This window comes from Tiliqua scincoides, chromosome 9, assembly GCF_035046505.1.
Source record: "Tiliqua scincoides isolate rTilSci1 chromosome 9, rTilSci1.hap2, whole genome shotgun sequence".
Lineage (NCBI taxonomy): Eukaryota > Metazoa > Chordata > Lepidosauria > Squamata > Scincidae > Tiliqua > Tiliqua scincoides.
This window is the reverse complement of record NC_089829.1, coordinates 20,891,778-20,963,344: the sequence shown is the minus strand read 5'-3', so window position 1 is coordinate 20,963,344 and position 71,567 is coordinate 20,891,778. Positions and strand designations below refer to the sequence as shown.

Genomic DNA, 71,567 nt, shown 5'->3' with positions numbered 1-71,567 from the left:
CAAACTGGCAGAATGGGCAGCAAAATGGCAGATGCGTTTCAATGTAAGTAAGTGTAAAGTTATGCACACTGGGGCAAAAAATCAAAACTTCACATATAGGCTAATGGGTTCTGAGCTCTCTGTGACAGATCAGGAGAGAGATCTTGGGGTGGTGGTGGACAGGTCGATGAAAGTGTCGACTCAATGTGCGGCGGCAGAAAAGAAGGCAAAGTCTATGCTTGGGATCATTAGAAAAGGTATTGAGAACAAAACTGCTAATATTAGAATGCCGTTGTACAAATCGATGGTAAGGCCACACCTGGAGTATTGTGTCCAGTTCTGGTTGCCACATCTCAAAAAGGACATAGTGGAAATGGAAAAGGTGCAAAAGAGAGCGACTAAGATGATTAGTGGGCTGGGGCACCTTCCTTATAAAGAAAGGCTACGACGTTTGGGCCTCTTCAGCCTAGAAAAGAGACGCGTGAGGGGGGACATGATTGAGACATACAAAATTATGCATGAGAAGGATAAAGTGGATAGAGAGATGCTCTTTACACTCTCACGTAACACCAGAACCAGGGGACATTCACTCAAATTGAGTGTTGGGAGGGTTAGGACAGACAAAAGAAAACATTTCTTTACTCAGTGTGTGGTTGGTCTGTGGAACTCCTTGCCACAGGATGTGGTGATGGCATCTGGCCTGGATGCCTTTAAAAGGGGATTGGACAAGTTTCTGGAGGAAAAAATCCATTACGGGTTACAAGCCATGATGTGTATGTGCAACCTCCTGATATAGCCAGCCCAAATGGGATGAAAACATGGAAGACAAATAGGGAGGATGAAGTGAAGTCAATGCAGTTCACTTCCTAAAACCCTTCCAGATTATGAACACACCCCAAACATCAGCAAAGTCAGCAAAGTGCTTTGCTGATGTCAGAGCTGGCCTAGAAATTTAAAAAGCCAAAGGAAATAAGAGGGGTGGAGTAATACCAGAAAACACCAACTCCCCCCCCCCTGCTATTCCAAGTCTTGTAACCGTTCTCTCTGGATATTTTTACAGATTTTCCTGCCTGGGCAAAGTTCACTAAGGAGGGAGCAGGAGTGCCAAGTCTCTCCATACATCATGCTTCTGTTTGGGTTGATAGGGGAAAGCCCCAGAATTTGGGGAGCTGTCTGCTTACCCGAGAGGCTTTTCCAAAGTTGCCTCTTTCTGGGCTCTCTAGCTTTGGGAGGTGGCAGTGGCTCACCCACCTGTTTGCCCAGTAAAAAGAAAGAAGTGGAAACGGGGCCGCATGCTAGATGCTAACCATTAGGCACTACATCCCATCAACCCTCCAACTTTCCTTACATACCAACATAAAATCTAGTATAAATGAACTCATGGCACAATATAACTCACAACCATATATTATTTTTTACTTCCTTTGTTTAGAAGCAGTCAGCCTAGAAGACTTTCCATAAGGACACCTGGGGTGCAGGTGGATGAAAAGGAGGGTGGGGTGAGAAAGAAATAGAGAACCGTTCCTGGAAGCTACATCTGTTGGAGGGGAGCTCTGAGTCAGGCTCTTGAGCTGCTATTCTGTACACATGTACATTGGAGTAAATCCAATTGAATTCAGTGGTGCTTGCTTCTGAGTAGACATGCCAGGAGTAGATCAGGCTCCTGGTTACTCAAAGCCAGTTCTTTGGCACTTCCAAATTCAACTCTTAAATCAAATAAAATAAAACATGGTTGGATGGTTCTGATGCTGCAGAACCCATCTGGTACATCAGTGCCTTGTTCAAAGGTGTTGCCTGGGACCAATCTTGTACCACAGACTTCCTGTTTTTAGCATGAACTAAAATGTGCTAGGAGCTGAGTGCTTGCTTTTCTTACAGTAAATAGCAGCTGGATTATGGCCTCCTCCCACACACAGGTGGAGGTTGTGTTTTAATCCTGTTCACCCCATGCTCCTAAAACACATGGGCCATTTCCTACTGCTGCTGAAAGACCTTTTTACTCAACAAGGCATTGGGGGCATAGTTAGGCGTGGACCATGGTAGGAGTAGCCCTCTGCAGTCACTTTTGACCACCCCGATTACACTGCTATTTATTGTGAGAAAAGCTTCCTGTATTGTGTTGTTGGACTCTCTGGAGAAGTGGTACTGTGGAAAACATTTTATTTATTTTTCACATTTTTCTACCACCCTTCCTCCAAGAAGCTCAGGGTGCTGTATATGGTTCCTTCCCTTCTTTATCCTCACAACAACCCTGTGAGGTAGGGGAGGCTGAGAGTCAGTGACTGGCCCAAGGTCACCCAGGAAGCTTCATGACTGAGTGGGGATTTGAACTTGGATCTTCCAGGTCTAAGTTCAACTCCCAAACCACTACAGGTTGGTGCAGTAACTACACCATCCCGCTTGCATGTTGCATTTTGTGGGCATTTGTTCTGGTAAAGGAAAGGCTGGTATAAATTTTTTAAGTAGATAAATGCTGGAGGGCTGGAACTCCTCACAAGGCACACTCCCAAAGCCACATCCCATTCAAACAACACAACAAAAACCCAATGTTCAATGCCTTTGCACGTTTTCTTCTCCTGCCACTTAGTTCTACTTTGAAAATTAGTATGCTTACAGCACATGCCTAGGCATGCCTACTCAGAAGTAAACCCCATTGTATTCAGTGGGGCTTACTCTCAGGTAAATGTTATGGGATAGCAGCCTTATTTATAGATGTAGCTTGTTTCATCTCAAACTACTGGAATGGGCTGCAGTAATTTCAAATAAACATATGAAAATTGAAAGGTGGGCTAAAAATATCCCAAATATATATTCATTTTTTCCTTCTCCTTTATTAGTAAATAAATGTGCAGGAACAAAATCCAAAACAGAATCCATTTTAAAAAATGCAAAAAAAAATAGGAATTAAAAAAGGGAAAAATATCCGAAATATTAGCATCCAATCCCATGTATATTTACTTAAAAGCGATGCAGTTGGCATATGTCCGAGGAGAGAAAGGGGCAGGGCAGGCTGAAGAATGGATGAAGGAAGTCAGAGAAATGCTTTGGGAAGCAGTAGCATTCCGGGGGGGGGGGGAGCACAGTGCTGGGTTTTGCAGGTGCCTCAATGTGGTGAGCAAGCAGCCCTCCCCTTGCCTTCAGAGCCATTCCAGGCCAGGGGGAGGGGCCGCTTACATGGCACATTGAAGCACCTACAAAACTTTGTGCTGTGCCCCCCCCCCCAGGAATGCTACTGTTGGGAGATGAAAGATGGCAGCAGAGAAGAAAAGCTAGAGATGCTCTGGGGAGCAAGAGATTTTCAGTGGCAGAGTTGGGAAGAGCAAAGGTCTCAGGATAGGAGAGCAGAGGGGAAAGGTGGGGCAAGGCAGTGGAGTGATCTGATCGAATAGGGGCAATCATTTACTACAGTGGTTCTCAAACTTTAAGTACCAGGACCCACTTTTAGAATGAGAATCTGTCAGGACCCACTAGAAGTGATGTCATGACTAGAAGTGACATCATCAAGCAGGAACATTTTTAACAATCCTGGGCTACCATCCTACCCACACTTCCCCAGAAGTCCAATTTACTATTGTTAAAAGCATATACATAGTGCATATACAAAAGCATATATTCATTGTTAAAAGCACATACATAGTGCCTTGTTAAAAGTACAGATGTGTAACATTTCCCCAAATACAGTCACATCCCATGGTAGCATCAAGTCTAATATATTTAAAAATAAAATATTGAAATGAATGGGGACTCACCTGAAATTGGCTCACGACCCACCTAGTGGGCTGTGACCCAACAGTTTGAGAAACACTGATTTACTATACAGCAGAGACATGAGGTGAGGGGGTGGCAGGTGAGGTACAGTAACCCCACCAGAGTCCTTTGAAAAGCACAATGGCATGAGGCGTACAAGCACTCATAACCCGTGCACTCTTCATGTAGGTTGTGACTGCTTGAGCATCTCACATGGTGGTGGTGCTTTTCGAAGAACTCCAATGGGGCAGCTCTACCTGATCTGCCACCCCACACTGGATGTCCCTGTTTTACAGTATCTGAAAGGGGGAGCATTCCTGGCAGACAATTAGCACCTATGCTGCCTTGCTTAAGTCGAAGCACTTACCTATCAGGGAGTCCTCAGGGAGTTCCAGGCCACATCAGGCTCATCTCCATTTGCCTCTTTCGTGTGAGGAGGCAGTTCTCCCCTCCCAGTACCTACACTGTAGGAGGCTGTGGTTATCTGACAGCAGGAAGAGAAACCGGAAATGCTACACATGCACTTCGGGTCCTGACAGGCAATGTGCTCCTTCTTGTCAGATCCTTCATATTTGCAAGTGGGTATAGCACAATTGTGAGTCTCTTTGGGGTCAGGAAAGCATCTTCTCATTCTTCCACTTCTGAGGTGTGTCTCTGAATGTTTACAGCATTTCTCGAACTGTGGGTTAGGACCCACTTGGTGGGTTATGACCCTATTTCTGGTGGGTCCTGCAGAGCCTCCAATGAAAACATGGGTGATAGAAAGATCAGGTAACTGCCTCAAAACCTGAGGCTATTCAGAAATCAAATAGCTTCGAACTGCCCTTCAAGGAGCTGAGCTCCTGCCACCAGCAAGCAGGTGTTAATATAAGGAAAGAAATGTTTGAGCATCTTTTTTCTGGAGTGTTTTCTAAGTCAATGACAGTTAGTGGGGGCAAGTGAAGGCTGAGTCCACATAACTAAGCCCCTCAAGCCTTGAGGCTATTCATTAGGGCTGCCTCATCACAAGAAATGGATCAAGTTTTTTTGCAAATAGTATTACTTGTCAATAAATAAATAAAAATATTATTTCTTTCTAGATCACTTTTTAAATAAAGTCTTGTAAATCTAGGTGGGTCCTGATAGAGTGTCATTTTAAAATGTGGGTCCTGGTGCTAAAATATTTGGAAACCACTCGTTCAAGATACTCAGACAACCAGAGAGTGTTTGTTTCTGATTTCCTTGGCCTTCTTGCTCCCAAATAGGCCATGTCACAAGGCAAGCTGAAGTCCCTGCTTCAGGCACAAGATGTGGGGTGTGATTTTTTTTCATTTGGCTCTTTGTTTCATTGTATGGTTGTAGCTGCTTTTTCATTTATAGTTGGAAGCTGCTTTGGAGCAAGGCCGGCCCATCCACTAGGCCCACTGAGATGGTCGCCTCAGGTGGCAGATTGATGATCTGTTGGCCTACCTGCCCCCACTCTCTGCCACTCCTAAACCTCCTGCTCTCTAGATTTGAAAAGGAAGTGGGGAGCAGGGTGACTCTTCACTTTCTGTTACATGCTGCCTTCATTTACTCTGAAATAGACTGTCTTGGGCTGATTTAAAAGCCAAGAGGATGATTTTTTTTTTCTTTTTTTGTAATGATATACCCCAAACAGAATTCTCCTACAATGGGTGTATTAACAGTTCAAAGTGTCGCTCAAGCAGCTCAGCATACAGGCTGTACATGACTGGGTGCCTCAGTGTTCATGCGCATCCAATTACATGGCAGTGCGCTGAAGTCAAGATGCTTCCATTCTACACTCAGAGATTCAGCTTTTCTCCGGGGAGAAAACCATATCCTCCAAAAAAGACATTGCAAGCAACCTGCACTAACAAAATGTTGACAAGGCCAAAAAACTGGGGGAGGAAGACAGTTGTTTACTATGGACAGGGACCAGAAAATAGGAACAGTTGGAACATATGCAAATTGAAGGGATTTCTGTAATATTCAAAAGATGCTGAATATTTGCATAGGTGTGCAAAGGACTTCACAGGTATCACATTGTTATCTTTACAACATCCCTGTAAGGGAAGTATTAACTTCCCCTCATATTGCAGATGAGGGTGAACCACTTGCCCATGGCCACGTAGTGAGTGGCTCAAACAAGAGATGCCTTGGTTCACAGCTCTCAGCTCAATCCTAACCTGTGCTGCTGCAGCCAGACCACATGGCCTGCACTATATCCAGCGCAGGTTAGAAGGCAGCTGGAGGGGATATTTTCCCCCTTATCCTGAATACTGCCCCAGCCAGCTCTATGGGACAACTCAGATCTTCACCAGCTATATAACTGGAAGAAGTCTACGAGCCTGGTGTAATGCCAGCTGGTCCAGTGGGAGCTTAGGATCCTGTCCTCCTGGGTCCAATTTGCCTGTTCTGCCCTCCCCTGCCCAGAAACACACCACCCCCAAAACTCCCTCCAACCACCCTCTCCCAGCCCCTGCGGCCTCCAAATCTCCCTTCAACCATCTTCTCCTAGTCCCTGCACCACTTGGTGCCTTACATGTCTACATCAGTGGCTGTCAGGCTGCATACAGCAGTGATGGATGGCACAGTCTGCTTCACCAGCAGTGCTTACTCGCTGGGTGTCACAGAGCACTTAATGGTGCTTTCGCAACACCTTCTGCAGGCACCAGGACTACTGCGCTGGTGGAGGCCCAAGATAGGATTGTGCTCTCAGTCTCTTAACCACGATGCAACACCAGCTGTACAGTATACTTTAATTTTTTTTTAATCCCCAGCATGCCTTGCAAATAAAACAATTTGAACAAATGCAAATGTTTGCAAGCTAAACCACAGTTTCGAAATGCAGCAGTGACAATTGACAGCTTAAAAATGAAAACCTTTTGAGGGCTTGAGAGCATCCAAGGACAATCTGCAGGTGTGGGTGGGTTGATGCAGGAAGAGCCAGCAAATATTGCATGAATTTCTATTTTACTGTATGCATAGATGAGCAGCTCACTCAAAGAAGCTGATCAGCTGCTTCATTTTACAGGCTTTGAGCAATTCAAGTTGAATGGTCAGGCCTGGAGACAGCGGGCAGTTTATAAGAGAGTTGGCAGTGGCGTTGCCTGCGGTCAGCATCTTCATTCCCCATCGCCTCTGTTTACAGGTCTGGAAGCTTGCCAAACTATGAAAACTTGGTTGAGCCAAGTAATTGCCATAGCACTGAAAAAGGATCAGTGGGCAGCAATGATGATTTCTTTCAGTTTTGAAACCCACTTCCTCCAGCCCAAGCCTGCTAGTTGAGAAGCCCAACTGAGGTCTCAGCAATGATGTGAAATATTGCCTGAATCCAGCCTTGGCCATTGTGCGGAGGAATTACTGCATGTCCAATAAACACAGCCTGTAGGCAGGGACATAAAGGAACATCTGGTGGTAGCTGGAGGAATGCTCTCAGCCATCCACCCCCCCCAACTCGCTCACTTGGTCTCACTCTCACTCTGATTCTTTCCCCTTTCAAAGAAGATGGGAAATGACAGGTAGGATGAAGAGGGCTTTCGTTTAAGTCTAACTTTCAATGCGTATCTGCAACTCTGTCCAGATAGCAAGGACTAGGAAGCCCAATTATATCTACCCCTCCCTGCCTCTGCAGCTGCGCCACTGGAGCAAGTACTACATCTGGCAGGAGCAGCAGACCTGAAGGTCTCCTCCAAGTAAGGGAACATTTGTTCCCAAGCCTCTGTTGCCCAAATGGGTCTAATCTAGTGCTTCCCAAACTCCTACAAGGAAGTTGGAAGCATGGTGTGTACGAAGGAGCGGCTATGGAAGCAACATGATCCTCAGGATCGCACTGCTGCTGAGGATGGAAGGGGGGTTTCACTTAATGGCGGCCAGTAACAGAGTCCTGGGGGGTTTGGGCTCCCCACACCTCAAAAAATGTAAAAAAAAAAAAAAAGGCACTTCTAGTTTCACAACAAAACTGGAAGTGCCTAATTTTTTTCTTTTTTTTACATTTTTGGAGGTGTGGGCAGCTCTGCAGAGGGCTCCCTGGACCCCCCCAGATCCTCCAGGACTCCAATGCTGGCTGCCAGTAGGTGAAAAAAACCCTCCCATCCCTGGCAGCAGCTCAATCCTAAGAATTGCATTGCTGCCTTCCCTCCTTCCCTCCCTCCCCATCCCTTAAAGGGGCAGGGGCAAGTGCTTACCTGGCTGGTGGGTCATGACCTGCCAGTGTAGGAACTACAGGTAATCAGAACTGTTACCGTGACTTTGCTTGAGCAAGTCTGAGTGGATCCACGAAGGTGGATCAAGGCAGGGAACAGGGATATTATTGGTGGTGCCACAACTTCTGATACTGCCACCTTCTCGGCCTTGACACAAACAGCTCCCCACCCTGGTCTCTGCACCATTTACTCACCATCCACACCCCATTCTGCCCTCCCCGTGATGTCCCAGAGCTGGGGCTCCTCAACCGCCTCCTGGTACGTGGCTGCTGGCACTTTCTGCTTGCAGGAACGGCCGAGTTGCACTGAATGGCCCGTTGCCTTTTGCAGCTGCTACAAAGCATGCTGTACCACTTGAACACGTTTCCAGCAGCGGAAAGTGGCCATAGGATTGGGCCAAGTGGTTTGGCACCTGGCTCAGATGCTTTGTATCAGGTGAGATACATTGCATGCTGAATAATCTCAGACTTTTTGCTTGTAATATGACATAAAATGAATTGAATGATCATGCAATTTCACTTGAGAAAATTGTTTACTGTTTTTAAACTGTTTGCCTTTGAATTTTTAAAAAAGGATTTTTCACAAATCCAAGAAAGGAAAACCAACCATGGCTTGTATAACCAAAAGCAAATATAACTGAAACCGAATTGACACTTTGGGGGGTTAGGGGGTCTGCAAGTGAGGCTCAAGGCAACTGAGAGATTTTAGGTTTAGGATTAAAAAAATATTTTCAGGGTTTACTGGATACTGTAGTATCTTTATAGTAATTAAAGAATCAAAATGCTGGCATTGTAATACATTGGATATGCCTCTTACACGCATGCTCAGTCTTGTTCAGAAATATGTTTTGGAATATGGGTGGGTGTAGCAGGGACCGCTGAGATGTGGGCCATTCTTTCAGGAAGCAACAGTGTGCATGAGCTAAAATAGCACTGGGGGACTGGGACCATTGAGTGGGAAATGGTAGCCAGTACAGGAGCAGTAGCAAGTGGGGGTTCCTCTTGAGGAAGGAGAACTTGGTTCTATGAAGATATCTTGCAGCGTTGATTCCATGTCAATTTGCTCTTCATCTGTGAAGTTGGATCTTTCTCATGACTTCTACAGTGATGTAGGGGCATGACCCACCCACCTCTACCCTAGATGTTGAAGAACCAGAAAGGCCTGGTGGGGAGGGGGATGAATGGTGCCCCAGCCCCCACTTGGTGTGCAATAGCATTACTCAGGACTGCTAAGAACTGGCATTGAGTCTGGGGCAAGATGCCCTAAATTTTCCTCCAAACCAATCTTCCTGACCACACTACAATTCCCTGCCAAGAGGAAATGGAGGTTTCAATCACCTCAAGGCTGCAGTGTAAACAAACCCAGAGTTTGTATTCAGTATCCCAATGTAAAAAGTCAAATGAGACAAAAAAAAGTAGCTAGAGCAACATATTTATTTTTAATGAAATGTCGACTAACCTAGCAGGTGACCCCTGCTGGATGTCCAGAGGAAGGCGAAAAACCTCCAGGACCTCTGGCCAATTTGCCCTGGAGGAAAATTCCTTCCTGACCCCAAAAATGGCGGTCAGTGCTACCCTGGGCATGTCAGCAAGAGCCATACAAAGTGAACTCCTTCCCACCCATTCCGACACCTAGCATCCTGCAGAGATTAATGCCTTCATCTATGAATTGTGCTGTTGTTTTTGGAACAGATGTATTCTGGCATGAATGGTGCCCCTTCATCCTCCTGCTTCCTGAAAACAAATAGGCTGAGAAATGAAAGGGAAAGATGGGTATGAAAGAAGGTCCATTTTGATGGGGGGGGGGGCTCTCATGCCTATTGATTGCTTGTTTGTCCAGGTGGTTTACTGTCTTTGTGAAGCTTTTTGCCTGCAAGAAAACAACAAAAATAACAGTCAACAGAGCAAGCGAATGTGTATATTACCATCACAGATCTTACTTGCAAAGGCCAGCGGGCCAGGAGAAGGGGCCCAGAGAAGGAGAAGGCCAGGAAAGATCAAAGATATCCTTGCTTTAGCAAAAGGACTTACCTCACGTGGACCTACCTCCACACTGGACCACTGTGATGTGGTCCTTGTCCCTCCATTGGCAATAACAGAACTACCTTGCAAGAACCTACCACGTTGGCAATATTCAAATATACATCTTCTTCCTGAAGCTATATGACAATATACACATTCTTTACCTTAAACATTAATTTTCTCTTATAAGTTTGCTGCCTTCGTATTTGTAACTCGAATTTCCATCCAATCTGCAAAATATGTTGTCAATGCTAGATTAAATAAATGTTCATGCAGTGTCTGGAGTGCAAAGGTCAACAGGCTGGCAAAAGAAACCAACGTCATCTTTCCTTTAGCAAACAGATTGACCTCAAAAGGACCTACCTCCACTCTGGTGATATTCATCCTAAATGTGGTACATGTATATCTTCCTGAAACAGCATGATAATATTCGTGTACATTATATTAAAAGCTGATTTTCTGTTATTAGTTGCTTTCACAGTTGTGATTTGAATTAATTCCCCTTCAATCTGCAAAAAAAGTAGTCAAAATGAACTACTTCTTGCTAAACCTGTGATTGGTTTGAAAAGATCCGTGGGCCTGGAAAGGAGACCAAATGACATTATTGGTTTGGGAATGAAGGATTTACCTCAGAAGGACCTACCACCCTACTGCAAATATGCACAGAACAGAGGAGGCCCATGTTGGGCTGCTCAGGCAGGCAGGGAGCATAGAATAGGGCGGCACAGCCTGCCTGTCTCTGCCCCCCTCCCAGGCCCGATCCTCTTCCCTGGCCAGTGCCACCTTCCCCCTGCCCTTAAAAGCTGCACTGCTGCCCGGCAGTACCACTTATTGCAGGCAGTGCACGGAGTCCTCTTCCCAGCACTGCCCCAGTGCTGGACACTCCGGGTGCCACCAGCGCTATGGAGCTCAGGACTGGCCTCTTACCTCAGAAGGACCTACCTTCATGCTGGGAAGACTTGTCTGTAATGTGGTACATGTCCATCTCCCTGACACAACATGGCAATATTTATGTACCTTATTCCAAAACCTGGTTTTCTTTTATAGGTTTGTTGCTTTCATAGTTGTGCCTCAAATTACCCTTCAACCTGAAACATGTAGTCAAAATGAATGAAGGGAATGAAGGACTCACCTTAGAAGGACCTACCTCCATGCTGGGAATACTCGCCTGTACTTGCACCTGTATGATGCTGGGAATAATGCCCAGGGCTACCATGGCTCTTAAATGGCAACCACTGTGGCATGGGGCTAGCACCAGGAATCTCCTTGGGGTTATGAAGTGTCTGCTCTTACCTCAGAAGGACCTATCTCCATGCTGGAAATATTCATCTGTAAAGTGGTACATGTCCATCTCCCTGAAGAAACATGACAATATTCATGTACCTTATCCCAAAACCTGATTATCTGTTCTAAGTTAGGTTTTGAATTCTCCTTCAATCTGCAAAAAAAAGTAGTCAAAAATGAATTAATTCTTATTAAACCAGTGATTGGTTTGATAAGGCCAGTGCACCTGGAAAGGAGATTGAAGATGTTATTGGTTTGGGAATGAAGGACTTACCCCTGAAGGACCTACCTCCATGCTGTGAATATATGCAGAACAGAGGAGGCCCATGTTGGGCTGCCCAGGCAGGGAGGGAGCATACGAGAATACGTATGAATACGGTAGAATACGGCCGCACAGCCTGCCGCTGTCTCTGCCCCCCTCCCAGGCCTGATCCTCTTCCCTGGTCAGTTCTTCCTTCCCCCTGCCCTGAAGAGTTGTGCCATTGCCTGGCAGTGCCACTTACTGCAGGCAGCGCGTGGAGATCTCTTCTTGGCGCTGGCCCAGCACTAGACATTTCAGGTGTCACCAGCACTGTGGAGCTCAGGGCTCGGCTCTTACCTCAGAAGGACCTACCTTCATGCTGGGAATACTGGTCTGTAAAGTGATACATGTCCATCTCCCTGAAGCAACATGGCAATATTCATGTACCTTATCCCAAAACCTGGTTTTCAGTTATACGTTAGTTGCTTTTATAGTTGTGTTTCGAATTTCCCTTCGATCTGCAAAAAAAGGAGTCAAAAACGAACTACTCTTGTTAAAACAGTGATTGGTTTGAAAAAGCCAGTGGGCCTGAAAAGGAGATTGAGGATGTCCTTGGTTTGGGAATGAAGGGCTTACCTCAGAAGGACCTACCTCCCTGCTGAGAATTTTCATCTGTAATGTGGTACATGTACATCTTCCTGAAGCAACATGCAGATGTTCATGTACCTTATTCCGAAATCCTGATTTTCTGTTATAACTTAGTTGCTTTCATTTTTAGTTTGGAATTTCTCTTCAATCTGAAAAAAAAGTAGTCAAAATGATGAAATACATGTTTTTAAACTGCCATTGGACTGGAATGGACCAGGAAGGTGGAAAGACCCAATGTTTCTTTATACTGGAAAGACAAACCTGCCTCAAACGGATCTACCTCCACACTGGTAATACTCATCTGTGATGCTGCGCATGTCCCTCTACCTGAAATAAGGCAGCAATATAGTCCATAGTCTTTGCCTAAAAACATGAACTTTTAACTTGTTGCTTTGGAATTTCCATTCAATCTGCAATGTAATCAATATTAGATCAAATAAATGTTTAAGCAGTGATTGGACTTGAGAGGCCAGTGGGCCATGAGAAGCAACCAAAGAAATCCTTTCATTGGCACTTACTTAGTAATTAAAATGATTATATTGTATAACCATAGATTGGGGTATAATGGCCAGTGGGCCAGGAAAAGAGACCAAAGATATCTTTCCATTGGCAATACAAGACTTATCTCCACTTTCGTAATATTCATCTGTGATGTTGCATGTATCCCTCTTCCTGAAAGGAGCAACTGGGATGCCCTGGGAGAACCTGGTCAAGGTTGCCCTGCCTCTTCTCTCCCATCCTGCATGCCCACTCATTGTACTGAGCTTTACCTGTTGCCAAGGAAACAATAAGTGTATCATCAAGAATCAGCACATGTGAGATCATAACTGCCACCTCTGGCTAGTGGGAGGGGCCAAACTAACATTCCAAACTGCAAAGGAAGTGGTCAAAATGAATTAATTATTGTTCAACCACTAAATTTTTTAAAAGAGACAGTTGGCTTGAAAAGGAGACTAAATATATTCTAGGTTTAGGAATGAACGACAGGCAGCCCAATTCTATTCTCACCAGCACCATGAGCTACTGGAGGACTGAAATGGCAACTTCTGTGTCCTATAAGCACAGGGGAGTCTCCTTGGGGTTAGGAGCATTTGCTACCTTACCCTGGGTAACGATGGTGTGGCGCAAATGTGTTGCAGAACCACTGAGTGGGTGCAGTACCCAAGTGGTCCATGTCGGGTAGCCCAGGCTGGGAGGGAGCATAGAATACGGCAGCACAGCCTGCCACCATCTTATTCTCCCCTCCTGGGCCCGATTCTCCTCTCTGCCCAGTTCTACCCTCCCCCTGCCTTCCCTCTGCCCTGAAAAGTTGCATCATTGCCCAGCAGTGCCACTCACCACAGGCAGCCACACAGACTCCTCTTCTCAGTGTTGAGGCCCAGTGCCAACTGGTGCTGGCCCAATGCTGGGGCCCTTTAAACTACAGCATAGGTGCTGCAAATGTGCTTTACGTTCTGCCAGCACTATGGAGCTCAAGATTGGGTTCTTACCTCAGAAGGGCCTACCTCAATGCTGGGAATATTTGCCTGTTATGTGGTACATGTCCATCTCCCTGAGGAAAAGATGACAATATTCATGAACCTTATCCCAAAACCTGATTTTTTGTTATAAGTTAGTTGCTTTTATAGTTGTGTTTCAAATTTCCCTTCAACCTGCAAAAAAGTAGTCAAAAATGAACTATTCTTGTTAAAACAGTGATTGATTTGAAAAGGCCAGTGGGCCTGAAAAGGAGAGTGAGGACGTCCTTGGTTTGGGAATGAAGGACTTACCTCAGAAGGACCTACCTCCCTGCTGAGAATTTTCATCTGTAATGTGGTACATGTACATCTTCCTGAAGCAACATGCACATGTCCATGTACCTTATTCCCAAATCCTGATTTTCTGTTATAACTTAGTTGTTTTCATTATTAGTTTGGAATTTCTCTTCAATCTGAAAAAAGTAGTCAAAATGATGAAATACAAGTTTTTAAACTGCCATTAGACTGGAATGGACCAGGAAGGTGGAAAGACCCAATGTTTCTTTACACTGGAAAGACAAACCTGCCTCAAACGGATCTACCTCCACACTGGTAATACTCATCTGTGATGCTGCGCATGTCCCTCTACCTGAAATAAGGCAGCAATATAGTCCATAGTCTTTGCCTAAAAACATGAACTTTTAACTTGTTGCTTTCGAATTTCCATTCAATCTGCAATGTAATCAATATTAGATCAAATAAATGTTTAAGCAGTGATTGGACTTGAGAGGCCAGCAGGCCATGAGAAGCAACCAAAGAAATCCTTTCACTGGCAGTCAAGGCACCTACTTAGTAATTAAAATGATTATATTGTTTAACCAGAGATTGGGGTATAAAGGCCAGTGGGCCAGGAAAAGAGACCAAAGATATCTTTCCATTGGCAATACAAGACTTATCTCCACTTTGGTAATATTCATCTGTGATGTTGCATGTGTCCCTCCTCCTGAAAGGAGCAGCTGGGATGTCCTGGGAGAACCTGGTCAAGGTTGCCCTGCCTCTTCTCTCCCATCCTGCTTTACCTGAGCTTTACCTGTTGCCAAGGAAACAATAAGTGCATCATCAAGAATCAGCACATGTGAGATCATAACTGCCACCTCTGGCTAGTGGGAGGGGCCAAACTAACATTCCAAACTCTGTGTCAAGAACATCGGATAACACAGGCCAATATACATTGTGTCATCTTAAAAGTCAGACCTATTCCATAGTTTTGCCTATCACATCTCATTCTGGAGATACAGCATTGCCTTGTTAATGAATGGCTCAAGCAGCTTCCTCAGGAGGAAGCCTATGCCGTGTTTTCCTCCCTGCTTGAAGGAAGTTGCTTGAACCATTCCATTTGTCACTAGTCAGTCAACCGTCAACAAAACCTTTATTTGGCATAAACATTTGATAGGTGAGAACTCTGTACAGAAATCGTAGAGAGTATAAACCTAAATAGTACACAAATATATGTATCAGTGCACACCTATGTGTACAGACAGATATAACGTACATTACATTTTACAAACAAACATGAATTATTTAAAAGACAGAAACAGTCAGTTACTCTTCGGATCTTGCCAGAATGTAGCCTACTCAGTGATTACTTGGTACAGAAAGCTTGGCTCGATTCAGGATACTCAAATTTAAGAACTGTGCGACTGAGAGGGTTGTATGTTCTACATCACCTGCTAGAAGGAATTGAATTATATCCTTCTCAGAATGCCCTGTTTTGGAATGGAGCAAGGGAGAGAGAAATTGCTGCCTTAGTACTTGATATCTGGGACAGTGCAACATGATGTGTGTGGATGATTCTACTTCGCCTAAATTGCAGCAACATAAACTTCCCTGGAGGCGTTTCTAAATCTGCCATGCAAGTCATTAGAGGGGGTCACATTACAGCTTGCCAAGGTAAAAGCCCTTCTCTCCAGGGAGTGTATTAGGAGGGACAGATAATTTGGTTGTTGACCACTTGTGATTTTAAGTTGAAAATTCAGAGGGGAACGTTTTTTCTGTGGCTTGAACCATTCACTAGCAAGGCTATGCCATATCTCTGAAACTAGATGTGACAGGGCAACACTAATGCCATTTTTGGAACCAGCACCCCAAATTCATAGAAAGCCACCATAAGTTTTTGGAAAACTTTTTCCGACCCTCCGTCTCACAGGCCTGTGTCATCAGTTCCATTATCATTTCCAATGCTGGTACCATGATATCCAACTGAAAGTTTGCCTCCTGTGGCTTAAGCACATTGGATCTACCTTCTGAGGAAGGAGAAAACAAATCTCTGGCCTCTTCCATGTGACACCCCTTCCAGTATTTGAAGGGTGTTATCATGCCCTCCATCAGCTCAGCCTTCTCTTCTCCATGCTAAAGATACCGACAGTCCAATCTTTCCCTTGCTGCCTGATGGCAGGGAAGTGCCTGTGACAGTGCTGACTGCCATAAAGCAGTCAGCATCTGTTGTAAAAGATGCTCCGACAGCATGTGAGTTACCATGTGAGTTACCATGCATGTGAGTTACTGTCGCCTGCAGCGATAGTGGGAAGACCTTCCCGTCTGTGCCATCGCCAAGGTTCCTGCTCTTCAGAGCAGGTAAAACATTGGGAGAGGTGGCAAGGGATGGTGGGAGGGGGCAAAACCAGGCAGGGAGGGGTCATAATGAGCAATGGAGAGGCCATGGGAGGGGGAGGATCTGATCCCCTCCAGCAGAAGCCTCCCTCCCCCCTTTCTTTCCTTGGACTTGTGCTGGCAAACTTGCTTGAAGATCTTAGCTGGCACCCACTCACTACTTGAACACAGGACTCAGGCCTGGAGTTTCTTCCATGACCAGATGTCACCTGCTCTGCCACAGCATTCCTCCTAAAGCCTTCCCTGTTTCTTCTCTCCTTGCAACAAACTCTGTAACCAGAGCTACCTGGCCTGGGTTCAATCATCATAAATCTACTGGACCAATGTTATCTCCTTTACAGCTCATACATAAAGAAATATTTGTCCTTGCCATGTTTGATTTAGTCTCCCTTAGAGCTGGAATGCAAGCCTAGCTAACAAGCTGACCCCCTCCTTTCCATCCCCACCCCAGTACATGAATTTGACAGCCAGTTTGACCAAAAGAGCAAAAATAGTTCATTTCGCCTCTTATTTATCCAGGCTGTGCACACATCAATGCTTTTTAAGCAATATCTTTAGTCATGAACTTGTATCTACTCTGCTCCACACCCAACTTTTATGTCATCATAGTTGGAAATGGGTTCTGCAACATCACAATTATGTGCTGAAAATCAGTTCCTTTCCAACACACAGTTTCCTCTTTCTTATACAAATGCTAAACAAGAGTTCTGGTCAGCAATGTGGCAGGGACTGGTTAGAGGCCAACAGAAGTGACAATGGAGATGGGGGACTGCAGGTTGACCCAGGGCAGAAGCACCTTGTGGTTAGCACACCCTGCTCCCCTCTCTTCCCTGTTTTCGTAAGCAACTGAATGGAGAAAAGCCTTAGTAGAATGTGTCTGCTGCCACCAGTCCAGGTGATCAGGACAGGTGCTGGGCGGTGAGGCAAAACCTCCCTCCCAGGAAATTACTGAATCTCAGGGGATCCTATCAAAATCACTCTCACGAGAGTGCTTGCAGAGAGAGGAGATGGGACAATCCACTATACTTCTTGTACCAGGAACCAGGCAGATCAAGGGTTAAAATATAAACAGTTTCGTTTAAAGGATTAAATATAAAGAATTAAACAAAATAGAAAAATACAAGGGAAGCTGAGAAAATATGGGATGCAAGGGGTTAACAGATAAGCTACTATAGGGTGAAATTTCCACTAATGGCCAACAGATGGAGTTCCAGCTACCAATTTGCTGCCATTTTGGAAGTTTTTATAACTGGGTGGAAGGATTTGCATTTCCCTGTCTTGTTTGTCTCATTTACCTGCAAAGAAGCATCTTCATCTCTTTTCACTCATGGTTTGTGAATGGGTTCTTCTCTGTTGCCTGTTCACTTGCCAGCTCCATTGCATTTCTTAGTCACAGCCACTAGGGGGCAGACCACTCTGTGGTCTTTTTCTTTGAACCCCCTTGGCATTTTCCCTTTGCACAATGCCTTGGCACTTCCAGTCACAGCCACTAAAGGGCAGCTGTGCCTGTTGCCTGTTCTGTTGGCTCTCCATGGCAGTACCAGTCACAGTAAAGAACTGACTTCTCTGTCATATTTTCTTTAACCAACACTTTGCCACTTCCAATCACATGAACTCAAAGGCCAACTTCTCTGTTGCCTGTTTCTTGGTATACCCCTTGGCACTTCAACTCACAACTGCTGGAGGGCAGGCGTCTCTGTTGCCCATTCTTTTCCCAAGCTTAATGCCGGCGGTTTGAGGGGGGAGAGGCTTTAATATCCAACGTAGGCACCACCCAAAATACTTGCTGCAGTTGTGCTGCTGCTGGGGAAATTTGGCTGGCCGGCCTGCCATGCTCTCTCCGTCCCTCTTTTCATCCCCAGAAGTGGGTAGACTTGGGCATAGAAAGGAAGGGGGAAAAGTTTCACATCCATCAGGGAGACCAGGTCTACCAAGTGGGTGGACCTGGGTTTTATTTCCTCCCAGCATCACTCCACAGCTCTGTAGTCTTTTTGCAGTCAGGGGATGGGATTTCTCAGCCATCCCATGGTCAGCTGCCCCCTGAACTTAATGCTGACCATGTTAGGGGTTGGGAATCAAAGAGGTGGCGGGGCCTCTGACACTCAGGTCTCCCAAGCAATCACTCATCTAGGTACTGGCCAGATGGCATAGGTCAAATGGTAGATGATCTGCAACTATCTTTCAGTATGTAACCTGGGCTATGCCTGTTCCTTGAAAAACCCCATGGCACTTCAAGTCACACTCACTAAAGGGAAGGCTTCTCTGCTTTCTATTTCTTTGCACCAATCCCACTGCAGTTCAAGTCACAGCTACTACACAGGAAAATACTCTATCATGAGCTTTGGTTGTCACTAGCTATCTAACCTGCCTTTTACACAGAAGTCTTCCCTCTAGACCAGGGGTGTCCAAAGTTTTCAGTAGGAGGGTCACATCATCTCTCTGACACTGTGTCAGGGGCCTGGGGAAAAAAGAATTAATTTATGTTTAAAATTTGAATAAATTTACATAAGTTTACATAAATGAATATATTAAAGATGAACTTATATGAATGAATGAAGGTCTTGCAATAGCTCAAGGCCTATAAAAGGTCTTGCACAAAGCAAGGCTGGCCTTTCCTTTTCTGCCACTACTGCATCACAGATGTGAAACAGCAAGCAATAGAGGAAGCCCTCATCCCACAGCTCACACAAGAGGTGAAACAGTTGCCCTCACACTGAGAGCAGTCGCATCGGGCCAGTGCGGGCTCCAACAAATCTCTGGAGGGCCAGAGGCTCATTGAAGACTGGGGGCTCCCTGAGGGCCACATTGAGAGGCCTCGAGGGCCACTTGTGGCCCCAGGGCCAGGGTTTGAACACCCCTGCTCTAGACCACTGTCTCTCAAACTGTGGATCAGGACCCACTAGGTGGGTCATGAGCCAATTTCAGGTGGGTCCTCATTAATTTCAATATTTTATTTTTAGTATATTAGAACTTGATGCCAACATAGTATGTGACTGCATTTGGGGAGATCTGTACTTTTAACAGGCTACAAAGTATATGCTTTTAACAATGATAGTCAACAGGGCTTATTCCTGGGTAAATTGGATAGGACTGCAGCCTAGGATTACTAAAAATTTTCCTGCTTGATGATGTCACTTCTGGCAATGACATCACTTTCAGGTTAATGATACCACTTCTGGTGGGTCCCGAAAGATTATCATTCTAAAAAGTGGGTCCCAGGCTAAAAAGTTTGGGAACCGCTGCTCTAGACTGGTGGCTCTGACTCCCATTGCAAGAGCAACTTTCACTGGAAATGCCATGGGGTTGGCAAAGGAACAGGCAAGCCTGCCCTCTTGTGGCTGCAATTCAGTTGTCAAAACAACAGGCAATGCAAAGCTTGAACTGGTCAATACCACCATCTCATTTGTATAAAGTTTCTACTTGTTCACCCCATCAAATCCTGAGCCAGCTTCAAGCACCACAATGCCACTTCCATTGCCTCTCCTGGATTAGAAGATGCAAATGAGAAGTACTGTAGGCCCCTTGGCACAGTTTCTTCAAAGGCAGAGGTGCAGGACTTCCAGTTTGATTTAAAGACTGCATGAACCAAGCTCCTCCATTAATGTGGTCCCTCTAAATCAAACTGGAAATCCTGCATGCAAGGAGTACCAGGTGATCTCCCCTAGCTTTGAACAGACAGAAAGCAGATCAATATACTTCATATCCATTGAGGACTGGAAGGAGGCAGTAGCAATGGCTGACTTTGAGAGGACACCCTGAATCTTCTGCCCTCTTGCCCCTCCCATCCAACCCTGGTTTGATGGACTGGGGTGTAGCTCAGGGCATTCTCAGTAATGCCCAGATTGTGGAATTTTCTTCCCCCTCATTGCTGGACTTCATGCAAATGGTTAAAACCTGCTATGGCTTTTAATTAGTTTCTGGGGTGGTGAGATTAACGCCATGTTATTTCTTTCAATATTTACATTTATTTAGTATTTTTGAAAATGTTTGTCCTTTTCAGGACAAACACAAATACATGTATGAGTGTATTCACTTGTCATGGGACCATCTCTGCTTTATTTGAAGACTAGATTGCTTTCTATTAACTAGAATTGCTCTCTCCATTATGTGTTTTATTTGCTTTGTTGTGGCAGTTGTATTTTAAAACTAGTTGTAAGCTGCCTTGGAAGGGAAGAAGGGATCACCTTAAATGGAACTGAAAGGCACACTAGAAGTATTTAAATAAAAGAGAGCTATTTTTAAACCACATTCTGATAGTAGTGCTATCCACATTTCCAGATGAGCTCTCCAGTTTCCCAACCATAACTTGATCTTAACTTCAGGAAGTGACTGGGGCTCTGATACAGGACAGTAGGATCTGACCAGGCAAAGAAATCCAGCAACACCAGATAGACTGACAAAGGCCCAGGCCGGATGCTATCACTGAGGCATCCTTGGAGCAGAAGGCCCCCAAGCTGGGACCTTCAGCACCTACAAGCCTGTATCCCTTGCTGATGTGCCCCCCTATATACCAGAATTCTTCACACTCCCCAGAAAAAGGGAGATGTAGCAAAAGAGGAAATACAGAGGACCGGGTCACTCTACCCTCTCTCTTCTCTCCACACTTCCTATTTCCACTCTCTTCCTTTTTTAATTCAGGGAGTGGAAGGAGGGAAAGCAGTGGAAGTGAGTGGGCAGAGGAAGGTGCCCCCCCCCAACAATCTTCTGCTTGAGGTGACACCTTCAGTCAGCTGTGCATGGGCCAGCCCTGCTCCTAAGTAACAATGCACAAGAGTAACTGGCAAAAAGCCTTGTAGCATCCCAAAGACGAATCCCTCTATTTCTGCATAAGCCTCACAGCCGAGAGCAGTGTTTTTCAGTCTTTGGGTCAGGACCCCAATGGGGTTACAAAACGTCACTTTAGGGGTCATGGCCACCTTTCAAAGCCTATGCAAGAGATCCAGTCCAATCATGGCACTGCCTTCTAAAAACTGAGCTCTTGATATAATCCTGCACAGCCTCTTCTCTCAGTCTTGCCACACTGCAGCTCCTAAGGCCAGCCCTGCTCCTCACAGGGTTGTTGTGAAGACAGAATAGAGGGGGGAAATGTGTCAGGTGAGAGTGGATGGCAACAGGGTGCATCGGGTCTGGGAGGGGGGCAAGTTTGGCAGTGGGTCCACAGTCTCATTGATTGATTGATTGATTGATTGATTGATTGATTGATTGATTGATTGATTGGTTGGGGTCGCAGCACAAGAAAGGTTGACTACATTGGATAGATAGTATTGGAAAAATATCTTCCATTGAGTAGATTAAGTTAAGTATTTTAATGAGTTTTAATCTGTTGTATAATTTTGTTTTAAAATGCATGCTGTGACCCAATGGCCAATATCCTGTTGTGCAACCTTTGTAACCCTATCCCTAAGTTTATCCCATTTCCCTGCCCTTCCCTGTATCTGTAATAAATAAATAAATAAATAAATAAATAAATTTTTAAAGAAAGGCTGACTACTGCTCATCTGGAGTGCTCTTCAGCCAGCCGCAGATCATTCCCTGGGGCTGCAGATAAGCCCACACAATCACTGAGATCAGGGCCTAGGAGAGGGGGGTAAAGGGGGTAATTTGTACTCAGGCCTAGGGCCAGAAAGGAGGCCCAGGAGCCAAAGGAGGGGGCCCAGAAATGTCCTGGGATCTTACATTTTCCTATCTCATCCAGGCTCACTGCCCATGTGGGATGCTGGGGGCATTATTGTGGGGTGGGCACATGACGACAACTACTGCTACAAGCCAGACACACCAGGCCCAGGACTGCATACATTCCTTAACAGTGTCACATCTGGGAGGAAACTGACCTGCTACAGTAGCTCTTTGGCTTGTGGGTTGCTTCCAGTGTAGAGGAGCTCAGCAACACAGCTGTGGGACTGCAGCTGCTGCAGAAGTCCATTCTAAAGTGAGCCTAAATGTGATGCTCATTTTTTGCATTGATTTTCCATATTTAAATATTGTAGAGAGACTCGGGAGTGTGCTTGGTTTTCCATATTACTGAATCAAGCTGCCAACGCCAAGCCGGCAAGTAGAGCTGGGAAAGACTGGTAGACCTGGGCTCCAAAAACTTTTCTGGCTGTTGTCACCCTCCCCCTGCCTTGTTTTGCCCCCATTCTGTCCGTCCCCACTCTGTTTCACCCCCTCCCTCCTTGGAAAGGGCCCAAGAGGAACTTTGTACCCCCTGATAAACTTCCTCTTAGAGGCCCTGATTGAGATAACGCGGAACTCCAGAGTCCCAGCCTTGCGGCTACCGCGTCACGTGTGAAAGCGCGGCCTGGGCTGCGCCAAACCTTCCCCCAGACTAGGACGACCCCCGTCCTGTCCCGTTCCCCCCCCCCGCTTCCTCCTCCTCCTCCTCCTCCCTTTCCCTTCTGCTCTCCAGCTCCGAAGGGGAGGAGACTCAAAGTTCTCCTTCTCCTTCTGGAACTGCGGCGGCCGCGGCCATCCCATCCACTCGGGCTCGCCTGGAGTGGTTCAAACCCCCGACGGGAGGGAGCCGATCCCGGCCACCCGAGGGGTGGGAAGGGAGGTGGAGGAGAAGCCGTGCCAGGCGAGGTGAGAGGCGCAAGGATCGGAGTGGAGAGGAGGAGGGCGCCTGGACACGATCCTGCAGGGAAGACAGGCGCCTTCCTTCCTTCCAGGGCGGGCATGCAGGAGCGTGGGGCGCACGGGTGGAGATGCCCCCGGGGAGGGGGGCAGAAAGTCCCCCAGCTTTTTTGCTGGGACTTTCGAAAGGAAGGGGTTAAGCGCGCTGGGGCGGGGGGATCCTCGCCCCCCCCCCGTGGCGCCCGCACTTTCTGTCCGCGCTGCCTGCAGAGTGTCCGCGCGGCAGGCGCGCGAGCAGCCGGCAGGGCGCAGCGCCGGGGAGGGAGGGAGGTGGACGAGCCGCGGCGTGTGCGGGCTGGCCCAGCTATGCGCGGGGTGGGAGCGAGCGGACGCTGGAATGGGGGAGGCGCGGAGAGAGACCCCCCCGCGGCCCAGAAGGGGTCACTCTTGGCCACAGCTGGCTGGGCGTGGCCTCGCAGTTTGCGAGGGGGGCTTGGAGGGCCAATGAACGGAGGAGGGTGGACCCAGGTGGGGGAGGGCGGAGTAAGTGGCACCCCCTCCTCTTCCTCGGAGCCGAGTTGGCTGGGAGGAAGGGAAGCAGCTTCTTTCCCGCCCATCCACCTCCCCCTCCCCCTGCCCCTGGAGGGCCAGCTGTGCTTGACATGGTGGGGCAACTGCAGGGGGGTGGTGGTGCTGAGTGTCTGTGGTGACTCGTGGGTCGAGGCTGCAGCAGATCTGGGAGGGAACCTTTCACACACACACACACACACACTGCTGCCTCCTCGATCCACAAGTCACCGTAGACACCACCACCGCACTGCAGTTGGTGGTAGATGGGGTGTGGTAGGCAGGGAGGCAGGTGAGGCAGAGCCTCACCACTGGAGTCCTTTGACAAGCGCCGCCAGCCAGCGTGTGAGGCACTCACAACCCATGCACACAGAGCATGGAGAGCATGGAAAGCGCAGACACATGGGTTGTGAGTGCTTGAGCACTTCACATGACATGGCGGTGCTTTTTGAAAGACTCCAGCAGGAAGGCTCTGCCTCACCTGCCTCCCATCCACCACACGTCCCTGACACACACACACTCCCATCTCTTATATAAACTGTTTGAGATTAATGCCTGGGGTTGTGAGGCCCCGCTCCAGCCCTCCCCAGGGCTCTCTGGACTGCAGCCAACGGGTCACACCTGGTCCACCAACATATTTTGACTGGTCCTACAAGCCAATAACATTATCATTACATGCAGAGGCATGATTAGATGCCCTGGTGCCCGGGGCAGTGACATCATGTCACATGACATTGTGACGTCACTATTGGGTTTCCCTAGAGGAGGAGGTCTGGTGGCTTTGCACCCCATCCCTTCTCCTGTGGAGGCTCCCCCTTTCACGAAGTGAACAAGGTCACCAGCACCTCCTCCTCCCAAGAAATCTGGAAGTGACTGCCTTACACGTTGCACCCCCAACGGCATAGCACCTGGGGCAGATGCCCCTCAGGCTCCACCCTAATTACACCTCTGATCACAGGCCTACAAAATTGAGGGTCAGAAAAGTTTTTCCCAAACTTTATGGTGGTTTGCTATGAATTTGGGGTGCCGATTCCAAAAATGGCATCCGTTTTGCCCTATCACATCTAGTTTTGAACATATAGTATAGCCTCATTAGTGAATGGTTCAAGCAGCTTCCTCATGAGGAAGCCTTGGTGTAGGCTTCCTCATGAGGAAGCTGCTTGAACCATTCACTAAAGAGGCTATGCCATGTCTCCAAAACTAGATGTGATAGGCAAAACAGATGCCATTTTTGGAATCGGCACCCCAAATATACCCAGGAATTGGTGTAACATTTAAGGAAGCAAAATGTGTGCTGGCCTGTGCCATGAGCGCCTTCCAGTCCTTCCTCCTCTCCTCCTGCCCACTACCTGGTGTCTTCAACTTCCTGTTAGCTGCAGCAGCTTCTGGGCTCGGTCACTCTTTCTGTTTGTGTGTGTGTGTGTGTGTGAGAGAGAGGACAGCTCTGCAGCTGCAAATATTTGCCTCCTATTGTGGACATGTATAAAGTGGACATATATATTATTTTCTATAATTGATCTGCTCCAGCTTGTAAGCAAAACTGAGCGATGTGACCCTGGCATCTGAAAGTTTGGGCACCCTGGCCTTAGGTGACACCTTGATGCCATCCCTGAGTGACAGTCCCAAAAATATAGTAGTTTGAGAAGTATTCTGGTGCAGGAGACACTTTGCATGAGCATCTCAGTATTAATCTAGCACTGGATTTGTTTCTAGAACTAGTTTGTGATCCTGAAAACTGAGTTCTTGCAGCAGAGATGGAAAACTAATCACGCAGGATGGAAAGTCAGCAGCAGCAAAGTAGTTTTAGAATGATGCAAGATTAATTATCACTGTTTAAGGCTGCACACATATGCATTTACCTAGGAAGAAGTCTCACTGAATTTGTTGAGACTTCTGAGCAGACGTGGCAAGACTTCTGCTGTAAAAGCACATTTCTTGAGACTTTTAATGGTTCTTTTGGAAAAGAAATTAATTGTAGCACCTACAGCTTTCTCTCCACCACCTTGGGATCCCTTGCAACAAGTGTGCGTTTCTTGTCTGGGGATCGGTGCTAAGGAAGCTGCAACAGAGCTCCTGTGATGTACTTCTGAAGACAGTATTTGGTGACGAAGGCCTCTTTGGCATCCCTGCAAGCCAGCAACGTAGAGGTGCATTTCAAAATGCAAGAGTTCCTCCTGACACCCTATTCTGACCACTATGCAAGAACAGCAAAAATCAACATTCAATATCTCTACTAGAAGTCTATACTTTATCTATACTATTTCCTCACCTGCCACTTATTCTTCCTTTGGAAATTTATTATACTAGTGCATTTCAGTCTCCTTGGACTTACAGTAGCAAAATAGCTGGTGTAGATTGGAGGAGACCCATCAGGGAAGTGGAAGCTTTTGCCAAATTAAGAGAATGAAAGTTTCCTTCCTTTGAGAAGGTCCCTGTAACTGCCTCACCATCCCCATAGGATACAGCGCATGCTCCTTTGGCACAGCTGCATCAGCAGGGGGGCTTTAGTTAGGATTGGGCCTTTAGTGTTGTTACATGCTTACTCAGAAGTCAGTTACACTGTATTCAGTAGGGCTTACTCCCAAGTAAAGTTGATTGGATCATAGTGTGACAGACCACTGCATCCTGGACAACTGTGTCCCGGTATTGGACATTTGCATCTGTTCTTTTTGTGTCCCCGACATTTATGTCCCAATATTATATATAACATTTATGTCCCAATTATATATATATAATTTAAATATAATAATTTAAAATATATTATATTTTAAAAATGCCAATGTAGGGTTAGGGATGGATTAGAGCAGGGGTCTCCAAACATTTTGGCCAGAGGGCCGCATCAAATATCTGTCGTGGTGCTGAGGGCCAGAAAAAAATTGTAAATATAAAATTTAAATAAATAAATTAGAGATGGAACTTAGATGAGTGAACAAATGAATGAATGGGCTCATTCATTCAACCTCTCTGGCCCTCAGAACACCCTCCAGACACAACCAGAGCACAGCTTGATCATGTACAGTTGAGCGGCCAGAGGCTTTCAGGGGACAAGAGGCTGGCTGCGGGCCGGATAGAGGCTTATCACAGGCCACATCTGGCCCCCAGGTTGGGATTTGGAGACCCCTAGATTAGAGGTTTAGGATATGTAGTTTGTTGCCCAATTATAGCCTGTTGCCCATAGTGGGATGCAAATGAATGTGATGCAAAAAAAAGAAAGAAAAAGATGTGAATGTTAGGAATGTCAATGACCAGGATACATTTGACCAGGACAAGATAGTCCAGGATGCAAATACTCTAGAACCTTAGTGGTATTGGTATTAACAGATGCCCCAGGCAAATATCTCAGGTTGCCTTTTGTTGAACCTGATGCTTTTTCTCAGCTAAGGTCTGTTGAAAAAATTTCAAAGGCAACACCTGAGCATTCCTGCTCATGACATCACTGCACCTACTGTGGGAGAAGGCCTAGAGCTCTGCTCTCCCTCCAATACACCCCTATTTGCAAGCCTTGCAGTAATGTTTACTCAATACCTAAAGAACTACAGTGGCTCCATTTCAGTGTCCAGTTGCATCAGATGTGCTGAGGGAACATTGGCTTCTTGGAACGAAATTTTGCATGCCCTTCTCCAGTATGTGTGTTGTGAGGGCTTTTGTAGGAGACCAGCCTTCTCCCAGACCTGTGGCCTTTTGAGGTGAGATGATCACAGTGGAGTCCAAGACCACCTGCTCTGCAGCAATTTTGTGTACCATTTCCCCTGTTTGCTGCAGCAGTTAAGTCAGATTTAAGCAGTTAGGCTAACTTGACAGCTGTGGGTTGACCATCCTCTCTGCCATGTATTTATCCAATTCAGGCTCCCCAGAACCCTCCCATTAAGGTTTCCTGGAGCACTTTCCTGGCTTGGCAAGTTGCTGGTACTGCACTCCAATTACACGTTCTTCCAGAGTCTGAGTTCATTTCACCTCTCAGTACAGAAGGCACAAAGACGAAGTTGGAACTCTCCCTGAGTTCCAATGTCTGACCCATGCCACAGCAACCCTTGGCACTGCTCAGAAGCTCCTACAGAATGGAATAGAAGCATTCCAAGCATGTGTGCGACTGGGACATGTTGGCAGCGATTATTGCCTGTGGCAGAGAAGCAGCTATTTTGATCAGGCCTCCACTGGCCTGAACTCCATTTTCTCCACCTGCCATGGAAACAGGCAGGGATTATGGGTGCCCTGTGCCCAATTTCTACAGCCTGCCTGCAAAAACACCCCTGAATTCTATTACCTGTATAAATGATGCAAATGCTTGATATATTTTACTTTGCATAATTATGCAACAACTGGGAGGGTATAATTATTGGTATAATAAACCAACCATTTATTACATTGTTTGTAGCCTAGGGTTGGGGGGAAAGACTATACAGGACCCTGGAACTCTTATTCAGCAGTCCCTGCATGGAGCATGGAGATTTTACCAGGCATCTTCTGGCAAACTTGAGGGCTAGAAACTTGCTTCTTTTTAAAAAAAAAAAAAAGCTTAGAGCCGATTCTGATGTCACTGTGGCTGTTATGTGCTTCTGCAGAATGTAGCATTAGGCATACCTGCAAGTACACTGTCCACAACCTTTACCATTGCTGTCAATCAGTTCTGTCCTATCTCCCTTGTTGCCTGGAATACTCTCCCAGATCATCTGCAGGTTGCTTCCTCCTTGCTTCCTTTAAACCACTCCTCAGATCCGACCTTGTCCATAAAACCATTAGCACTAACCCCTGGTCCCTTTATCTTACCGCAATGAATCCCAAGTATTTGTACATGGTAGGACATAAAAAATTGCTTGTTCTCCACCACTGTCCACCACCCTGGCACCATTGTCCTCCCCTTCCCTCCCTGTTCTTTTTCATGTCCATTTTAGGCTGCAAGTCCTACCTTCTTTCTTCTTGCAAAGTGTCCTGCACACTGACGACACTAAATAAATAATCATCACAGATACAACAGAAGAGAGCACAACTAAGGGCCCAATCCTATTCAAATTTCCGGAGCTGATGCAACCTCAATGCTGCCTTGAGGTAAGTGAACAAATGTTCACACACCTTGAGGAGGTCTCCATGACTGTCCCCCCACAGCAGGATGCTGCACCCACCCCATTGGCACAGCTACATCAGTGCTGGAAAGTTGGATAGGATATGGCCCTAAGGCTGCAATCCTATCCACACCTAGCAGGGAGTAAGCCCCATTGATTATATTGGGACTTTCTTCTGAGTAGACATGCATAAGATTGGGCTCTAAACCTCTTATAGTTCGGTGCAAGGAGATTTCTGCAGCTGCAGGTTTTTTCACTTCTGCAATGGAAAGAAAGAAAATGGCCACAGCAATGAGTCTTGAAGCCCAAAATGACAGTTAGATTGCCCCCTTGTCACATGCATCCCCGCCTGTTGGCCTCTGTGCATTGAACTGGTATCCGAAGGTTTCAATATTAGGAAGACAAGAGTCTTCAGGAATTCCACCACCTCCACCCGTTTTCCTATTTCCATCCCAGACAAAGGAGTAAGGAAAGGGACTGCCAAGGCTGGGGTGGGAGGGGACTCTAAAAAACGTCAGCCTTTGTTCGCACAGCTGGATTACCCATTATGCTGGGCACGCTGTCACTTGGGCACCAGCCCAAGCAGGGATCCCATTTTGCTGCAGTGATAGCTCACCGAGTACCTCCCTTCTTGAGTTCTTGGATCTCTTAACAGGGGAGCAAAAAAGTGCTTTTGTTGTGCTTGCTTCTGAAGTGTCCCTTCAAGAAGAGTAGGGCTTGTCGCAGTCATCTGTCTGGTTTGATTTCTGGCATGAATAGTGGTGTTTTACTCTTGTGAGTGGTTATCCTGAACCTTCATGATGGCTGACTCCCTCTGATTTACTCTGGGGGAGGAAGAGCTCCTGAGACAGCATGCCAAGGGCTGCCCTCCCTTACTTAGTGATTTACCAGCCTCTGCTTCTCTCACTGCGTAGTTTGGAGAAGGTGAGGAAGACAGAGAGGAAGTGTGGAGGAAAGGAGGGTGGTGGACATCACTATAGCCCACAACCATCCTCTCCTTTGCACTTTCTCTTGGGCTTCGACCCCTCTTTACTTTCTGGTCCACAGAGGGGAGTAGAATGGGAGGCCACCTGCCAACCTGCAACCTGAGACAATCACCTCAGGTGGCCCCCTGGATGGGCTGGCCCTGGGAGAAGCTGACAGCTGGATGTGGCAACTCTTGTGCAAGCCAGCTGCTCTGAGAGAAGGAAAAACAGACTAAGTGCCCATGCCAATGCTTATGTCTGTCAGCACTGCATTTCTCCCTGTGGGCATTTCTCAAGTATGCACTGATGCACATAACCAGAACTGCATCATGTGCACCATGGAGATTCCATCAAGCCACCATGCCCAACACACCAATCAGTGGACCTATCTTGCTTGCAGGAATCCTGTGACTTACAAAGCACTGCCATTGCTAGAGGAAGCCATTGTCAGGAAATTCTTTCAGACAAAATACAGGGCCTCTTTCCAGACAACAACTGCCTTTGTAGACTGAGACATAAAATTATGCATGGGTTGTATGGTGTGGTCAGAGAGAAATTATTTTCCTTCTCACGCAACACCAGAACCAGAGGTCAAACTGATGGGAGAATTAGAACAAACAAAAGTAAACATTTATTTATTGAGTGTGTAATTAATCTGTGGAACTCCTTGCCACATGATGTGATGGCACCTGGCCTAGATGCCTTGTAAGGAGGATTGGACAGATTTATGGAGGAAAAGTCCACCGCAGGTTACAAGTCAGGATGGCTGTATATAACTTCCAAGAGTTAAAGGTAGCCTATCTCTGAATGCCAGGTACAAGGGATTGGCATCTTGTTTTGTGTGCTTCCAGAGGCATCTGGTGGACCAGTGTGAGATGTAGGCAGCTGGTCTAGATGGGCCTTGGTCTGATCCCACAGGGTTCTTTGTATGTTCTAATGTGTTTGTATCAATATTTTTGAAACATTTACCATTTGAGGTGGTCCAAATTAGAAGATCAGGATGGGAGCAAGTCAAAACCTGATAGCTACTACTGGCAGCCAATGTAGTGTAGTAATTAGAGTTTCAGGCTAGACCCTGGGGGTGGTGGTGGCGGCCTTGGGTTCAAATCCCCTGCCACCTATGAAGTGGCAGTGCCACTCTGGGACAGTCATACATACGCTTTCTCTTGCTCACTGACGTTCTGGGGGGGGGGAAGAGAGGCAAAATGCTAAGTTTGCTTTCACAGCCGTGACTGGCTCTGAAGGCAAGGGGGTGCTTTACCCAGGCATCTTGTGCCAGGAAAAGCATTTTGCCCCCCCCCCCCCCAGGAATGCCAGTGCTTTTGCTCAACTTAACCTACCTCAATGGATTGTGGCTGAAGTTTTGCTGTGGCCCACAAGCAAATAGGATCCCAGCATCCTTTTGCATTCCCTTCTTTAACATGAGCTTTGTGGTACTTGGCTGCAGCAGGCTGGGAGACTTCAAACAGCTCTGGGGAAAATTGGTGGGACATCCCCCCCCTTCTCCCCCCCCCCGCAGTGTCTGCCTGGTGTGTCTGGCTGCTAGCGCCAGGGCCCTTCTTGTGGGCAAAGCTCTTTGGAACAGGCAGGCCTGCAATCAATTAACACAAGCTGTGGGAGACTTTCTTCCCTTTTGCGATTCCTGTGGCTCTGGGGTGAAAAGGAGGAGGAGGCAGGCAGGCACAGAGCCTCCCTCCCTGCTCCCCAAACGCATCTTTCTGCTGGAAGAACTGGGAGAGTCACAGAGGCTGTGGTTCAGCAGCAGAGCTGCATGCAGTTCAGTGCCTGGCTGGGAAAAGGCCATTTTCCGAAATCCTGGAAAGCCTCTGTCCATTGGTGGGGACAGTACTTTGACTAAAGTAGCTTCCTTTGCTGTCCTGTGCACAGCAGGACCCTAAGAAAAGCCTTGCTGGATCAGGCCAAAGGCCCATGTAGCCCAGCATCCTGTTCCCCATGCACCAGTTGCCTCTGGGAAGCAACCAAGCAGGACAGAAAGATGTCCCGTACCCCCGTCCTCCCGATCATTGTCTCCCTGCAACTGGTGTTAAGAGGCAGGCTGTCCCTGAACCCAGAAATAGAACACTGCCATCATGACTGGTGGCCATTGATGGATCTGTCCTCCATGACTGTGGCCAAACTCCTTTTAAAGCTATCCAAGCTGGTTGTCATCACTACATCTTGTGGCAATGAATTCTGCAGATCAATGATAAACCATGTGAAGAAGGACCCTCTTGTGTCCTTTACTGTAGATCTTGGTTAGAAAGCCAGAGAGAGAGAGAGAGAGAGAGAGAGAGAGAGAGAGACTTTGCTACCCTAGCAAAGTAAAACTCTACCAGGACTACCACATCTTATAGCACATTCAGTTCTAAAGACTGGACTGGGTTATAATTGTCTTCATTTTCAGGATCTTTTCCTTTTTAAGACCTGCCTCATCCTAGCTTTCTCTCCTTTGCAACTACCTCGGGGAGCCAGTCTAGATCAGAAAGCTTTGGATCATGTCTCTTGCACTGCAGGCATGATAAGCTGTGTCTGTCTTGTGGCTCTCTCTCTAGCTTTCATGGTGGGGGGGGGATTGCTGGGCTTGGCTCTGCAGCTCTATGGCTGAGCCCACAGTGCACCTTGCTCCCTCCATCTGGGTTTTTCTTTTCCCTTCTCATATGCTCACTACAATTACGAGAGGAAACCAATGCCAGAAACTGTGGCCGTAAGACTTCCCAACCCTTTTGTGTCCCAACTGCATATCTAGGTTGACCACATTCAAAAGAGGGCAGAGCTTCTTTTCATGGAGACAGAATTCTGGCAGAGGTCATGACAGCATCACAAGGGTGAGAGAAGCTGCCCATGCTGGCATTCTTCCTTTTCTGTGTAGCCATTGAAAGAGCAGGAGATCTCTTTTTCTCTATACCAGGTCGCCCTAGCAGCACTGAAAATTGCTCTGGAAATAATTATAATTCTACACTGTGTAGGCCCATTCATGAGGCTAACTGAGAAAATTGCCTCAGGTAGCCATTTGGTAGGGGGGGGTTCTATCTGCTCACCTCCACTGCCCTTCTTCCTGCCTCCCTCTAGATAGGGAAAGGTGTTCTATCCCACCTTATGTTGTGGGGTGGCTGTTTATCTTAAGGAAGGGATAGAATCCAGCAAAGTAGAGATTGAAGGTGGGTCCGACTCCACCGTAGAATCTCTATGGGTTAAATTACCAGGCTTGTGCAGCGATGTAATACTGGGGGTGTGCTATCGTCCTCCAGACCAGAAATTGGATGGGGACCTTGAAATGAGGAAACAGATCAGTGAGGTGACAAGGAGGGACAGGGTTGTAATCATGGGGGACTTCAATTATCCTCATATTGACTGGGTCAATTTGTGTTCTGGTCACGATAAGGAAACCAGATTTCTTGACGTGCTAAATGACTGTGGCTTAGATCAGCTAGTCACGGAGCCCACCAGAGGGCAGGTGACTCTGGATTTAATATTGTGTGGTACGCAGGACCTGGTTAGAGATGTCAATGTTACTGAGCCATTGGGGAACAGTGATCATGCTGCGATCTGTTTTGACATGCACGTTGGGGGAAGAATACCAGGCAAATCTCTAACAAAAACCCTTGACTTCCGATGGGCGGACTTCCCTCAAATGAGGAGGCTGGTTAGAAGGAGGTTGAAAGGGAGGGTAAAAAGAGTCCAATCTCTCCAGAGTGCATGGAGGCTGCTTAAAACAACAGTAATAGAGGCCCAGCAGAGGTGTATACCGCAAAGAAAGAAGGGTTCCACTAAATCCAGGAGGGTGCCCGCATGGCTAACCAGCCAAGTTAGAGAGGCTGTAAAGGGCAAGGAAGCTTCCTTCTGTAAAAAGTCTTGCCCTAATGAGGAGAATAAAAAGGAACAAACTGTGGCAAAAGAAATGTAAGAATGTGATACGGGAGGCCAAGCTAGACTATGAGGAATGCATGGCCAGCAACATTAAGGGGAATAATAAAAGCTTCTTCAAATATGTTAGAAGCAGGAAACCCGCCAGAGAAGCGGTTGGCACTCTGGATGGTGAGGGAGGGAAAGGGGAGATAACAACAACAACAACAACAGTATTTATATACCGCTTTTCAACAAAAAGTTCACAAAGCGGTTTACAGAGAATATCAATATCTAATGGTTCCCTGTCCCAAAAGGGCTCACAAGCTAAAAAGATGCAAAGGAATACCAGCAGACAGCCACTAGAACAGACAGTGCTGGGGTGAGGTGGGCCAGTTACTTTCCCCCTGCTAAATAAAAGAGGAGCACCCACTTGAAAAAGTGCCTCTTACCCAGTTAGCAGGGGTAAAAAGATAAAAGGAGACTTAGAGATGGCAGAAAAATTAAATGAGTTCTTTGCATCTGTCTTCACAGCAGAAGACCTCGGGCAGATACCGCTGCCCGAACGGCCCCTCCTGACCGAGGAGTTAAGTCAGATAGAGGTTAAAAGAGAAGATGTTTCAGACCTCATTGATAAATTAAAGATCAGTATGTCACCAGGCCCTGATGGCATCCACCCAAGAGTTATTAAGGAATTGAAGAATGAAGTTGCAGATCTCTTGACTAAGGTATGCAACTTGTCCCTCAAAACGGCCACGGTGCCAGAAGATTGGAGGATAGCAAATGTCACGCCTATCTTTAAAAAGGGAAAGAGGGGGGACCCGGGAAACTATAGGCTGGTCAGCCTAACATCCATACCGGGTAAGATGGTGGAATGCCTCATCAAAGATAGGATCTCAAAACACATAGACGAACAGGCCTTGTTGAGGGAGAGTCAGCATGGCTTCTGTAAGGGTAAGTCTTGCCTCACCAACCTTATAGAATTCTTTGAAAAGGTCAACAGGCATGTGGATGTGGGAGAACCCGTGGACATTATATATCTGGACTTTCAGAAGGCGTTCGACACGGTCCCTCACCAAAGGCTATTGAAAAAACTCCACAGTCAGGGAATTAGAGGACAGGTCCTCTCATGGATTGAGAACTGGTTGGAGGCCAGGAAGCAGAGAGTGGGTGTCAATGGGCAATTTTCACAATGGAGAGAGGTGAAAAGCGGTGTGCCCCAAGGATCTGTCCTGGGACCGGTGCTTTTCAACCTCTTCATAAATGACTGGGAGACAGGGTTGAGCAGTGAGGTGGCTAAGTTTGCAGACTACACCAAACTTTTCCGAGTGGTGAAGACCAGAAGTGATTGTGAGGAGCTCCAGAAAGATCTCTCCAGACTGGCAGAATGGGCAGCAAAATGGCAGATGCGCTTCAATGTCAGTAAGTGTAAAGTCATGCACATTGGGGCAAAAAATCAAAACTTTAGATATAGGCTGATGGGTTCTGAGCTGTCTGTGACAGATCAGGAGAGAGATCTTGGAGTGGTGGTGGACAGGTCGATGAAAGTGTCCACCCAATGTGCGGCGGCAGTGAAGAAGGCCAATTCTATGCTTGGGATCATTAGGAAGGGTATTGAGAACAAAACGGCTAGTATTATAATGCCGTTGTACAAATCTATGGTAAGGCCACACCTTGAGTATTGTGTCCAGTTCTGGTCGCCACATCTCAAAAAAGACATAGTGGAAATGGAAAAGGTGCAAAAGAGAGCGACTAAGATGATTACGGGGCTGGGGCACCTTCCTTATGAGGAAAGGCTATGGCGTTTGGGCCTCTTCAGCCTAGAAAGAGCCGCCTGAGGGGGAACATGATTGAGACATACAAAATTATGCAGGGGATGGACAGAGTGGATAGGGAGATGCTCTTTACACTCTCACATAATACCAGAACCAGGGGACATCCACTAAAATTGAGTGTTGGGCGGGTTAGGACAGACAAAAGAAAATATTTCTTTACTCAGCGTGTGGTCGGTCTGTGGAACTCCTTGCCACAGGATGTGGTGCTGGTGTCTAGCCTAGACGCCTTTAAAAGGGGATTGGACAATTTTCTGGAGGAAAAATCCAGTATGGGGTACAAGCCATGATGTGTATGCGCAGCCTCCTGATTTTGGAAATGGGTTATGTCAGCATGCCAGATGCAAGGGAGGGCACCAGGATGCAGGTCTCTTGTTATCTGGTGTGCTCCCTGGGGCATTTGGTGGGCCACTGTGAGATACAGGAAGCTGGACTAGATGGGCCTATGGCCTGATCCAGTGGGGCTGTTCTTATGTTCTTATGTACCTCTCCAATCTTCCATACTTTCTTGTCTGCTCGTTCCCCCTCTTCCTTTTCCAATCCAGGAAGTGGGAACAAAAGAGGCTGGCAAATCAAAAGGTTAAGGAAGAGCATTTGGCATGCCATCTCATGCGCCAAAGATCTATGGCTGCATTTGTTTGGTATTTCCATAGCAGATTTTTTTTTCTGATGTTCCTGGTATATTGTTTCAACTCTTTGCTTCTCAGATTTCTTACCAATCTGCCCTAAATATTTTCTTTTCCTCTTCCTCACCCCTTGTCTAGGAAGTCCTAAAAGGATTAACTAGCTTATTCCTTCCTAGGTAACACTCCGCTAGAGCAAACCTGAAGATATCCCAGTGTCTCCTGTCCTGTTTGATTTATTTAACAAGTTTAAACATTTGTCGCTGTTGACAGGAGGTGATGTTGTTGCTTGACTGGATACACAAATTCAATTTTAGCATAAGCTATGCATGTAGCTGGAAGCCACACCTAAGAGAGACTACACACCGCAGATACTCGCCTATAAGTCGACCCACAGATAAGTCAGGGCAGGCTTTGAGCCAACAATCATGGAATTTTCTATGACCCTCAGATAAGTCAGGGGTTAAACTTAGGGGGGTGTCTGACTATAGTTTTGTCTGATTTTACTCAAGGCCAGATCCTGAAAAATAACCCACCATTAATTGTTACCTAAGAACTGTAGTCTCTAATTTATTAAAAACATAGTAAAAGATCATAAGATACATTTTTATTTTTAAATTCTGGTCTTCATCACCTTTTTGTAAGCACTATCAGAGTAAGTGCACTGTAAACAACATACCAGTAAAACAGTGGTTCCCAACCTGGTATTCATGTACTCCCAGGGACACTCAACAGGACCTTTAGGGGTACTTGAAAAAGAATGGAATAATGGTAGAAAAAGGCAGGTCATGCTCCAGAATGCCTTGCAAGACAGGAATGCCTTGCAAGGACAGCAAGGCAGGAAGGGAGGTAGCTAGTTGGCTGTGAAAGCCCCACCAATAGCTAGTTTTTGGTCATCAATTCATGTATGAACCAGTGATTGAAAACCAGCACAGTAAAAAAGCTGAAACATAATATGGAAAGTGATCAATCACCCAGAATTTCTCAGCACACTTCTGGTGCAAAACAGTGCAAAGGCAGAGTCTTCTGTTCCTCAAACATAAAAAGAGAAAACACTGTGATAAATACACGAAGTTTGGGCTTTCATATAGAGGAGATGAGGGCTTGTATTATTAATTACAAACATTTTGCTAATATGAAGGGTACAATTTATGGAAATGGGCTGCCAAGGGATATGCAAGTGAAAAAGCTTGGGAACCACTGCAGGAGAACCATGAATCAAATCCACCTTTAAGGTGTCTGGTGTGTTAAGCCAGAAGCTCTACGTACAACATACAACCCATAACACATAACTGGGAGTGTGGAATTCAATTCACAGCAGAGAGATGCAGCTGCATATATTTGCAACCCTTTTTACTCAGAAGTAGACCCACTGCTTTCCATGGGTGTTATTCTTAAGTAAGGGTGCATTGCATTGTAGCCTGCTTCAGATGGAAAGGAGGATTCCCATCCTGGTGTTTCAAAAAACAGACCTGCTTTGGAAGCATTTGCCAAGCAGAACCAGGCTGCAGCAGAAGGAAGGAGAATAAAAGGTTAACCAGTTACTTCTAAGGAGCTGTGCCTGCCTGCTGCTTGAGAAACTTGGCGCCTGCTCTTGAGAAAGGAAACTTTTCAGAGTTGAAAGGCTTTGCCCTCTGATTGACCAGGAGATAAGATGAAGTGAGAATTGGAGCTTGATTACTTGGCAAAAATTTCACCTACTATAGGCGAGTATCTACAGTAGTTCTCGGTGTTGGGGACTTGTCCATCTTGCCCCAATCAGTTCCCATAGCGCAGACAGGTGGAGCACTTTGTCCTGTGAGAGTCCGAAGCATGTCACTGACAGGAACACTTGCAGCTTTAGTACAAGATTGAAGTGAGCATAGTGTGCACATGCTGGTGTTTGTCACAGTTTCTTCTTTTTAAATGACAGCACAAATGCCTCTGCAGTTGAGTGACATAGTAATACAAGTGCATGGTTTGAAAAAAAATACATAAATAAAAACTTTATACAAAAAAAGTTAATACAAAATAACACTTAAAAATGGTTTAAGCAAGAGAAAGGGGAGGTTGTGCTACTTTTTTATAGCAATGTCACAGACACTGTTCAATAGGTGCTTATGACATTTGCAAAATTCACCCTGGATCTGCAAATTTTGGCTTGATTATGTCAGCTAAAATCTACTTTCCTCACTGACTCTTCCCTCTCAGGATGGCTTCTTTCACTCTCACTGGGCTTTTGCAGGAGGAGTGAGCAGTGCATTTCAATTTTTATCGGCTGCTACAAAAGTCCAGCAGGAGAGGGGAATCTTTGTGCTGGCCTGTGATTCATGTGAGGTGCTTGCCCAGAGGGCAGAGGGGTTTCTTATAACACCCCAGCAGTCCCGTTCCTGCATAACAAATGCAAAAAGCAATAGTTGTCCTGAGCAGCAGATTTGCATTTTCCCAGGGCAGAAAAAATCTTGCAGTTTGAGAGGTGAGAAATGTGAGGTGCATTTGTTGTTCATCTGACATTGTTCTGGCCTGAGAAATCCTTGGAGGGGAGAGTGCCTTTTTCCCTGTGACTGTTTTAAGTCTTTCAGAGCAGTCTTGGTACCAGGTAAACAGCAGTTTAAACTGTATGCACATTTCATTTGATTAATGGATGCAGATGAGCAGCAAGATTGGATCCCCCTCATTCTTCCTCATACAGTTCCCTCTTGGGAGATGTGTCCACAATGGACCAGTGTCATAGGGTGGAGGTTTGGTTTGCCTGTAGGGAATCTTGTTTATCATAGACATAACACTTCTCTGTCTAACCTACCTGACAGTATGCACTGAGAGTGCTTTGTATTCTGAAAAATACTATACTGTATAGCAAGCATTATGAAGAATAAGAGGAACCTCCTAAAGACCTTTGTGTATGTTGGCAATACCTTTAGGCAGACTGCAGTGATCCCTCTTAGTTGCTGGAGCTTCCTCAGTCCATGGGTGCAAAGCATAGGGAGGTTGGAGGCCAAAGGTCAGGACTGTTTATCTAGGCTTGCCCCCCCAAGACAAAGAAAAGTCCTGTGACAGCTGTTCCCCGCCTTGGAGAGAAGCAGTTTAATGCCTGCATTATGTGTTAGAGCTTCTGAATCTAGAGCCCCATCAGATGGACAGAGTCGGGTGATCATAATTTGTGCCCCTGCACCCTGGAGTTCTTGGCTTCTCCTCTGAGAATACACATATTCTCTGAGAATACTTTGCTCTGCTCTGTTGAGAATACTCAGTTCATAGCATATCAAATAGAATGTGCTTTGTACCAATCCCCCTGGATGCTCCACTTGCAAATCCCATGGACAAGAGTGGGAAATACACATTTTATTCATCAAGGCTTTCACAGCAGGTGAGCTGTACCCTGGCAGGAAAAATGAAGACCAAATTACTGCAGGGATTGAGGTTATTCACATGTAGATTCAGTTGATCCCACTAGGGTAGGGCTTTTCAGCCTCATATGTGTGTGTGTGGGGGGGGGGCTAATAGTAGCTGTGCTGAGAACTGGACTGATTGCCCCACAGTTGGGGCTTCGTTCTGCACCCTCTTCCTGCAAACTGTGTCTCTTTCAAAGAGCCAGGCCGCTGCCCAGCCACATCTTGCCCTCTGATGCACTACTGCCCCAGCCAACTCCACTTTCAGCACGATAGGGCCAGGCGAGGCAGTGCCACAGGGTCACCATGGCCGCGGGAGCCAAATGTGACTGCCTTACTATGAAGTATCACTAGTAGTACCACTGGTTGAAAAGGCCTACCCTAGTGTGTTGTGATATCTGGAATTGGTGCATGTGTGTGAGATATATAGGTCTGCAGTGTTGTATTGATTGATCAGATAGATAATGGATTAAACATTTTTTATCCACTAAAATGGTGTAACAATTGAGCAGTCAGCACACAAACATTTTTAAACATTTTCATTTCTTATGAAAATTGCAGGTGATCTGTACCCTATTGGAAGGGGGCTTTTGACTTGTGAAAAGGGATGCCCCTTCAGTGATGATTCCTCCTGTGATACTTGTGTGTGTCATCTAAGAGCACAAGGAAGTTATGTCCGGCACAAGTGACTTGGCTGAATGCTACCCCCCACCCCATATAGCAGCCAGCATTTTGGTTTTCAGAATCTAATTGCAGTTATTGACAGTCACCCGCGATCTGAGCATTTACTGTGACTTGCATGTGAGTAAAATGCCCTGTGTTATGGTGCAGTAGTGTGCAGGGAAGGAGGACCCGAGGGCATGTACATGCATGCAGTATATTTTGTTGTATTTGCACATGGATTCCTCTGGAGGATCCTTGTCTATGAATCTGTGGTCATCCCATGCCATAAACAGTGCTGAATCAGGCCAATGACTCATCTAGTCCAGCATTCTGTTTTCCACTGTGGCTCAATAGCTGCCTCAGAGAAACCAAGTGTACAAGCTGGAGAGAAAGGCATCCCCCATTTCCACCAGTGCTCCCCTGCAACTGGTATTTGGGGGCAGACTACTACTTGATCAGGAGGCATGTAGCCAGCCTGACTGATAGACATGACCTACATGAATTTGTCCAACCCTCTTGTAAAACCACCCAAGCTAGTGACCATTTTCATACCTTGTGGCAATGAATTCCATAGACCAGGGGTGCCCAAACCCTGGCCCTGGGGCCACTTGCGGCCCTCAGGGGCTCCCAATCTGGCCCACAGGGAGCCCCCAGTCTCCAATGAGCCTCTGGCCCTCTGGAGACTTGCTGGAGCCCATGCTGGCCCAATACAGCTGCTCTCAGCGTGACTGCGACTGTTCAACCGCCTGCATGAGCTATGGGATGAGGGTTCCCTCCACTGCTTGCTGTTTCAAATCTGTGATGTGAAGGAAAGATCAGTCTTGCTTTGTGCAAGGCTTTTTATAGGCCTTGAGCTACTGCAAGACCTTCATTCATTCATATAAGTTCCATCTCAATATATTCGTTTATGTAAATTTATTCAAATTTTAAATGTAAATTAATTCTTTTTTTCCTGGCCCCCAACACAGTGTCAGAGAGATGATGTGGCCCTCCTGTCAAAATGTTTGGACACCCCTGCCATAGACTAATGATGCAGTGTGTGAAGAAGTACCTCCTTTTGTCCATCCCCTTGTTCTAGCATTGTGAAAGGACAGAAATCTTCTTCTCCACCCTCTCTACACCATGTGAAACTTTATAAGCTTCAGTCATGTGCCCCCCCTTAATTGGCTTTTTCCAAGCTAAAAAGCCCCAAATACTGCAGCTTTACCTTGATATGGAAGGTGCTTCAGCCCTCTGCTAACTTTGGTAACCTTCTTTTGTATCTTTTCCAGCCCTGCAATATTTTTCTTGAGGTGTTTTGACTAGAGCTCTACACAGTATTCCAAATGTGACCACACCATAGGGGCAAAATAATATGTGGCCACACCATAGATTTCTATAGGGGCTGAATAATATTAAAAGTATTTTTTTTCCACCCTTTTCCTAATAACCTCCAGCATGGAATTTGCTTTCTTCTGTGCTGTTGCATATTTGGTTGATGTTCACATTGAGCTATCCACCACAATTCCAAGACCTCCCTTCTTGTTGGTCACTGACAGCTCAATGCATACCTGAAGTTGGGAAACTCTTGTCAGTTTCATGTTAAAGCAAACACTTACATTGTGGTGAATGTCAGCATTCAGACAGGACCATCCCAGACAAAGTTTGTTGAATGTCCAGAATCACAGAGATCCTCATGTCACAAGATGTCTTGCAAAATCACAGAGATTCCCCCCCCCCGTGCATGTCTTGCTTACATGTTTGTTTATCATGCTTTCGAAAGAGTGGATAAGAAAAAGCTTGTTAAATTGGGGGTGGGGGGAGGATAAATCACTGGAGGTGACGCAGCAAGGAAGGGGGATGAATGAAAGTCATTCACAGTGTGGCAGATGGCTCTGGAGAGAGAGATGCTGTCTTCCAGAAGAGTCAGAAGATGTGCTGATAGTGTCTGTCAAAGGCCCAAAGATTTGGCCCACCGTCATTCTGGCTGAGCCACATAAGCCTAGAGTCGCACCCAAGAAGAACCCTTGCAATGGTGCAGAGGAGCATAGGGCTTGCAAGTCACATCAGCGATGCCTCAAATGATCCCAGCTGGAGGCTATTCATGACTGGCTCTCCATGTGTTAGAGTGAGGTTTTAAGGGCTATGGGCTCAGCCTGGGCTTGGAAAGAAATGGGTCAGGCACACAGTTCATGGTTTGAAATCCCTGCTTCACCCCACTGCAAGGAAGCTCACACCACTGTCTTCTCCATTTCACCATGAGTGTCGGATCAGCCAGGGTTGCAAATGAAGGATTTCGATCCAAGAACATATGTGGGTCGTCCAAGCTGGCCCTTTTTTCCAAGCTTTCTGAACTGGGTCCAGAAAACACTGTGAAAGCTGGAAACCATCAGCAGCGGAGTTGGTAGGACGCAGATATAGATTTGGAAACCTTCAGAGGTTAGGAGACGTGCCACTTATGGGACTTTGGCCTCCCCACGTACTGCTAACTGGAGAACAGCAGCTTTTTGCATTGGGGAGGGGGAAGTGGCTGTGGCAAGGAAGGGGGAGGCAAAAGAAGGAAGCCAAGGAATTTAGCCTGGGAAAGACATGTCTGGAAAAGGCTTCTTTTTTTTGGCCTTTGTGGGTGGATGCAGACACAAGACAGGCTTCCTGAAAGAGGGGGAGAGAGGTCTGGGCTCTCCAGGCAGCCAAGAGAGTAAACCAGTAGAAGCAGAGAGCATGTGTGAAATGGGGAGAGTCAGAGGGAGGCCAAGATGCTGCCATCTGCCAGGCAAGCTTTGCAGGCACACGTGTATTAAATATCTACGTATGAACTCTATGAACCTGTAGCACATCCTCCCTTGGAGGTTTGGGGGGGGGATCACATTCATTCAAGACCCATAATTTCATACAACCTTCTCTGTCTAAATTCCGCCCTCCTGCCAAGCTGGAGTGCAGCTTGGCAGAGTTAAGAGATGTGAGTGGCTTATATGCCATATCCCTGTGTCTTGTGAAAGGATGTTTGTTACTACTGATATTGCCAACAAGCCATCTGCACCTCTTGGCTGGGTCAGTGATTTTACACAGAACCTTTCCTCCTCCTTAGTGTGCGATTTTTCCACAGTCCTCCTTTCCATGACCTGCTTCGTCAGCCTTTTGCTCTCCAGACTCTGTCTTCACAGTCCCTTCTCAGGTTCCTGCTTCTCAACTCACTTTCTGATCTGCTCTGCCCTACCCTTTGTCTCTCTGCCCCTGCCCCACTGAGATTCACAGGTGCCATCCTCCCTTCCTCTCCAACACTACTGCCTCTGTGGCCTGCTTCCTGCTGACAGCAGCTGGGTGCTCCTCTTCCTGTGCCCCAGGTGAGGTTTTTACCCCAAGCAAGCTCTACATTTTCTTCCATTGCAGCAACCATGTTAGTCAACATTCTGTTGTTGACATCTTCCCTCTCAACAGTTAAAATGTCTGTTGATATTCCATGGCATCAGCAGCTCAGCCAGTGCCTATGGTGATGCACATTAATATATAAAAATATGTCCCTTCCTGTTTTCCATAACTTTAGGGGATGCTTTTGCCTCAGAGTAGGAAAAAAGCTGGTCCTTGTCTCTCTACCAACTGCATCCTGTCTCCTCTTAGAGAGTTGGCCAAGAGTGACCAACCTGTTTATCCAGAGGAGAAACTGTGGTTATCTCTAATGACAGGCTCTTGGCGACCTTGCTGGCCTTGGTCTGTACTCTGTGGTTTTAATTCCTCCTGCACACACATCTTTCACTATTTGTACCAACCTGGATACAATTATCCTCACTTCTTTAGTTTGTTTCTTTCTTCCCTGCCCAAAAAAAAAAAAAAAAAAAAAAAAAATATTCTGCCTGAACATTCCCTCCAATTCTTCCTGGCTCCCTCCTACACCTTCCAGGCCAACTTTGAGGACTCAGATCTGGATGAATGAAAAAATGGCATGACATCACCCACCATGTCCCTCTGCTGTTGCCAGTCCCATTCCTGAGAGAAAGTGGCTGGTTTATTTGCAAACTCTGTAGCCCAAATAGAAACAGAGCTCTTTGCATACATTTACAAGGAAGATGGCAACGCTCTTGTACTTCTGGGTTCAGTTTGAACCTACTTTTGGGGAATGACCCATTCAAAACAATTTCACCAAGTATGAAACAATGTTGACCTGACTTAGACTGATTTAACAGCTCTCTGGCGTCTAGTCAGATGATGACGGCCGATTATATATAACACGTTTTTAAATAGAGTCGGTTCCTTGGCTCACCAGGCTTTTAATACCTCTTTCAAGTGTGTGGAAAGTTTTTATAGAGAAGGAGCAGTGGAGAAGCACTTCAACATTTTTTAAACTATCAGACTGTAGCTCAAGGGGAAGGCAATGTAGCAGCAACCAAATCCTTTGTGCTGAAACCTCACAATTAAAACTCAGAGAAATCCTCTCTACCACTGCAATTTTCTGCACGTGTGACAGTCATTGACTTATGTGAGGAGACAATAATATGGGTAGAGGGCTGCCAGCCTGAAGCAGTGCACAAAATCCCATATGCCAGTCTCTGTTACTACTACTCCTACTCTTTGAGGCCAAAAAGGAAGAGTAGAATGTACTGAAAGAGAAAGTATGGAGGAGAGGAGAATGGCAGGCTAGAAAGTCCCTAACTTCTTCTTCTACTCCACTTCCTGTTGGAATTTAGGAAGTAGTAGTAGTAGTAGTAGTAGTAGTAGTAGTAGTAGTGTAATCGGTCACTCTCAGCTAATCTGTCACCTGGGTGATTACCTTACAGAACTTTGTGCACTGGCTGGTCCTGGAAGGCTAGTTCCCACCTGCATGCCAAACCCCACTTCCTTAGCTTGAAGGCCCTCCACGACCTTTCCCTGTCATCATCAACTTTGCCATCATATTGTAGTATGTCCCTATAAATATCCAGTTCTACTGTCCTCTGCTATCCAGAGATCTCCTGCTCCTCAAATGTCTCTGTCCTTCCTTCCTTGCTGCTCCTCATACCTAGGACCAGAGACATGCCTGTCCTAGAGGTTGGCCATGCAAAATGTTCTCCCCGCAAAACAAAAAGATCTGTAGAGAAGTGAAACGATGGACAGGCCAAGACTGAACATTGCCTTCAAAGTTCTAGGCCACAGTGATCAATTCAGTTCTTTCTTTTTTTGTTTTTAGACATCGTCTGGCTTCTGTGGTCATCCTGATTTGCTAAGATGAGTTCTCTGAAGACTGGTGTGCCAGAGAGGATGGAGGGTACTCGTTTGCCACAGTCCAGGGAAAATCTTCTAGGTTGCTGCCTCTGGTGACATCCTGTCTCCTACCTGCCTGGCTTTGTCTGCGGTGATTTTTTGAGCAGGAAGGCTGCTAGGTCCATCATGCCTGGCCTTTCTGAATTCAGAGCTGATTAAGAATTTCTTGTCACAAAAACAAAAGTATACTTATTGGGGAACTAATGGAGGTTACGAGTCCCCCACCACATGCCTGTTGACAGATGAGACACCTGTTTTATCCAAGTCCTTGACCTGGAAGGGAAATGAGTCAAAGTGCCAGTTCTCACTTGGTTGATTCACCTCAGCTCTCCAAGAGCAGCCTCCTGAATATCCTAGGTAGTCCTCAGCCCGAGAGGATGAGCCTGTCCGATTCCATGCCTCCCACGCCCAAGAGTGGCACCCCATCCCCAGGGTTGCCACAGCTACCCCTGCTGGGTGCTGCTTGTCTTGACGGTGACTGGGAGAGCCGCGAGGAGCTGCGGCTGCGTGAACTGGAGGAGGCTCGAGCCAGGGCGGCTCAGATGGAGAAGACAATGCGCTGGTGGTCGGACTGTACTGCCAACTGGCGGGAGAAGTGGAGCAAGGTGCGTGCCGAGCGCAATAAGGCCCGTGAGGAAGTGCGTCAGCTGCGCCAGAAGCTGGAGAGCCTCACCAAGGAGCTGACCGGCCTGAAGCGGGAGAGGCAGGAGGTGCTGAACGAGAATGAGCAGCTGGGCAAAGAGTTGTCTCGGCTAAAGGGGGAGGGGGAGAAGCAAAAGGAGCTCGACAACCGCATTGTCTCAGAAAAGGAGAGTGAAGCCTCCCCGGAGCAGGAGCCTGTGAGAGATGTCAGTTCAGAGAAACCGCCGAAAAATAAGGTAAGGAGGGCGATGGGGTAGGCCTCACGCCAGGGGTGGCTACGTAGTCTGCTCTTTTAAAATCTGCCAAGAAGGAATATAATCTGAAGCTTAAGCGCAGCTTAAAATTTAGTGCACTTAAAATTAAGTGCAAATTAAGGAAATTGCTTGTTTTCTATAATTTTGGACCACTCCTGTTAGCTGCAGGAAAGGACACGGAGCCAAACCCTCACTACATTAGGCTTAATGCTTCGCCTTGACTGTTTAGTGTTCATCTCTGGCTTCATCAAGCATTATGCACAGTCATTAAGGACTAGCAGCTTAAGGGAGTTTCTCCAAAGCTAAGAGGCCATGCATGCACTTGCTGATTTCTGGCATGTGGGATGAAACAGTGTCCTAGCCACAGCTCTTCAGTGGCTGTTCTGTCTACTAGGCCATCACATTTTGAAAATAGCAAGTTTGATTTTTTTTGTTGTTTCAAAAGAATCCCAAGAAGAGGCAACTTATCTAAACACTTTTATACATAGCAGTCAGGTCCTGTTGCCTGGTTTCTTAGGTCAAAGATTCCTGCCCCTTCTCCAAATGCAGCCCCTCGCCCACCATACCCAGTGGCATGTCAGCTGCTACTGCTTCTCCTCTCCCCACCGCATGGATTTGAAAAGGAAGAGGGGAACAGAGCGGAAGAGGAAGTGTGGAGAACAGTTTGACACTCTAACCCACAACTCTCTTCTCCTCTCCTCCACACTTCCTCTTCTGATCTTCCTTCCTTCCCCTTCCTTCTCTCCAAATCCAGGGAGTAGGAGGAGAAGGTAGTGGAGTCTAGCAGTCCCCACTAGTCTGCCTCCTGAAGCCCTTGCTTCAGTCAGCCTCACGGACAGATAAGCCTTGCTGTGGCTTCCGGCTGCTTGTTGCGACTGGGAAGCAAATGTGCTGATATTTGTAGATTGTATCCCACAAATCCACATGGGTTGCCTGTCAAGATTATTTTGTCGAAGATGCAGTCACGATCTGTCTAGACTGTGCAGCAAAGGGCAGATATGTTCTGAAGGTCCCAATTCCGAGGCTTCTCTTCTCGTTGAGATGCCTGTATGCAGATCTGTTCATGAGCAGTGGTACTGACATCCATGGCTCCTATCTGCTCTGTAGGAGACAGCATCATCCAAGAGGTTTTGCAAACACTACCTACAGCAGCACCAAAAAGACAGTAGATGGAAGTGCAATATTTTTGTCCTGGAACTGTTGTGGAGTAGAACAGGAAAGGCACTGAATGTTGCTCTACACTACAGTATGCTGCCTAAATGTAACCGTGGGACACCTTATAAGAGACCTGCTCTCTGCCATTTCCTCCTGCAAACCACTTAAGCAACTGATAGATGCTTCATCACAACCAGGGCTATTGCCTTTTTGATACTGGCTTGGTTCTTGAGCCTAACAACAGCCTGAAATGCATATCACACCAGTCAGAAGCTGGCAGGGATAAGAGAGAGAACCTTCTGCACAGTGTCACCCATTATGTGCGTGTAGAGCATTGCCCCATTGCCTAGGGTGGAGCCCACCACCAGTGCTCATCCCCAGATAACTGGCTTCTGGCCTTCCAAGAGATCTTCTGCCAGAAGAGTGACATACTTCCCCATCATCTGAACAGGTACAGGGATGTCCAGGCAGGATGCCTCTGCTCTCCAGAGCTTGGCCAGCCCAGGGTTTGTTCCTGTGCCTCAATGCAGAAAGAAAGGTGTTTGAACAGCAGCCATGCTCCTCTCCCTGACCATTTTTATCTGCAGTGAGCTTCATGGCTGAGTGAGGATTTCAGCTCAGTCCTCAGACCTAGACCATGTCAGACAGACATACCACTTCACCATGCTGGCACTGCATAATAGGGAGGTCTCAAGCAGTCTCTTGGATGTTGGAGCCAGCTGGGCCGATACCATTCATCGAGTCCTTCAGTTTCCTTTCTGCCTGTCCCTAACTGCAAGCCACCATTGGCTGAGCTGCTGTGAATACACAGATGCCACAACCCTAATCACACGTCCCTGAGAGTAAGCTCCATTGAACAAAATAGGCCTTACTTCTGAGTAGACCTGGTTAGGACTGTGCCCAGAATGTTCACAAACATTCCCTCTGCTAAAAACAAAAGAGTGACCATGGAAGTAACACCAACTCCCATTGGTCATATGGTTACTGCTCTGTGTTTTGGTTTATTGTGATTAAAGCAGACAGATCAAGATTTGTGTATTGCAGTTTTCGGGGGGGGGGGAGATGGGTTCTGAAAGCCCCACGTCTTCACGAATAAAAGGGCTTAGGAGCCTCTCACCTCTTGTAATTTTCAGCATCCAAAATGGCAGCAACCCCCCCCCCTCCCCGTGCCTTGTCTTGAATTGCCTGACTTGCATGCTGATTTTTTAAAAAACTGTAAATATTTGAGGGAGAACAACGGGGCTGTTATAATGCAAGTGAAATGCATTCGCCATAGATTGTTTCTGGGAGGAGCGGAATGCAAAATAATGAGACGTTTTGCTGTGAGAAAATGCAGGGATGGGAATTCTGGCTCTCATAAAAAGCCAGCTGGTAGACATCAAAAGAAAATTGCTTGGGCTCAAAGGCAGAGGCCGCTGGGAATCGATTCTTGAGATGATTATTTTGCATTTACTGCATTCACATAGTAAAAAATTCATTGTCCTCAGAGTAGTTACATTTTGCCTGAACTCCTCCCTGCTGCCTGGGTTGATTGAATTGCTCCTCATTGCCTGGGCTGTGCTGACTTTGGATGGCTGGCTCCAGGCTAATTACAACCATTTGAATGGGGAGCTTTTTCCTCCTTCCTTCCTTCCTTCCTTCCTTCCTTCCTTCCTTCCTTCCTTCCTTCCTTCCTTATCTTTTTCAAATGTGCATGCAACTTTTCGGTGGGAAACACATACAGCGCACAAGCCTAACCAGGTCTACTCAGAAGTACGTCCTATTTTGTTCAGTGGGGCTTACTCTCAGGAAAGTGTGGTTAGGATTGCCACAGTGATGTACAAAGCCACAGTGATGTACAAAGCAGAGTGAGAACCATCAAAAGCAATGAAGTGAGATTTAAGAAGCTGGACATTCATCACGAAACAGAGATGCCACCCTTGGCAAAAAAAAAATTCTGCAATATGTATGCTAGAGACTTTTGAACAATGTCTGAACTGGTTCCATTGAATCGGTCGCCCGGTTTGGATGATCTTCTTGAACGTAGTTTGGAGGGCTGCAAATGCGCCCCAGCGTCACATGCTCCCTCTCGGTCTCCCCTCTCATGCACAGCTTCACCTTTAAGTTTTTTGTTTAGCAGAAACCAAGCAGGGCTGGTCCATCCATGATGCAAAGGAGCCCTTTCGTATCAGGCAGTAGATTGAGGCTTGAGCAGAGGAGCACCAAACAGATTTTATTCTTTTTTAATGCCTGCCACCTTCCTCCCCACTGTACTGCCAGGGAGGGGGTTGGTCTCCTTACTGGCCCCTTCCTCTGCAGGGCTCTTTAATCAAAGCAGAGAATGCAGGGTGTGCTCCCAGGGGGCATAGTGGAGCTGTTGGGGGGTAGCAGAGCTATGAGCCGCCTCAAGCAACCAAATAGCTTCAGCTGGCTCTGAATCATAGTTTGGCACGACATCTGAATCAACAAACTGGTTTGTGCTTGGTCTCCAAAACAGAATTAGAAGCCACCAGTTGAAGTGGGTTTTCAGTTCTGGTTTGGAAGGCAAGCTGACTGTGGTTCACACTGAACAGAAAACTGGAACCAAGGATGTGTTAAAGAGGAGGACAAGGAGGGAGTGGGCAAGTCTGAGGCTTGTTTCTGAGCCCCCACAGCAGTGTGTGAAATGGAGAACTCCTCCTTTCCCTTCTCCCAGCAGAAGAGGACACCCACATGTTCCCAGGTCAGGAATAAAGCTTCTCCTATGCCATTGCTATCCTCAGCATCCCTTAGACCAGTATTTCTCAAACTTTTTAGCTGCAGAACCCACTTTTTAGAATGACAGTCTATGGGGACTCACCAGAAGGGATATCATTAACCTGGAAGTGACATCATAGCTGGAAGTGACATCAATTTAAGCTTCAAGCCCAAGCTGCTATGAGCCAAAGGTCCCATTACATCGCATGCTTGTGCTATTATTTTGTATAGGTTGGAATTCAAAAATTCGAGCTCAGGAATCAAAGCAGAATGCAGACTTGGCCTATCTTCCCACCTATTAAGGGCAAAGCACCATGCCTCTCTCCCATTGGGAGCCCGTCCTGCCCAGCAGCTCGGTACTTTCAGCTCTATGTTTTCAATGACATTTGAGCCTGGTGCTACACAACCTACCTGAAACTGGCTTCCGACCCACCTAGTGGGTCCCAACCCACAGTTTGAGAAACGCCGCCTTAGACTTTGTGTGAGGTTCACCCACTCCGGCCAAACTGACCAAATCCATTGCAGATTTACAAATTTGCATGATTAGCCCTTTCCTCTTGCAGTTAAGAGTGTTCATGAGTGTTCTGTACTTTCAGAGTGCAGCAGCTCAACTAATGGCCGGGAGAATGGCCACTGGCAGTGAGCCTACAGACAATAACCACTTGTTAGCCTCCTAAGGGAAGACCTTAGTGGAAGAGCAGATACTTTGCAATCAGAAGGTTCCAGATTCACTTCCTACCATCTCCAGGGAGAAATATCTCAATGTGAATATTGGAAACTATTGGCATCTGGACAGTTCCATCACCATCACCAGGTGCTTGGGAGCATTCCCAGAAAAGCAATACTGGCTATGGTTGGCCAGCCCTGAGCAAAGCTATTCCTGAAGATGGTCCCGTCCCCCCAATGTGATGCGCTGTTGGGAAATCCTGGAAGTCCTGTTGAGATCTCCAGGACTGCTTTCAGTCCTCACCTAGAGATGGATGCTGGTTCCTGGAACTCCAATTCCAACCTACTCACTTTCTGGCATTCACAGGAATTGGAGTTCCTGTATATGTCCTGTTTCCCTGGCGTGTCTCATCCGCTCCTCTGCATATTACTGCAGTTGTGCAGGCCTCTCTTACCCAGAACTCATCGATTTCATGGACGTGACAAAACTAGTTCTATTTGTAGGCATTCTGCCAGGGGGAGGCGGGGGCGGAAGCCACTTTACCCTGCAGGAGGTGAGCACAGATGTCCCAGCACTGGCGTTGATGATGTATTCTTGGTCAAGGTTACAGCTAAACCATCCACAGAATTAGCTCTAATCCAGGGGTGGGCTTAGAGGAAGGTCTGCGTGGGAGTCAAGAGACTGTAGGCTTGCTCTTTGAAGATCTCCTGTTGAGGAGGAGGAGGTGATGCAGCTCCACAGCTGTGGGCACAATTAGAAACACTTCTTCACTGAGGAAACTTCTTTCAAGGGTGGATTTGGATTTGGGGGTACCATTAAGTGAAGCTGAATAAGAGACAGATAGAAGCATGATCCACTAGTTAACTCTTCAGTGGATCCACTTAATTTACAGTCACTGTTAGACAAGGATTTGTCTCTTGCCTACCTTGGACAAGGTAGGTACAGGTAGGTTACCCTCTGAATTGCACTCCCGCAAGGCAACTAATTTTGGCTAACATATTCATATGCATCTCCCAATTATACATGAGTTTGATTCACACAACCCTTTTAGCATGGTGAATGTTGGTTTCTGCTTGGTGGGTATCTAGGTGGCCATCTGCTTACTTGATCTTACTCCCAGTGACCACTCACTTGCCTCCACTGCTTCTCCTCCTCCCGTTCCCTGGATTGAAAAAGAAAGAGGGGGATGAAACAGGAAATATAGAGAAGAGAGTGGTGGGCTAGAGTGTCACATCACTTCCTCTCCATACTTCCTTTTTTGCTCCTTCCCTCTCCCTTTCATCTTTTAGTCCAGGAAGTGGATGGAGCAGAGACTGGCACATCACCAGATAAGAGGGGGCTGCCTTTGGCATGCCATCTCAGACACTAGGAGGCCTTGGGCTGGCCCTTCCCATGGATCTGATGTCTTGAAGCCCTTTTTGTCCTCAGCCATGCCATTTGTGACCTTTCCTCCTTCTCCCACATTTTCCACAGTCATTGCAGGAATTTGAGCTGATGGAGAACCTCTTGAAGAACAAACAGGAAGGGCCGGACTGGGACCAGCGGAGCTCAGTCAGTGTCCGCTCATCTTTCACCCGCCAGGAGAGGAACCGTCTGCTCTGGGAGGACGTCTCTGTCATCGAGGAGGATGCCACCAAGATTACCGCCCTCAAACTGCGGCTGGACGAATCTCAAAAAGTGCTTCTCAAGGAGCGAGAGTGAGTGCTGCCTGTGACCTCACTTTCTGTTCAGTCACATGGTTTCAGTGGGATGGGACAAATGCCTTGCAGAAAAGCACCAATTTCCATATGGGGAAAATGCCTTTCCTTTTTTGTTGCTATCTCTTTCAGGGACAAGTTGTCCCTCAGCAAGAACATTGAGAAACTGGAAGGTGAGCTGAGCCAGTGGAAGATCAAATTTGAGGAACTCAACAAGAACAAGCAAGAGGTGCTGAAGCAGGTGGGCAGCATCTGTGCTTCTGACAAATGTACAAGTGGCTTTCTGGGGTGGGAAGTTTTTGGGATAGTGTAGTGGTTAAGAGATTGAACAGTGAATCAAGTCTCCCCTGGTTCAAATCTTACCTCTGCCATGAATTCTCACTAGATGGCCTTAGGCAAGACATTCCTCTTTGCTTCAATCTTCACCTTCTGCAATATGGGGATAAAACTACTTAAGGCCAAATCCTATCCAATTTTCCAGTTCTGGTGCAGCTGTGCCAATGAGGTGTGCACTGCATGCTGTGGTGGAGAGGCAGTTACAGAGGTCTGCTCAAGGTATGGGAACATTTGTTCCCTTACCTTGGGGCTGCATTGCGGCTGTGCCAGTGCTGGAAAATTGGATAGGACTGGGCCGTTACTCACCTTATAGGGTTACTACATGAACAATATCAAGGTAATACATGTGAAGCACCTGGCACACTTGGAAAGCCCAATACAAATGCTAAGAATTATGAACTATTCTTTATAGACACTGTCAAAGCCATTGCGCAGTCCCGGAGAGAGATCACAGCCACTGAGTCATGCATGGGTTGGCAAGATGCCTTGGGGAGGTCCTGTTGGGCCCTAGAAGTGTCCTCAGATCTGCAACATTTTTCTTGAACCTCACAATTTCACCTGTTCTGTTCCCTGCTGCCTTTTAACAGTGTGGTGTAGAGTTGGGTTTATTGGGGTTAAGGAAACTACACATTGCAGGTGTAGGTTGATAGTTGCTTTTCAACAACAAAAAGGTGTAAACAAAGTGGTTTACAGAGAAAATCAAAAGATTTGGCATAGGAATCAATCACTCAAAACAAAGAATACACTGGGCATGTCCAAGCACATCTTTGACATGGAGGGCAGGAATTTTCTGCTTGCAGAGATCCCATCTCCTACCTGCCTGGGTCAAGCTTCTGTAATGGAGAGGAGAGGGGCTATAAGGACAATCACTCACAAAGTCCAAACACTGTGGGGAGGGGTTTGCTGTTTGTATTCTTGGCTGTCTTGCACAGTTGATCAGAACATAGTAGAGGCATGGTCTCAGACAGCAAAGACTGGTTATAGATTCTTTGGTCTATCTTTGTCAATAGTTCAATACTGAAAGCACCAGGGACCACCTTTGTTATTTAATCTCTACAGCTAAACATCCTCAAGGAGATCCACCAGGATGAGCTGGGACGTATCTCTGAAGACCTGGAAGATGAACTAGGTGCTCGATCAAGTATGGATAAGAAGTTGGCTGAGTTGCGATCAGAGGTGAGAATGAGGGAGGCTGACGGGAAAGTCCTCAGAGGTGTTTGAGGGACTTTCTTTAGTTCTTCCACTGTGTACCCAGTGGTCCTATTCAAATTTAGTAACAACTTGTCTCAAAGTGTCCTGTGTGGTCCTTGCCACTGCAAGAGCTTCAATGCTGAGAGAAACCAAGCAACTTCTGAGACGGGGTGATGACTCTGAGCTCTAGTCTCTGACTTAAGATTTAGGAGCAGAAGGCCAGTGTTAAATGCCTGCCAATTCACTGCCTAAGAGGGGCACCAAGTTATTTCAACTGCCTCAAATGCAAACATTGCAGGATGCACATGTGCAGATGATCCCAGGGTTCAGTCCTTGGTGTCTGCAGCTCTTGGAGAGCTGCTTCCAGAGCTGAAAAGGTATGGACCAGTGATCTGTTTCAGTAGAAGTCAGCTACATATGTTCCAACCCTAAACATGCATCTTGGGGACTCTTTGTAATGTGGGATGCCCCCTTGAGGAAGGAGGAAAAAAGGGAGGCAACAGAGAGGAAATCGGAGGTACAGTATATCTTTCTGTCCCCTCCTTTAATGGACCACTGTGTCAGAAGAGGAGGACAGGGACAGCAGCTTCAGAAGCTCCATGGGGAGGATTTATACAGGCCCTCCTTCCACATGCACCCCAAATACCTGGTTGGCAACCTTCGATCTCGAAAGACTATGCTATAAGCCTACAGCACCCGGTATTCCCAGGCGGTCTCCCATCCAAGTACTAACCAGGCCTGACCCTGCTTAGCTTCCAAGATCAGACAAGATCAGGCATCTGCAGGGTCATTTAATTAATTGCATAAGTACAATTTAGGCTACATCTGTGGTTGATTTGGCCCCAACCAGAAATCTCATTCACATGCTCAGTTGAAGCTATCCTCTGGTGACCTATGAAGTGACCCCCTCGTTGGCACCTTCCAGTTCTTGGGCTGACGTGTCTTTCCTCTCCCAAAGATGGAGCGGCTGCAGGCCGAAAATGCAGCTGAATGGGGGAGGCGTGAACGCCTGGAGACCGAAAAGCTGAACCTGGAAAGGGAGAACAAGAAACTGAGGGCACAGATCGAGGATCTGGAGGAGGTGCTGGCCCGGAAGAGGAGGCAAACAGCCAGTGCCCTTGACACCGATTTCAAGACCATCCAGGCAGAGCTCTTTGAGAAGAACAAGGTGCATAAGTGCAAATTCAGGACAAAGTGAGGGCCGTAGCTCAGGGATCGGGTCCCTCTTCTGCAGGCAGGTTCCAGGTTTCATTCCTAGCAACATCTCCAGGTAATGCTGGGAAAGATGCTGGCTTGAAACCCTGGAGACATGATTATGTTAAGCTCCGTCCTATTGGGGCCCTGCACCGCCAGAATTAGTAAGGTCCTTTATGGCTATTACAAAAAGCAACACAACTATTCAGTGCAGCTGGGTCACTGCTGCCAGTGGCCTCACAACATTCCCCAGCAATGTTAAGTCAGCGTGGGGGGGGGGGGCAGGTGGGATGTGGGGGGCAGAATGGGGTGGAGCCTGGAGCAGGGAGAGGGTGAAACATGGTAGGGAAGGCGATGGTGTTGGCAGCAGCATTGCCACTGATGTTCTGTCCTTGATCCGCCTTCCCGGGTCCACTCAGACTTGTTCCAGCTAAATTGCTGAACAGCAGGGCAGTGAGGGCTTATCCCCAGGCAAGAGAATAAGTGTTCCCTTACTAGGAGGAGGCCTCCTGAACTGTCTCTCCTACAGGATGCAGTGTTCACTCCACTGGGGTGGCTGTGTTGGTGGGGAGAAGGATTTAGGTAGGATTGAGCTGCCTGTGAGCTTGATGGACCAATGGTCTAACTCTGTTTCAAGCAGCTTCATATATCACTTATATGGGAAGTTTACATCCCAGGGACAGTGAAGGCAAGTCCACCCATTCGTGGATCCAGAAATTGGTAGCCTGCTAGAATTTAGGCTTGCCATGACTCTGCCCCAGAAGGGTGGAGTCTTATCTGCTGAATTTTGTAGGCAATAGCCCATTGCAGATGTAATTTGAGACCATACTCATCCACTGTCTGCTGCTTTTTTTCTTGCAATCTTTCAATATGTCTGTGAGAGAATCCTGGCCTACCCACAGCTGAGTGCAGTAACATAGCTGGGGGGGGTCACAGGACCCCAGGTGGCACACCATGGTCCCTCCCCCCTTCGCTCGCCCCTGCACCCCCTCCAAATGCTACTGGAGCTGTGTTTCAGTCACGTGCAGAAGGTGTTCTGAGATTTACAGAGGACTTCAGAAGGCCTTCCAGAAAACCAGAAACTCCGGTCCAAACCAAGCTCCAGAACCAAAACTGGTTTTAACCAGAAGTGATGTATGCGGCCTCCCTGGACCTCAGAACAACCTCTGGACGTGACAGGAGAACAGCTCCTGTCATGTTTGGGGGAGTTGGCCCTTTTTGAGGGGCAGCCCTGGAAGGTGTGCCCCAGGGCAGCACATCTTCCAGCTATGCTGCTGGCTAAGCGATATCACTAATGAAAGGCAAAATGTTATTTTTAAGGTGACAGGCTAAAACCTGCTTCTGGAGCAGTGCATCAGTGATGCCTTTCTAAGCATCAACACTGGGGGGCAGTCAAGCCTTTCCATTTGCAAAAAAGGGAGAAATCCAGTCCAAACCACAAGCCTCTCTCAGGTTGCTTCTTATACTCAGAGTACAAAATCCAGAAATCACACATCACTGATCAGTTATGAAGATATGTGGATAAGTAGAAATCACTTCTTTTCTCCTGGAAGCAGACAGGACTGGGAGAAATGGCAATGAATTCTGTAATAGGGCAACTATATCACAGAACAATGTACTGTAAGTAGTTCTGTTGAAAGAAGTGTACCAGGAGATATCAAAATATTGAAAAAAATAAGAAGCAACCCATGGAGAAATTGTGTTGGAATGGGTTCATTTCCAAAGATGAGTCCCTGAGCTGAGGCCTCTTGGGAAACTAGGTCCTTCTGGCCGACAATAAATTAATCTCTATTCCATCTAATCTGTTCAGGAAGCAAGCCCCAGTCTGAAGCTTCATTTGTACTAAGGGTCAGCTCTTGAGCACCTGAAATAACAATGAAAATAATCATTCATACATACATACATACATACATACATACATACATACATACATACATACATACATACATACATACAATAATTAATAAAGATGAGGAGGAGAGTGGTCATAAGCAAATACAGAGTGCCTTTTACTGAGCACTAAATAAGCACAGCAAATTGATATGCGAGTTATCTGAATATTTCTAGAACGTATGATTTAGAAAAACATGTGCTTCTTAGAGACCAGCGCTGAATATTATATCTCTGTCATCTGGTGCTTCAAATTTAAGCTGCAAATTTGAATATTTTCATTTCAAGACATGATGTGACTATGTGGCATACCAAAATTATGATCCTGTCTACGTGTTGCGGTTTGATGTTACGATGAAAAGATGTTAAATGTTAACCGCTTTTTGCATCTTAAAGATACAAAATCAATTTAACAGAGACAAAAGAATTAAGCGCACAGCCACCCTCATTTAGGATTACTGAGCAGGGTTGGGAGCGTGAGGGCCAGGCCATCTTCAGATGGTGGGTTGCCAGGGGCGCCCACCACCATCCCACACCCACCTCCACCCCTTCCTTCCACTTCCTGGATTGGAAAAAGGAAATAAAATAGGAGAGAAGGGAGAGAGAGCTATTTCCTTGGGAGACTCACCACTCTCTGCCCTCCACACTTCCTCTTCTGCAATGTTCCCTACTTCCTTTTCCAACTAAGGGAGTAGGAGAAGGAGGGTTTGTCATGCTGCCTCTGTTGTACTTCTGGGAGGTCTTGGGCTGGCCTAGAGTGTGTGTGTGGACAGATTCCAGACATTTCCCCTCCCCCTCATTTTGGGGGAGGTTCACAGCATGATCCCACTTGCTCCCTAGCTTGTGTTGTCTCCCTCAGGAGCTGGCTGATCTGAAACATGTCCACGCCAAGCTGAAGAAGCAGTACCAGGAAAAGATGGCTGAGCTGGCCCATGCAAACCGACGGGTGGAGCAGCATGAGGGTGAGGTGAAGAAGTTGCGCCTGCGCATTGAAGAGCTTAAGAAGGAGCTGGCCCAAGCAGAGGATGATGTAAGTCTTTGCATCTTCCACCCCTTCCTCTCCCTCCCCATACCTACAAGGTAGGGGAATCTGATGCTTGGACTGAGCATGGCAGTCTCACTGTATGTGTGCAGAAGATGCTCTGCCTTTCCTTCTTCCCTCACTCAACATGCTGCAGCAGAGACAGCCACTACTTGTTGTGTGGCCTGATCAGGTTGGCTTCTTGCAGTGGCAAAAGGAACACAACTACATTGGATCCCTGTTTGCTTCTAGATACGATCCAGGGTGCTGGATATGACCCGTGAAATGCTACGTAGCTCAAGTCTGACATATTTCAAGGAATGTCTCATCATCTGTGAGCCTGTTTGTTAAGGGCCAAAGGAGAGAACTGCCTTAGAGTCCCTTCTCTTTGGGAAGCTGGGTTTACGTAGACCAGGGGTGCCCAAACCCCATCCCTGGGGCCAGTTGCAGCCCTCAAAGACTCCCAATCCAACCTTCAGGGAGCCCCCAGTCTCCAATGAACCTCTGGCCCTCCAGAGACTTGCTGGAGCCTGTGCTGGCCCAATGCAACTTCTATCAGCGTGAGGGCGACTGTTCAACCTCTCGCCTGAGCTGTGAAACGAGGGCTTCCTCCACTGCTTGCTGTTTCACATCTGTGATGCAGCAACGGCAGCAAAGGCCGACCTTGCTTTGTGCAAGGACTTTTTTAGGCCTTGAACTACTGCAAGACCTTCATTCATTCATATAAGTGCCATCTCTAATATATTCATTTATTCAAATTTGAAATGTAAATTAATTATTTCCCCCCCCCGGCCCCCGACACAGTGTCGGGAGAGATGATGTGGCCCTCCTGCCAAAAAGTTTGGACACCCCTGATATAGACTCATTGCAGGGCTTTTCTTGTAGTGGCCCCCACCTTCTGCAATTGGCTCACATCTGACATTGGCCTGAGTCCATCCCTGCTGGCATTCTACTGATGGGACAAAGTATTATGAGTCAGAGATCCTTTTTGATATTTTGCAGCATTCCCCTAGGCAGCTTTACTCAGAAGTCTGTCCAATTGAGTTCAACAAGAGTAAGTCCCTATTTATACTCCCACTTTCTAGGAAGCATGCATAAAATTGCCGCTTAAGAGGTTATCTTTTGAGGCATACAAGCTGCAGGGGTTCTTGTAGTGCTGAATGTGGGTGTTGGGGGTAACCATAGGGCCTCTGTGCAGAAATACAACTACAGAGTGGAATGGGGCCAAGATCTGTGACTTTCAGCTGCCATCTCATGTCTGGCAGGATGAACATCAGCGATCCTGTTGCCATGGCGACAGGAGCACTAGATGCAAACCAGTGGAGTGACAGAAACCTCACAAGAGGAGGAGAATCAGGGGACACGTGCTGCATATCACACGGGTTTTTAAAAGGAAGAGGGAAGCAGTGAAGAAGTGGAAGTGATGAGCTGCCTGGCTTAGAGCTCTCATGCCCAACAAGACCTGGGAGAGATTGGAGAGGCAGCCATCAGGGATGGCGAGGGAAAAAGGAGACCTTGCCCTTCTTGCAGGACATCTGTGAACAGAAGGCAGGCATATGTCCGTCCATCCCCCCCATTTGCAGTGGGAGATCTAGGGCAGGGCTTTTCAATCTTTTTTATTGTGAGCACACTTTTTTGCTCCCACCAGAGGCAGTGAGGCTTGCTTAGCACTCTCTATCCCTAAGCTGTGCCTCTTTTAAAGGGCCAGGAACCTGCACAGCCCCATTTGCCTACTGGTGCACTACTGCCCCAGCCGTCTCCACTTCTGTTGCTCTCAGGTTACCACATGGTCACCATAGCAGCGGGCCATGTGCCACTCGCCATACTGTGCAACACTACTCACAGTGCCAGTGGCTGAAAAGCACATAAGCACCCCGTTGCCCCTGAGCTTCAGTTGGGAATAGATTGGTGGCGCCCTTGGCCTCATTCACAGCTCCACTGTGGCTCGGTTATGGATTACACCTTGCATATTCTGAGGCCGTGTAGAGCAGGGATGTCAAACATAAGGCCAATGGGCTGGATATGGGTCCGTGAAAGTTCTTTATCATGCCCGTGTGATAATTGGTCTCTTCCAGCACCACCATCAGCTGCTCTCAGGTGCTGAGCTGTAGTGATCCCTTGGCAGAAGTGGTGCTGCTGAAAGGGTGGCCCACATGATAATTGGGCTCTCCCATATCTTGAAAATATTATCAAGATTTGCATATTTTCTCTTCTGACATTTGCAGCTAATGAGTTCCTAAGTGAGAAAAAAGTGCTTATTTCTGTTCATCTCTGCTTAACGATGTCACTTCCTGCTTAATGATATCACTTCCAGCCCTTAGTAAGCATCATGAAATTCAGCCCGCTGTATGAAGCGAGTTTGACACCCCTGATCTAGAGCATGAGGGATACTCTATCCCCATTTTAGGTTTACACTTCCCAAACTAACAGCCACCCACATTCCACACAGGACTTTGGGATGCTTGTCTGAACAGCATCCCTTTCGGTATCTCATGAGGCTGTATTTGGGGCCCACACTTACGCTCCTCCTTTCCCCTCCCTGTCATTTGGCTTGCAGGAGTGGGATTCCAATCTTATCTTTCATTCGTATGTGGGTTGTAGTGCTTTACCACCTCCAGACCCCCCCTCCCGTTGCTCGCCCTAGGATGGAGAGGGTTGGGTTTGATCGTCATCCAGAATGGAGAGGGTGAGGGTTTCATCATCACCCAGGTCTTCCCTGTCTGCTGTCGGTTGCCTTCTCTTTCCCTTGGCCTTCCTCCCTCTGGCCCTGAAATGCATCCTTAGAATATTTCTGAACTCTTGTGGGAGGCCACAGCCTTTCACAAGGAAAACTATGCTGGCCATGGACCAGGGAAGCATCCCTGTTGTCATGACAACAACAGGGCTGTCCCATACTGTGGCTGGCTCAAGTGCCTGTCCAGCCCCAAGACTTTCCTCTCTGTCAGTGAGCTGACAATTGCCCCAATCTCAGGGTAGCATCAGGTGTCAAACAGGAGCAGAGTCAGGCCAGTTCTGGACAGTGCGCACACACCCCACATGTCCTAGCTCTCTATCCTTGCCTGGCAATCTTGACTTGAGAGATTGTACGCTTTGGCCTTACCTTCTGTGGGTTTTCTTTTTAAAGCTCTTTCTTGATTATGACTGCCTTGAACTGAGGATGATTGACCTTGATTATAATGGCTCTGAACTGATGCAATTTTATGTCTTCCTATGCCTCATTGTGTATTAATTGAGGTAGGGGCCTTAGCTCAGTGGCAAAGTTTTGCATGCAGAAAGGGCCAGATTCAGGCTCAGAGCTGCAGCTAACATCATCTCGAGAAGCAGAGCTGGGAAAGGGACCTTTCTCTGCCTTATATCTTAGGGAGCTGCTGCCAACTTTATGTCCTGGGCAGCACAGATTAATGATCTGGCTCAGTACAAGGCAGCTTCCTATGGTAAATTGTAAGAAATGTGTGTATAGGAGGTGAATGAATTTCTGTGTTGTATTGGCCATTATTGTCTTATCTATATGGGCATTTCACTTTTTGGATTGTTAGCATAAGCCAGGCCTATATGACTTGTGGCTTACCCATCCAAGCACAGCCCAACAACCAAAAAGGGCATCCCATAAGGGACTCTGGGCCCAATCCTATCCAACTCTCCAGCACCAATGCAGCTGCAATGTAGCCCTGAGGTAAGAGAACAAAGGTTCCCTTACCCTGAAGAGGCCTCCATGACTGCCCACCATCAGCACAGGATGCAGTGAATGCCTCATTGGCATGGCTACATTAGTACTGGAAAACTGGATAGAACTGGGCCCTCTGTAATCTCTCCAAGTTTGATGTCTGCCTGGGATGGCAAAACCCAGCACCTGATAGGCTGCATTCTGCTTAGCTGGTTTCCAGCTGAATAGGCTTGCCATAATGTACAAAAAAATATTTTTGTTTAGAAGCATACAAATAGTGATCCCAGGGGTTTCCCTTCAGGGATCTCAGGGCCACAATCCTAAAAAGTAATTTATGTATGAATAAGGCCGTTGCATATTCAGCCAGAAATTCTTTTGAATTTTCTCTCAGCTGTTCTTGTTGCTGAGGACGCAAGCCATTTTTTTTTTGAAAAACCAAACAGTGGCTTGTTTCTTCAATAGAAAAAACTGCAGCATAGAGGCCATCAAAGGAAGATCTGGCTGCCTGTGCAGTACCATTAGTCAGGTATAAATGACTGCTATGGGTCATGCCATCAGTTATGATCTCTGACAGCCAAACAGGAGAGTGTAGTTGCTGTCAAGCAGCCTGATCCTAACTGCTGCCGCAGTGCCAGGTGCAGCAGCACCAAAAGTGCTACTGCTGCATCCGGTGGGCCCGCGGAGGCTGCTAGAGGTCTCCACCGGGGAAGGGATGTTCATCCCCTTCCCCTAAGTAAGGGCTACTTGAGTCTCTGCTGGCTATTTTGCTGGCGCAGACGAGAAAAGCCCCATTTCGGGCTATACATCCCAATACGGAGCATAGGATCCGGTGGAGGAGGCTCTGCCAGTCCTGCCCCCTTTTGGGCTGGTCCTGCCCTCCCCCAACCCTGGAATGCCTCCCCCCTACCCTGAAAAACTGCACCGCCTCCTGGTGTTACTTACCCCAGCAGCTGCCCTTTGTTCTCCTGTCAGCGCTGAGGCCCAGCACCAACTGGCGCTGGCCCAGTGTCAGCGATCCCTACTCCTCACCATCAACATGCTTTACAGCATGTTTACAACACCTAGTGCTGGTGCTGAAACCCAGTGCCGGCACTATGGGCCTAGAGGATTGGGCCCTAAGTGAGCATGTGGAATAGGGGACTAGTGAGGATTCTGTTCCACCTCCTCTTGGTAGGTTGATGTCCTCACATGTTTGTGTTTCTGTCTGCTCTGCAGCTCGATGAGGCCCATAACCAGGCACGAAAATTGCAGAGGTCACTTGATGAGCAGACAGAGCAAAGCGAAAATCTCCAAGTTCAACTGGAGCATCTGCAGTCCAGGTAGGGAAACACAGGGATAAGGCTAAGGAAATGGGTAGATCTGTATAGGGATGGAGAACAGGGAGAGGCATGAAGGCCATTCCACTCAGAGATTTCTGCAAGTGAGGGAGATAATGTTTGGGGTGGGGGGCAGGAAGTTCCATCCCTCAAAACTTCTTTGCGTGGATTTTGCTTGTGCAGAAGCCTGAGTCACACAGATATGTTCATCACTCAATGATTGCAACCAGTGGCGCAACTCAAAGTAGGAATGTATGCATCAGCAGGGCCACTGTGCATGCAATCAAAGCTTTGAAGGATGAATTTTTTTTGTTCTTGTTGCAGCAGTTGAACAAGCAAGCAAGGCTTCTTTTTTAAAAGTGGCTTCATTCTTCAGGAGCACAACTTGCCAGAGAGAATGCCCTGCTCCCTCCCCCGGTGCACCTCTCCCAGGCCCCCCCTGCCCAGGGACACCTCCTCTCTGTCTCCCCCCACACCCCCACCTACCTCTCCACTGCCCAGCAGTCCACACAACCACCGAGCTAGGTTCTCACAAACGTGACCCAGTGTGAGCCGGCGGTAAGCTGGAATGCACCGTTTAGAATTGGGACCTTACATGCTTGTGTCAATGAGATCTCACAATAGCACTTGTCATATATGGGAGGAAAAAGGGATTTCTGTTCCATGTCCATGGAAGCAGGGCTTGCCATCTTTCTCTACAGCAATGGTTCACAAACTCTCTGGGACGCTGAGAACCCAGGGTAAGTACTTGCAGGGTCAAGGACTGGGATGGAGGGATGTCCCGATAGCACCGCAGCAGTTGAGGTGCTTCGGGCACCCAGGCGCATTTATGCATACCTGGGAGGACTGTGCAGCCTCCCGGAGGGTCCTGGAGGCTCACAGCCCCCTCCGCGAGTCTCCCTTCCGCTGCAGTGGGCTTTGATCTTCAGTCAGAGACCACTTCCAGTTTGCTGTCAGAGCTGCAGGGCGTGGAACTTCCAAAACTGAAGTGGGCTCCAACTGCAAATCGAATCCCACTGCAGCAAAGGGAACCTTGCGGAAGGGGCTGCAAGCCTCCAGGACCCTCCGGGAGAGTGCACAGTTGCTTCGAATATGTGTAAATGCACCTGGGTACATGTGGCACCACAATCGCTGTGGCACCGTCAGGGCACCGATTTATGGGTCACTCCCCTTAAGGGAAAAGTGACCCTTAGGTTCCAATGGTGGGTCACGACCATCTACAATCTACAGCATCTAGTTTGGCTCTCTTGTTGAGCAATCTCAAGCTATTTTTTCCACACTTGCTTTCTCTCATGGCACACTCTAGTTTAGATTGCATAGTCCAGATGACCTAATGGAGGAAGGATGCCTGATCCTGCCTCCAAGGTAGAGTTTGTGAACTATGGGTCTTTAGCAGGTCTGCCCAGTTTATTCATCATAAATTATCATAAATGCAGAATTTTAGGAGATTGAAACACAAAACTCCAAAGCCTGCGCATTGCTGTGACTGCCCCGATGACTCCAACAGCAAGTGGGAGGGGCCACTTACATGGTGCGTTGTGAAGCCTGCAATACTTACTGCGCCACCCCCCTTCTGGCTATTCTGCTGGAGCTAGTACAACATGCTAGCTACTCTGCCTTCAATCATTTTCACTCAGCTCTTGCTGCCTCCCCAGTTTTCCTTGATTCTCCATTTTCTTCCTCATCAAAAACGCAAATGTTGATTTAAAAAAAATCCTTTTAAAAAATCAGTTGTGTGCCACCATAGACCACAAATGAGAGCTGGGGCTTTAACGCCAGCGCTATGATAAAGGCTAATTGGAGGAGCTCTCCTCTCCCTGGGGGCATTTCAGTGGAGTCCTGATCCAGGAAACAAAGATTGCATCGAGGATCTGCTGAGAGAGTGCAGGAAGGAGCCAGGTGGGAGAGTTGTTCTCACTGATAAATGGCAAGAGAGCATCAAAGATTGCTCTTCAAATTGCAGACATCCGTTTCCCAGGGGCTTACCTGTCAGCTGCAGGCTGCCGATGAGAGGAGAGGGGAGGTGATCAGAGGATGAGGAGACGTCATGCCTTATCAGCAGGCGACACTGATGAATGGTGCCGGGCTGAAGGGTAGCTTTCGGTCAGCCTTGCTCCATCTTTCTCTGTCGTGTTCACTGGAGGCAGGCAGGGAGGGTAAATGTGGGGGATCTCAAAACACCCACCCACATCCTTTAAGCTATTCAGCGTAGAGGCTGTCAGGTCTGGGTCAATGCCATTGTGGCTGCTTGTGATCAAATACACTGCACAAAGTGTACCCCATAATGCCTTGCAGCGGCAACAAGAGTGCACCTCTTGGGATGCAGTCTGCTTCACCTGCAGCCCTTAAACAATGGCTTTCTCCCTGCCCCTATACACAAGTCTAGCCATGAAAATTTATACAAACCAAACAAAAGAAGTTTAAATGTAAGCCACACGTGGCTTTGTCTCAATTAAATTGATAGTGTTATATGAGGCACACACATTTTACCCTATTTCAAGGGGGACAAAACACAGAAGGTGTTTCTGTGTAAATACCAGAAACCTCAAAGCCAAGATGGGTATATCTGTAATATTATATTTCCTCCCCAGAATGGCATACAATCATCTTCCTAGGGGCATGTGCAGGCTTCTTCCCTCTTTTCATCTATCTATCCATCCATTCACCCCCTCCACTATCCATTATCTGCCTAGAGTTGTGAGCAGAGTTGGTGCTTTTGTCCCAGGGGAAATTACTCAGTTGGGCTCCTGCTGAGCTTGATGCTTCTTCTCAATTTAAGGCCTTTGAAAAAAAAAAAAAACAGTTTTAAAGGCAATACCTGAGCACTCCTGGCAAAGACATCACCGCTCTGTAGAAGAGGTCCCAGCACGATGCTTCCCCCCACCTTCATTTCAGCTACATCCCCGGGAGGTATTATTTAACTCTTCCTGCCACAGTAGGATCCCAAGAAAACCGGGCCCCTTAAGCTATCACTTGCCCCAGATTCCAGTGATACCAAGGAAGCTGGAGAAGGTACAGAAAGGGGCATCAGAAAAGATAATGGAGGTTGGAGCACCTTCTCCAGGCCTGTAGGAAGGGACATGAAAAGCATTGCCAAATTAGGAATGTTGCAAAGAGACAGAAACACACTCAGTGGAGAAGTGTTGGGAGCCGCTCTGTGGGTGTGCTAATTGCAGTACGTGCCTGTACCCGCTCACCCCCCCTTCATTACTAAAAGAAGGGAGACGAGGGCCTCGTAAGAGGAGCTGAACAAACTGCCCTGAGACCTGCTCCTCCTTCCTCAAGGAGATCCAGGCGTGGGAGAAGAAGCTGGGTGGAGCTAGAGGGCACGTGACAAGCTCAGCAAAGTGCCTTTAAGAGATACTCTAATTTTATAGCCTTTAAATGTTTCTCTCTCTCTCTCTCTTTTTTTAATTTGCATGTGTGCTTCTCTAGCAATAAAATGCTGAGATGCCTGACAGATGAATCGATCGCACACCGTCCGAAAAGCCTTTGAGGAGGCAGCTGGGCTTTTAAAAAAAGAATAAAATAAAAATTACGATTTTTATCTTCTTTTATTGGGGGCGCTGCCATTAAATCATGTGAAAATAATGGAGCCTCCCCTCCCCCACCCCAGCAGATCCCACCGCCCTCTTTTCCTAAATAATTCATGTGCTTTCCCGTAAAAAGCAAGTCAAGCCAGGCTGCCAGACTTACAGTAGTGAGAGAGAAGAGCGGCGGCCTCCATGCAGGCTTCATGGCTTTGGACTAGAAATTTGGCACATCCATTTCCAGTGATGAAATTTAATGCTGGGAAGCGAGCACTGCTCAGAGCACCCCCTGCCCGCAACAAGGCCGACAAATAATAAGGCCCCCCAGTGAAAGGAGTCAAGAGGCTGAACAGCTTCCCTATCTGCTCAGAACCTGGCACAGGCACCAGTAGCCATGAGACCCAGTCAGGACCAGCCTGACCGCACTGCATGTGGTTGCTCAGGGCAGCCATATTTTCCAGGAAGCAGCAGCTTAAGGTCCTGGGCAATGTCACAAAGCAGACCGAAGTGTCCTAGCATCCCCTGCGATACTGCATGGAATCATAAGAACATGAGCCCTGCCAGCTCATGCCAAGGGTCCAGCTAGTCCAGCTACCTGTATCTCACGATGGCCCACCAGGTGCCTCAGGGAGCTCAGAAGGCAACAAGAGACCTATATCCTGTTGCCACTCCCTTGCATTTGGCATTCAATGACAGGCTACTTTTAAAACCCAGAGGCTGCAAGCAGTCATCATGACCTGTTTACTTGTGATGGACTTTTCCTCCATAAATGTGCCTAATTCTCTTCTCAAGGCACCTAGGCCAGATGCCATCACCACATCCTCTGGCAAGGAGTTCCACAGATTAATTACATGCTGGGCAAAGAAATACAGTGTTCCCTTTTGTCTGTTCTGACCCTCCTGACAGTCAATTTCAGTGGAGGTCTCCACTTCTCAGGTTGTACAGGAAGAAAAAGAACTTCCCTCTGTCCACCCCTGCCTAATTTTTTATGCCTCGGCCATGTCGCCCATCAGGCACCTTCTTTCTAGACCAGAGGTGTCCAAAGTTTTTGGCAGGAGGGCCACATCATCTCTCTGACACTGTGTAGGGGGCCAGGAAAAAAAAAGAATTAATTTACATTTAAAATTTGAATAAATTTACTTAAGTTTACATAAATGAATATATTAAAGATGAACTTATATGAATGAATGAAAGTCTTGCAATAGCTCCCATATCACCTTCTTACATTTCTTTTGCCGCAGTTTATGCTCCTTTTTATTCTCTTCATTAGGGCAAGACGTCCATTTACGGAAGGAAGCTTCCTTGCCCTTTATGGACTCTCTCTGCTTAGAGCCACTGAGATGGGTCTGTCCAAACCGGACTTTATCAGCATGTAGCACTCACTTAGCTGGGTGAAGTTTAAACATGTAGAAATCACTGCAAGCTGTAGTGTAAGGGGAGCTGGGGTGGGGGCAGAAGCAGATACATTTATATCTCACAGGCTGTAATGGGGAAAAACAAGTTTCTTGCTGAAGCTTGAAAGTAAAGGAAAGGGGGAAATAAATCTATGAAATATTGGCTATCTACAAAATGACCAACCCCAGAATAAACTTCATCCAGAACCAAAGAATCTAGGAATGGATTTTTTTTTCTTGAACTGGCTTTATGTTTGATGCCAGTATGGCAATGGAGAGTGCTTGTGTGACTGGTACAGCAGCTTTCCAGGGCTGGCACCAAACTGAAGAGAGGATGCCAAATGCCCCTGCCCCTTGCCCAGTGGTTTCAGAGATGCTCTTGCCCACCTCTCTCCCCCACATTTCCTCTCCCAGTCCATTCCCCTCTTAGATCCAGGGAGTGGGAAGAGGAATGGTTGATGGCAGGTGGGCAAGGACAGGTGCCCACCTGCCTTCCTGTCAGGCAATCTCATGCTCAGGTCAGCCTCCTCCTTTCCACACTTTCTGAAGTGTCATTCAAAGGAGGTACTTGTTAGGTGATCAAGAAGTTCCTTGTTGGTAGCTTCAGGCAAACCAGTGATCAGATATGAACTGACTGAAAATGGAGTCTGAGTTTATATTAATCACACGTTCGTTCACATGGGATGAACCCTCCAAAACCTTGCTCCTAGCAGAGACTCATCTGCAGCTAGAGGTTTTTTTGGAGGTAATGCAGAAAACAGTTTTGTAGAGACAAAGGCGCACACAACAAGTAGCAGTCTTCCCCCCCCCCATTCTAAACTACCTTCAACTTTCTGAAAAATACAGTCATCTGCTCTAGCCCAGGAGTGCCTGATGTTGACATAGTTGACTGAAGAGAGGGTGAGCAGCTAGTGGTTTCTAGGGACACACCAGATGGCTAAGGGTGGGACTAATCCCTTAATCCAGGCCCCTACACTAGAACTAATTTCCATGACACGAGGGTCCATGACCCTCAGCCAAGATAGGAAGAAAACCCCTGTTCCTGGCCTGGAAAGGGGCTGTTGCACAAACTGTGATTATAGTTGAGTTGACAGCTAGGGAGGGAGGGATGGAGGGAGTAGCAAGTCTTGAAAATGACCATGTATACCAATTCTTACTTTTTTTGGTACTTCTTATTGGTACTTCTCTATACAGTGGAAACTATATAATGAAAAACAGAGAAGAATTCATTATCAGAGTAAAAGTTGAGACACCCTTGGAAATTCCTCATCCTGCTAATGTCTTCTCTGTCTCTCTGGACAGGCTTCGCCGGCAGCAGAACATTCCCCTTTTCGGGAAGATCCGTGGTTCACGCTTTAGTCCTGATGACCCTGGTGATGGCACCAGCGACCTGGATGAAGACGAAGACCTGCAGATCCAGGTTCCCTAGTGCCCACTGCCACACCTCAGACTGGCCAAAGAACCAGACGATTGTGGAGTTGAGCGGGGCACCTGGGACAGGATGCTTGCCCATGTGCAAAGGACAGCTTTTGGCCTCGCTGAATGGAACTATTTGTGTGTGGGGGGGGGGGGGGGTGGTTGTTTATTTTTTTTTTTTTTGCCATCCTGAGGGAGGGCAAACTTGGTGCTCTGACCAGAGTTGAAAACAAGACCTCAAGGCTTCCATTTGCCAGTCTCTGTAATCAGGAGATTTGGTGACCAAGATGGAGGCTGAAGACAAGTCCCAGAATATGCCAGTGTGGGAGTTGCCAAATGCCATGTAAACAATTGAATTATACTCTTTCTAACTTTTCTTCTGCTCCACACAGTGCCTGGAGTATCACTGGTGCTAAACCCCAGAGTGTGTCATCTGCTCATACTTACTCCACAGCCATGGACACATTCTGTCTGCTTTGAGATACCTGGTGTGGTTGCTGTGCACTCATCCAAACCTCTCAATCATTCCAGGCTTAACTTCTGTGCAGCTAAGCCCTTTCTACAGCTGTCAGACTCACAGCCCCCACCAGTATAGCCCTCTCTTGGAAGCCAAACACAGTGCCTCTTATCTCAGTCCATACTGATCCAAGCATGGAGAAGTCAGCCTTCATGGTAAAGGAGACAGCATGTGGGAGGGAGGGGGTGAGAACTCCCCATTATGGCCACAGCAAAATATCCTCGAGACATTTGGTGCTTCCCTGCATTTCTTCTCCACCAGACCCATCCATCCTGAATGAAGCAACGAAGAGAAAACCCCAAATGCCTGAGTGGAACATGATGGAAGTGACTGAAAAAAATCAAGGAGGCAGACCTCTGAGGAGGCATCCCATCTTCTTGATCTATCCAGTACAGTGATCCTTTGGCATCTGAGGTATCCGTATCTGCAGATTTGACTATCCGCAGATCCACAGATACCAGGGCACCAGTGCACAGGGTAGTATCTGGTGCTCCCAGAAGCCATTTCTGGGTCACACACAGACCCATGATGCCCCCTCCCTTGGCCCAGGGACGCCCCAGAATGCATTTCAGTTTGGGAAACATTTCTGTGATTCATTCTGGAGCGTGCCAGGGCCAAAGAGAGGGTCATGGGCCTCGGTGTGACTTGGAAGTAGCCTCTGGGAGCTCCAGAGACTGCCCTGCAGCTGGTAAGGTTTGTGGTGCTAAGGTAGGGAACACTTTTTTTTTTAACTTTTGAAACTCTTTAAAAACCTGTTTAAAGTGTATTTGACTACCTATGGATTTTGGCATACACAGGGGTCCGGGAACAGAACCCCCATGTATGCCAAGGACCCGCTATATATACACATAGTATTTGTATATGATCTGTATTATAAACACCTGACACTGTGGCAGTGATTTAGCTCTGAATTAGGAAGTCCCGCCTCCTCCATGAGCCTGGCTCAGTGGCCTGATTATTTAACCGTGTGTTTTTAGATGTATGGCATTTGTATTGTTGAGACCAGGTCTTAGCCTTCTTCTTCAGTTCAGGGATTTTAATCCTAGCCTATCCTCCATGGCTAGGGTAAGGTTTCCAACAAGATTAGGTACAGTATTTGAAACCCTTTGAACACTCTAAAAGCACCGTAGGACCACCAGGTATTAGGGCACAATCCTAACCAACTTTCCAGCTTGTTGAGGTAAGGGCCATGCAGCTCCGAGGGAGTGGAACAAACATTCCCTTAACCTTGAGGAGGCCTCTGTGAGTGCCACCCATTGGTACTGCTGGAAAGTTGGCTAGGATTTGGGCCTTAGTTATATATAAAAGGCTAATATGTTAGCCTCTCACCTCATTTCTGCAGGTGCCAGCTTGCTTCTCACAGCTACTGCTGTATGTACCCTGCAGGCAGGGTTGTCAAATCCGGATCCTGAGAAAGCCAGGGGCAGTGCAACCTGGATCGCGACCTGAGACTATCTCAGAGCTGCTGCCTCTGCGCTACAAAAAGAAAACCCTTTCCATGCTCCTAGCACATTGCCCTGAAATCTGGAAGTGCAGGACTTCCAGTTTCATTTACTGAAACTCTCACACTTCCGGGTCTCTCGGCACCACATGAGGAGCACAGCAAGGAGAGGAATGATCGGCTTCATGTCGGAGTGAGCACAAAGCAAACTGGTGTGGCTTGGACTGGTGGCAGGCTGGAGGGAGGCACAGTGGCAGATTTGGGATGAAAGGCACCCTGGATCTGCTGCCCCCTCAGATCCTTCACAATCTGTCACCAATGCAATCCACTTCAGGTCACCACTTCGATGGGCCAGCACTGGCCTCAGTACAGGTCTGCCTAACCTGTGAACACACCAAGCCAAGCACAGCGCACCAGCCGTTCATGACAGCCTGTAAGGCACTTGACTTGCCTGCTTGCTTTGTTGTTTCCTGCAGGCAGCCAATACAGCAGGGATCTCAAGCCCCAGTGGTGCCGGTACAGGGCTGGTGAGCTGAATTCGAGCAAGTTGTGCTTTAATAGCCATGTGGACAGCAATAGTGGGGAAAC

At 47.2% G+C, this 71,567-nt stretch overlaps 1 protein-coding gene across 2 annotated transcripts; it reads left to right on the top strand.

Annotated features, from left to right (window-relative positions):
* The first annotated feature begins 22,686 nt into the window (after positions 1 to 22,686).
* CCDC102A (coiled-coil domain containing 102A) lies at positions 22,687 to 69,162 on the top strand. 2 transcript variants are annotated; one of them, XM_066637685.1, is made up of 9 exons: positions 22,687 to 22,813; positions 44,866 to 45,817; positions 51,846 to 52,069; positions 52,202 to 52,310; positions 53,465 to 53,581; positions 54,555 to 54,764; positions 57,540 to 57,710; positions 62,581 to 62,684; positions 68,908 to 69,162. In XM_066637685.1, exons 2-9 carry the CDS (start codon positions 45,224 to 45,226, stop codon positions 69,032 to 69,034), a joined length of 1,656 nt encoding a protein of 551 aa, XP_066493782.1. In that variant the 5' UTR covers positions 22,687 to 22,813; positions 44,866 to 45,223; the 3' UTR covers positions 69,035 to 69,162. The 2 variants fall into 2 exon arrangements, with proteins under 2 accessions (XP_066493782.1, XP_066493783.1); XM_066637686.1 differs by lacking the exon at positions 62,581 to 62,684.
* Positions 69,163 to 71,567: the final 2,405 nt, after the last annotated feature.

Excerpts from the sequence above, each read along its gene's own strand:
- CCDC102A (XM_066637685.1), top strand. The coding sequence starts at position 45,224 with ATGAGTCAAAGTGCCAGTTCTCACTTGGTTGATTCACCTCAGCTCTCC. Across the intron at positions 52,311-53,464 it reads AGCAAGAGGTGCTGAAGCAG|CTAAACATCCTCAAGGAGAT; the intron begins GTGGGCAGCATC and ends TAATCTCTACAG. Across the intron at positions 54,765-57,539 it reads AGCTCTTTGAGAAGAACAAG|GAGCTGGCTGATCTGAAACA; the intron begins GTGCATAAGTGC and ends TGTCTCCCTCAG.